Source organism: Dipodomys spectabilis, unplaced genomic scaffold (genome assembly GCF_019054845.1).
Source record: "Dipodomys spectabilis isolate Male_0828 unplaced genomic scaffold, ASM1905484v1 ptg000108l, whole genome shotgun sequence".
Lineage (NCBI taxonomy): Eukaryota > Metazoa > Chordata > Mammalia > Rodentia > Heteromyidae > Dipodomys > Dipodomys spectabilis.
In genome coordinates, this window is record NW_024870785.1 from 15348371 (window position 1) to 15409318 (window position 60948).

The following is a 60948-nucleotide window of genomic DNA, read 5'->3' on the forward strand; positions in this document are numbered from 1 at the left end:
ACTCAGTATTTACTTTTCATTTATATAAGTCATTAATCCAATACTTGTTGAAAGATGACACCAAATGAGTAGCAAGCACTTAGAATAACCTGGTGCACGTGCATGCATGTGCATGTGCATACACATGCACACACACACGCACACACACACACGTTGTGGTACTGTTTGGGGGATGAAGGGGAAGTCAGAGGAATAAAGAAAGAAGAAAGGTGAATAATTTTGAAATGCATTGCAACTATGTATAAAGATGGCATAAGGAATCCCAGTGAAAAAGCTGTTGATCAATAGAGGATTGGTAGTGATAGGGAAAGAAAGCAATGGAGAGAGTTACTTGACCAAAAGGTAGTATGTGCACATGTGAAATACCATGATGAAATCACTTAGTGCAACTAATATACACTAAAAAAATTAAATGACAGGCAAGTCAAACAGGCTCTTGGGAGGGGGACCGGGCAGGTAGCAGCAGGAAGGGTTGGTAAGGCTAACTCTGGGGGTGAATGAGGATGAATATGGTTGAAGTTGTTCTTTGTACATATGGGAATAGAACAATGAAACGTATGGAAATTGCTTTAAGAAATAGGGAGGGGATAAGGAAGAAAAATGGAGAGGGTGAGTCTGATCAGGATACATTGAAATTATGTATGAAAATGTCACAGTGAAGCTTCCTTTGTAGAACTAGTATATGCTAATACAAATAAATAGATAATAGTCATTTAATCAATACTTATGGAAAGGTAACATTAAATAAGTTAGTAAACATTTTAAGTGCTTAGAATAATACCTAGCACATTTCAAAGGCTCCAAATGTACTAGTTCTCATTCTTTTTTTTTTTGGTATGTGTGTGCCAATCCTGGGGCTTGAACTCAGAGTCTGGGAGCTGTCCTTGAATGGTTTTTTTGTTTTTTGGGTTTTTTTGGTCCAAATCTAGCACTCAACCACTTGAGCCACAACTCCACTTCTGGCTTTTCTGGTAGTTTACTGGAGATAAGAGTCTCATGGACTTTGCTCCCTGGGCTGGCTTTGAACCATCATCCTCAGATCTCAGCATCCTGAGGCAGGGAAGATTACAGGGTTGAGTCTAGTTCTGGCACCTGTCTATTTCTCATTCTCATTTATTATTATTGTGGTGGTGGCTGCTATTATTTCATCTATGTTGCTCAATACTATTATCTGTTAAGTACTAGGAATACAATGACAAGTAAAATGTATGTGGCTCTCCTGGCTATCATGGAGCATATAGTCTACCCGAGGGGACAGCTGTCAATCAAATAATCAGGCCACTGACTAGAAACATCTTAATTGTCTTATCACAGGCCCCTCTCAATCTCTAAGCAGCTTCCTTCCCAGAAGTCACCTGCAGTAGGGAAATGACCGCACTAAGCTGCACTGGCCCTCTCTTTTCCAGGCGTAACTGAGGATGCTGAGTAGCTAGTCTCTAGCTACTCTTCCCTTTCCATTGTCATCAGTAAGGGAAATGTTCCTGTATCCAGTAGATCATGTGTACCCTAAATTTTCTTGTCACTAGAACAGTTTTGAGTCGTTTCTCCCCTTCACCCTACAGTATAACACTCATATGCACAGCAAGAGAACTGATTGTAGGGTTAACCAAGGAGCTGACATTGTGGTTTTGGGTGAAAGTCACATACCTCCTCTAGGAAGAAGCGTCGGCTCCAGTGGACCTGTCAGAGTCGCTGGTGGTCACAAACATCATTTTTTCTTCCCCCAAAGGAATTGCTTCAAAAGAAAAGTAGGGCTAATTTTAAAAGGAACAAGAAGTGGACTAAGGAAGAAGACTAACAAATGATACATCTGTAAATCTCTGGCCAAAGAGCTTCTAGAAGTTAGCTCTGGGAAGGGGAGGATTTCATGTTCTTGGTCCTATTTTACTTGTTCCAGTCATGACTTCACTCTTGCTCTTCTCCAGTGCTCCACAGTGGGCAGAAGCAACTCTAGTCTGTAAAGACATTAAATATATATTATTTACCCTAATAAGAGCTCATAATACTCTCTACTTCAATGATGTTATTATATAAAAACTTGAATGGTTATTCAGTTTTAATTATCTATTTTTGAAAGTCTGGTTCATAGTGACAGATTATTAAACTCCCCCCACCCCCAGTCCATCCTACACTAAACAACAGATATGGGTATTTATTTAGAAAGTTCTGCCTTCTATTTTCAGTTACATTAGCTTCTTTTAAACAAGTTGCATTCATTTCTTTTGTGGTGGGAGTTGGATTACTGGGGCTTGAACTCATAGCCTCCCACTCTTGTTTGGTTTTTTCTGCTCATCTGCTGCTCTACTCCTTGAGCCACAACTCTACTTTTTGCTTTTTTGCTGGCTAATTGGACACAAGAGTCTCTTGGATTTGTCTGCCTCATCTGGCTTTGAACTTCAGTCTTCAGCTTGCTGAGATCTTCCTAGGGGGGATTACAGACATGAGCTACTGGCATCATCTGGCTCATGTGACCATTATATGGCTTAAGTGAACTCTTAAGTGTTTTTATTTATTTTCTTTTACCGGTGCCAACATAATCTTCCTCCAATTGTCCCCACAAAGTTAGAGGTCTTTTATTTTTCAAATTGGGTTGGAACTAGGCATGCTATTCCAAGGACACCCACCAACCTGACAGGATCTAATAAACCATTTTAAAAAGGAAGCATCTTCTACTTCGAGTGTTTGTTATGAATTTCAGGAGACCTTGTCCATTCTGTCAGCTGCTGAGCCCCCTCCCCAGCTCTTAGCAGTCCCTTGCATTCCAGTGCGGAGGCAGATCCCCAACCAAGCCTCCTGCTTTGGAGAGCTACTGTCTAGATACCTCTCCTCACAGTACTAGATCTTGTTCGTTCTTAAAACGGCATCATCCAAGACTTCAGCTACATCATGCTGATTAGCCAGGAAGAGACCAGTTCCCTGAAGAAAATAAATTAGGTAAGCACACAGAAGAAAAAGAAAATGATAAGCAATTCCTAAAACGTCCCTAATATCATGGCTGGCCAGCTAAGAAAAAGCCAGTATTTTTTCCCCTTGTCATCTTTAGACTTTTATTCTCTGCTTTTCATTCTCCCTGCATCAAAATACATACTTTTTTCTTCTAACAAATATTTGTAAAATGTGATCCACAGCTTTTATTTCCTTTGGATTGCTGGAGTTTGTGGTTTTCTGGGAATGAGAACATAGAGTAAGCAGAGCAAAGGAAGTATTCGGAGTAGCTTGCTGCTATCCATCAGCTATGATAATATCAAGATGAATATATTGTCAGAAATCTGTACGGAGCATCTCATTTATCCCCCCCTCCCGTGCTAAAAGAGGCTCCACTGGGGATTACATTATTATTCAGGCTTCCTGGCCTCCCTCCAAATGCAGATTACAAGTACAATTCAAAGGGAAACTTATAAAAGGTGATAGGAAATAGACCTTCCACAGAACAGGTTTTTTTTTTTTTAAAAAAAATTAACCTTTTCAGACTTTAATTCCATCTTAGGAACCCATAAATAGACCTGCTTTCAGGATCGCAAAACTAATCCTATAGTAATAACACAAAGCTCTGTGCTTCATTCCATACAACCACTCATATTGCTTTAAAAAAAAAAAACACAAGAAATCTCTTCGACTCCTTAAGCTTTGTAATTCATTACTGTACAGCAATTCAAGAAACCTCATTAATTTAGGTGGCTTTTTTTTTTTGCTTTGCACCCACATATTTGGGATTTTTACCTTAGGTCAGAGTTTAAGGGGAAAAAATAATTTCTCCTTTTCAGAAAGGATTCATGAACTGAACATGACTTTTCATAGTAGCCTGTGCAAGTTACAGGATTTATAAAATGGACGGATCAAAAACCAGAAAGGATTTTATACAAATGGTGGTATGGTTAGTTGTTCTTGTTTCTGTTTGTGTTTTTTTAAGAAAAAAAATTTCATCCTTAATTTTTTTCTATAACCTAGTTTCAATATTTTAACCAAGTGCAAGATGGAAGAGCTTTGATTGGAGAGGGAAAAAAATCCTTTGAACATTGATCGACATGCGATTTGTGCAATTATTTTACCTGGATTTAACTCTCTGTACTCTACCCTCCACTGTTTCCATTCAGCTGGGTTTACAATTACCACTAAACAAGCGTAACTTCAAAGGCTGCTCAATGGGTATTTTCCGTTCTTCATTAGAACTCGTAAATGTATAACCTGCACATAAACAAGTCACTCTACCTAATTAAATGGAATCTCTTCCTCTCTATTAAAAATTTAGAAGGACTGCCTGGGTATAAACCTGTCATGTGAGAAGGTGGGAGGGGAGACCTCTTAATATCCGTGAACAACCAGCTGAGTCTTCTTCAAGCAAAGCCATGATAATAATAGCACAGATGCACATAAATTATTCTAATTATTTTATTATCAGTAAAAAATTGTTTAAATGTAAAGGGTGTTTGTTGTTGGCAATTATGCCCGCAAGTATGATCTGACTACTAAAGAAATGCAATCAGAATGCTTTAATTTCCTTCGTAGACATGTCATGAAGCTCATGGCACGCATTCTTTTTTCAATTATCTGTATTCTAGAAGAGATTAACATAGATTTTCTCCAATGGTTGTGTCTCTGATGAGGAATCATTAAATCTTATTTCTAGACTTCGAGAATTCTGAGGAAGAGAACCTATAAATGACTAGTTTGAAAACTGAATTATTCTTTATGAGCTTTAAGTTTGTGTTGTGTTGTTATGTTGTTATATTATACAAAAGGTTTTTACAGTGCTCATTTCTTTAACCTTCCTTAAGAAGGAAGAATTATAAGGTACTTGTATTTTCTTCCCATCAAAACTAGTTTAACTTGTGTTTGGGATTCATCTACTACGCTTCTAATCTTCTAAAAGAAAATTCATGTAGTTTGAAACAATATTTGTGACATTAAGCTTGATATCATAAAACCAGCCAAGAGCTGAGGCATGTAAATGTTTGAGGAGCAAGATGTAGATTTTTGAGCTGAGAGGTGTTTTGTTGGAGCGCCCTCTTGTGATCCAATGTCATCCACACAACTTCTGTTTCATTTTTAAAGGGCACAGATTTGACAAAGCCACATCTGTAGTAGGGTTTTGACAAGACAAGTTGCAATTCAAGTTTGAAGTATCTGGTATCTTGTTTGATTTGGTATCTCCATTCTTCTCCAAAACATGTTAAAATGCATTTAGTCAAGGAAACAGAAATGTATGAAAGTTCTTAAAAGGTATTCAATCTCCTAAAATTCACATGCAAAAATTACACAAAGTCTCCCCCATGAAATGACATTTACCCCAAATGTCTTTGATCTAGTCACAGGAGGGATGGTTTCTAGCATCAGTGTGGACAGTGATATCCATGTAGCAGCTTCAGGAAGGCTAGGCAATGTCACCTGTAACTGCCTAAGACTTATTAACACTGTATGACAATCCATTCGCCTATCTGCAAAGAAAACACACACCCCTACTGCAGAACTTCTCCATTGCCCAACTCCTTGAGGAAAATGGTGCTTCTTCTCTGAAACCTTTCCAAAGAGATGTGGGAATTCGCAGTGAGGAGGACTTTGAAGGAGTTAATTATGTTGTAGTGTTTCCACAATTAGTTAGCTACAACAAAAAAGAAAAACCCTAAGCAGAGTCTTTCAGAGCTATGTTTATGCTAAAGAGAGTTCTACCTGGAATAGCTACTATAAAAAAGTCGGGTGGGGGGAGATTGTGGTAAAGAACGATTGATAAAGAAGGACATTGAAGTCCCTATTCAGGTCTTGCTAGGTGATTCAGGAAGTTGAGATTCAGAGGGTCACAGCTCAAAGCCAGCGTCAGGAGAAAAGTTCACAAGTCTCCAGTTCAAGTGGTAGAGTACCTGCTGAGCAAGCAAGCCAAACAACTTCAAGACCCTGAGTTCATTCCCAGGTAAAAACAGTTGCATGTCAATCAAAGGATTTTTTTCCCCTCCAAAATCAAAGTTCCTCCATTATATTAAAACTGGATTGTAGAAAAAATGCTAAAGATGTAATAAGTTGTTTTTTCTTTCTTAAAAAATTGTTACAAAGCTGGGTGCCAGTGGCTCACATCTGTCATCCTAGCTACTCAGGAGGCTAAGATCTGAGGATCACAGTTCAAAGCTAGCCTGGGAAGGAAAGTCCATGAGACTCTTATCTCCAATTAACCACCAGAAAACCAGAAGTGGCATTGTGGCTTAAGAGGTACTGTGCTTGCCTTGAGCTGAAGAGCTCCGAGACAGTGCCCAGACCCGGAGTTCAAGCCCCACAACCGAAAGGAAAATTGTTACAAACTTTTTAAGTCTGTAGAGTAGTGTTTGTAGCATACTACTCTAATCCAAACTATTCAGGAGATGATGATAGGAGTATTATGTGTGGTCCAAGGTTGTTTGGGACAAAAGCATGAGACCCTGCTGTGAAAGGTTAAAATTTTATTAAAAACCAAAGGACTAAAGAGCTAAAAAGCCCCACCAGCTTACAGTCGGTTCAGTGGTCCATTGCTAACAAAACTTCTGTCCTGCTGTGATTGGTCTCTCTTGGATCTTTCTTTCTAAAGATAAATGGCAGAGTTAAAGCTAAGACTAGCAGCCAGAAGTAGCCTCAATATAAAATTGAATATAAAGCATCCTCCCTGGAAATTCCTCTGAGTTTCATCCCTATATTTTCAGGCAGCATAGTCCCATCAGCCTGAATTTTATACAAATGGAATTATAGCATATAAAGGAATAAATTATGTGCAATTTTCTATAATGACTGCTGATTTTAGTACCCTCAGTGGCTTTCTGGTTATTAGGAATAAGTTGTAGTCATGTATGAAAATAAAACCCCATAGATTTATTCATCATAGTTTAAAAGAAAAGCTTAAAGAAAGGCCTTGATCAGTTACCTGAAAGTCTTCAGCTGATACATTACATAAAATTATGTACCATTGGAAGTGGCATTGTAGCTCAAGTGGTAGAGCGCTCGCCTTGAGCTGAAGAGCTGAGGGACAGCACTCAGGCCCAGAGTTCAAGCCCCACGACCGACAAAAAAAAAAAAAAAATTATGTACCATTGTGAGGGGTTGGTAGACTTTCCAGAGATGATGAGACTGTAGACATTGTCAAGATCCCCACAAGATGGCACTCTGCTTTATTTTTAACACATCTTTAAAAAAAAGATTTTCACAGCCTCAAGATAAATAGGATTGTGAAATATGTGGGTGATTTCATATACCATCATATTTAATGTTCTAAAGGTTCACAGTTGACACTTAAGAAAATGTGCTGCATCTTCCTGAGCATGAGGCGTGTGACAAAGGAAGGCTTCCGGCCTGGTTCCTCCAAACTTCTGTTGAAGGGAGTTGGCTCTTAGGAAATACCAGTTCTTGAGAGAAAACTGAGCATGTGGGTGATGGTGTGTGTGTGTGTGTGTGTGTGTGTGTGTGTGTGTGTGTGTGTGTGTGTGTGTGTGTGTGTGTGTGTGTGTGTGTGTGTGTCCTATAAGAACATGAGTTTTTTTTTAAGAAGGCAAACCCAGTCTCAAAGGTATTCTAATCAGATTCTTCTGAGTTTTTTGTTTTGTTTTATATCTCCATGGTTGAGGTAGGAGCTCTCTGACCACAACAAACTGCCTCCACCCTCTACAGCCACAGCAGTGCTTTCCCTGTGTCATTGAAACACACCATTGCCTTTTAATTGTCAGCAGACAACCTCTGACTTGGCAGGAGAATAGGTAAGAAAAAAACAGAACACAGTGGTTGTTGGAAAGCCTCACCAGTTGGGACTGAAATTCTCAAACTTGTTTCCACAGCACTGAAGTTCCACTTACTGGGCATGAATGTTTTTCTAACAATAAAAAACAAAACTTTATATTGACTTTTCAAAAAATGGTGATGGAGCCAGGTACCAGGGCTCACACCTGTAACCTTAGTTACTTGGGAGGCTGAGATCCAGAAGATCACAGTTTGAGGCCAGCCTAGGCAGAAAAGTCCAAAAGATACCATCTCCAGCCAACCAGCAAAAAGCAGGGCTGGAGGCATGGTTCAAGTGATACAAGTGGTAGCACATTAGCCAAGCAAATTCCAGGCACTCAAATTCAGACCTCGCTATTGACACACAGGAAAAAAAAGAAAAAGAAAGAAAATAGTGTTGGAACAATTGGGTGTACATCTGCAAAAAAAAAAAAAAAGAGCCTAAGAAAAAATCTTACATTTCATTTCTCTAAAAAAACAATCAAGCAGGTGCCAGTGGCTTACACCTGTAATCCTACCTATTCAGGAGGCTGAGATCTGGGGAAGGAAAGTCCATGAGACTCTTATCTCCAATTAACCACCAGAAGTGCTGCTGTGGCTCAAAGGAGTAGAGCACTAGCTTTCAGCAGAAAAGCTCAGGAACAGCGCCCAAGCCCTGAGTTCAAGCCCCACGACTGGAAAAAAAAAATATCAACTTGGAATGGATGATGGATAATAGTCCTAGATATAAAATGCAAGACATGGAAGTTTCTTGAAAAAAATCGTAGGAGATCTATATGACCTTAGATTTTGTAGGGTTTTTAAGTATAAAACCAGTAGCACTATCTATAAGATATTGCTAATTTGGATAAATCTGCTCTGTGAAATACAGTAATGAAAAGACAAAGCCACAGACTTATGTGGATTTTTTTAATTGGTGGAACTGCTTCTAATTTATATAATAAACGTAAAATGAGTCATTATTCCATGATGGTCTCAGAAGTGGCATGTTCCAGGAACAAGTTGTGAGAGCAGCCCGGAAGCAGCAGAAGAACACCGATTGTGCGGATCAGTGTGTTTATACAGTACAGAATCCGTGCAGCCAGGACTTCCCAGTGTGTTCTGATCTTGTAGGATCAAAACTCTTTTGTATCTAGTTAACTCAATATTTCCTACAATTTTTACAACTATCATTTAATAGCAAGTCAGAGCCACCTTGTTCCAGGAACTGAACACTTAATCCTCTTCCTGGGTAGCTCTAGTCTATACGCAGTAATGAAATCAAATGATTTTTTTTTGGGACAAGAGAAATTTGCCACCATGAAACATTATTTTGCATGTACTTATTAAGTTGATAAGGTCCAAAGTTGGTGGAAACTTGAAGGAAAAGGAAAACAAAAAAAAAACAAAAAAAACCTGTTCCACTGCCAGCAAGAAAAATGACACTGGAATATGGACACTCCACATACCACCAAAGAGCTCAACACTTATGTACAGCCGGCCATTGTGATTCACTGACAGACAAGAGGAAGAAGCCCATCTGAGGCTATTTGAGGAGAGAGAGCCAGCGATCGAAGGGAGCTGGAGGTTGGATCCCCCAAGGAAACAAGTCATGGAAGGATGAGCCGTATGAACCCCAGACAGGGTTTCCAGTACTCTGGATATTTCCAAGGGCAAATGCCACCTGGCAGAAAGAAACTCTCCTAGCTCAGGAGAGCCAACTCTCTAATGATATTGTACCATATTGCTTATTTATATTAGTATCTCTCTGATTATAAAGGAGCCTGTTGAATTTATTAAGTGCTTCTTCTATATAAAAACATACGCCAACAACATTCCATACATTTAATTCTCACAGCTAAATGGGAGACACAAAATGAGGATACTCCAGGAAGGAGAAGAGTCAGCTTATAAGAGCTCCTAGACTCGCAGTGGGGTTCAAGGAAAATAGGCCTGTTAATGGGGGGGGGGGGGGCAAATCCAACCCAGAGACAAACATCCTGAATGTCCTGTGGCCTCTCACCATTGACACAGCAGAGGTGGGCCCAGATATGTGTAACTCAATAGATGAACCACTAGATGCCATCAACCTTGCATTCTTTACTCTGTGGTGACCGAAATTGATTGATCTAACTCAGCACGGAGTGGAGCGGAGCCATCAGAAACTTCTAGTGTCTCAGCTAGAAGTACATAATACCTTGCAAGTTCAGTTCCAAGAAGGAACTGAGGACGGTTATGTAGTGTTCAATGTCCAGCACACAGTAGGTTCCTCTGCTGAATAAAGGAGTAGTCCATGAACCAATGAAGTGAATGAGTAAGGCTTGTTATTAAGGCTTATTATTACCTGCCTTAATACCAGTCTCCCTCGTCATGTATGAATTCATATCGGTTAGGACAAAGTGACATATTTCAAATGACTCCCTAATATAGTAACTTAAAACTTGTTTTGCATGTTTGCCTATTTTCTGAATTACTTGCAACTTCTTAAATTTCATAATTGATTTGGTTTTATTTTGTTTCTTGTTTAAAACAGGATGTAGCTGTGTTACCCAGGCTGGTCTCAAACTCCTGCACTTAAGCAATCCTTCCTCCAGCTCCTAAGTAGAATAGTTAGGATGACAGGCATATGTCACCACCCTTGGCTTATAATTAATTTTTTAAAATTTTACTTATTGTCATAGTCTCAGGTTACAATGGGTTAGAACTAGGAAAATTACAATTTTCCTTTACCTACTTAAAAATAATAGCCAATTCCCTCCTCTATTAATATACTATGTTCCACTAATACAATATGTTCTTTTGGGTTTGTTTCTTATTATAAAGCTGGTGGCTCAACTCTAGGTCAGCAATGGGAGGAGAAATATTTTGGAGGATTATAGGGATTAAATCACACTACACACACACACACACACACACACACACACACACACACACACACACACACACACTCTGTAATATATTTTGGCCTATCACATAATGCATGTATAGTGGTGGTCCCCTATGATTGCATTACCTTGTGACATCACAGTTGTCCTAGTTTATATCAGCATGCTCTGAGATGTTTGCAAGACAACAAAATCACCTAACAATGCATTTCTTTCTCAGGACATGTCCCTGTCATCTAGTGATGTGTTATTGTATTTGGTTCATTTCTTCACTTCGGTGAAGAAGATGGAGTAGAGTTGAACTCCATCTCCTCACTAACTCCTCTCCTTCCAGGAATTGGAGGTCAAAGCTTTCATTCCAGGACAGAAGATGAGGCTGATCTTGTAAACTCACCTTTAGGAAAAATACATGAGCATCAGCAGTCAGACCAAGAAGCAAGCAGTTCCTCAGAAGGAGGAAATGGACAAGAATGTTTGTCCATTCTTGACCACATCCTAGTTTTGCCCAGAGCTTGCTTAGCTTTCAGACTAGGAGTTGGCTATTTAAACTGGAAAAGTTGGGTTTGGATTTCTCCAAGGCCTCAATAAAATAGCTTCTGGTTCTTCTTCCCCCTCATACTCCACCAAAAAGATCCAGGCTGAGCAGCCTGACTAGAACTGCAACACTGGCAACAGCATAATGCAGAAGAGGATGAGTAAGAGTGGAGAACATGCTTCTTTGGTTCTGGAAACCTGCTGACATAGGGAATGCTTCTGTTTCTCTGCAGAAATGCTGCCTTCAGTGGACAAAATTCAGCTACAATCAAGCTAATCGAATGCACAAATGTAATATTTTTCCAGGGCACCTCCAATTTAACGCTTGATGAAATCGTGTCTTTCGCATATATTTACAAAAGCTTTTCTTCATCCAGAAATGTCTGTTAAAATTGCTTATAGATGCTGAGATAGCAAATCACTCTCCTAATGTAATGAGATAAGTCATCTCTATAAACTTTACTTGCTCCAATGTACTTGCATAAAAGAAATCGGGCTACAGCCTCTTTTCAATAAATAGAATGAACAACTAGAACTTGATGGCTGTAGCACGTTCTGCCTCATTGCTAAGGGATGTTGAAAATTGCTCCCTCTCTCTCTCTTCTCTCTTGCAGTGCAGTTTTCATTTGGTAGTTGATGGAAAAAGGAGGTCAAATAAATGGATGTGGATAAGAAGCCAAAGCCATTTGTCAAAACATAGGAAGATTGGAGCCATTTAAAGACTAAAAATTGATTTAAAAGATTTCTGTCTTCAAATCATTTTTCTTGCTCAGTGTAGTTAGTTGTAAGCCTGGGCATTTTCCCCCTGCTTTATCTATTTTTTCTAATAACTTACACCCTGGGAACTTTACGTTCTGGGAAGATTTACACATACAGTCATGTGCCCAACGGACCAGTAAAATGGACCGAAGAATCAAAAGGCCATAGAAAAGTAGGGACTAAAAGAAAAGAAGGGACTTTCAAGGCTCATTTATCAGTTCCAAGTAAGATTCCCCTTCTTGCCTTTAAATTTGGAAGCTAGTTATTTGTCAGAAAACCTGGTAGATCATTTCATGTGTACTTAATCATCACAATATAGGACCATCATGTTTGACTGCTCAGGTTGTACAGTATATATCAGAGGAGATAACATACACATAGACGACAATTAGCAAAGAGTATGTTGTGTTAGGCAATATAAGAGCTTTGCCCAGTCCTACTACCAGAGAGGAAATTCTTCTCCTTCTCTTTCTCCTCCTCCACCTCCTTCTTATTCCTCCTTCTTCCTTCTTTTTCTTTTTCTTCCTCCTCCTCCTCTCTTTCTCTCTTCCTTTTTTCTTCTCCCTTCTTCTTTACAGGTACTAAGGCTCAGACTCAGGACATTCTACCACTTGAGCCATAGCTCCACTTCCAGCTTTCTGTTGTGTAATGGGACAAAAGAGTTCTTTTGGATTTATCTGACCAGGGTGGCTTCAAGCCTTGATCCTCACATCTCAGCTTCCAGAATAGCTTGGGTGAACCGACAGTGCCTGGCTGGAATAACATTGTGGTGTGATAATTTCAGTAAGTTTCCATGACTACACTGCCCATTCATGACCTTTTATCCCTCGAAGAACAAAGTCGATCCACAAACTGAAAGCCTGCCCAATGTCCTTTTTCTTCTCTTTGCAAAGTAAAATGGTATAGGAAAATATCCCAATCTCCAGATGGTAGTCTTTGCTTCAAGAAATGGTTTGCACAGCTTGACAGAGGACAGGCTGGAATCCAGAAGAAAAATGACACCAAACTCCAAGTGCCCTTGCTGTTGATTTTGGAAAACACTAGACAACCATGGCACCACAGAGCACAGTGATCTCCTGTGACAGCCTGCCTTTTGGATTTTCCTTCATACTTGCTGTGGGTTTGGGACAGTCAGACTAGATGAGAAGCCAGGCCTACCCAGCTGGAGTCACCCCATACTCCCCTGCAGTTTTGCCTTCTCTTCCCCCTACTGTTCCCTTTGCAGGCTGAAACCAGTCTTATAGGAGAGAGGAAAAAATGCCTAAATGCTTCCTGATTTGAAACATTGCTCTTAGCATTGGTTGCCCAGCTCTGTCAATTCTCAGTTCAGCATGATAATTTGGGGTTAAACAGAAAGGTCCAGCTTCTTATGTGGCTCTTTGAACTCTGCTGCAAGCACATGGAAGAGTATATTTTGGGATTTAGGTCATCAGTTCTAATATGCACAGGAGGTCATATTTGACAAAAATAAAAAAACATCCTGTTTGCATAACTTGCTTTTGAACAACTATCTCAGAGGCATTTCACGGGTCACAAGTGACCCAAGAGCTATGCTCCTTCCCAACTTCTCTCTGAAGTTGGCCAAGGGGTCACAGCAGCAAACCAGTCAGCTCACAGATATGGTTGGTAGGGTCAACACTGTTGCTCCTGTTGTTTTAATTGAATTAGAATGACTAAATCAGTGCAAGTGGCCTCCACCTTCTCCAGGCTCCCCACTTCTGTCCAGCTAGATACTTCCATCCACTATGTGCAGATACTGAGGTTACTCTGTCAAGATTTAGTAAGATTAACAAGATTTAGCGAGATTTCTCCTATGTGGAGAAAATGTAGCAAAGGTCTTCAGTCAGGTCCCTTACTTCCTCTGTCTAGCGGTACTTAAGGTAACTAGGACCTTCACAGGTATGAGCTGAAGTAGTGATGTAAATGCACATGCGTATTTACTATGCGTAGTCTGTTTAAACAGAGAAGCACCAGAAACCACATGGCTCTAGAGAGGGACACTGTTTGACTGGGCAGAGGAGCAGGAAGCTCAAATAATTCTTACCATATATAGTCATTGTGTTATGAATGAAAACCCTTAAACCCTCTAACCTTATTTGCTTTCACTTAATTAGCAGTCACTAATTTTGAAGGCCACATAGCTGGACAGTGCATCATTTGCCCTTCACTGACTTTGGTGTTGCGAATACCTCTGCTGGCTGGGTGATAGTAGCAATTGCCTAGGTTACTTTTCAGGGACTGGATGGCAACTTTCACTGAAAATAGTGACTCTTCACACTTAGACCTGCAGATGTCCAATAAGGTTACTGGAATAAGATAGAAAGGCTTGACATCTATCTGTGTCTTTTGTCTCTGTCCCTTTGGACATGATACCTGCCAGCTGCCATGACAGGAAATACCAGACCATAAAAGGAGCAAAAAAGAGGTAGCATCTCAGTTCCTGGGAAAGACATAAATAGTCCTCTTTATCAGCTTCTTTTTCCTTCATTACTCCTGCCCTATAGCTGTAACTCCTTAACTTCCAGGAGTCAAGGAGTTGATATGAAAGTAAAGTGTACCACTTCTCCCTTCTTTGGACACTGAATAAAACTCTTTCTTCTTTATCTCTTAAATCATTTGCTTTATCAAGCAACCAAATTAAACTCTTTTCTGTAAGGGTACAGTTGTACCTTTTGGCAGGTGTGTCAGTTGTATGAATGACCCATTCTTCACTATCTGACACATAAGAGTCTGCACAAGGAACCAACTGTCCCCGCCTCCCCGCCCCAGACACACCTGCTGTAAATCTTCATCTTGGGTTTTAGGACATAGCTCAAATGCTTCCTTTTGTCAGATTTGTCAGGACCTGTCACCTTCCTCTCTGTGCTCTCATCCACTCTGCCTGCTTAGCCTTCCTTGCAAGGAGGCTATAGCCTGACTCATTGCCAGTTGAGTTCTTGAACTTGGGGAGGTTGTTATGTATTTCTGTAAGTCTGAAGACTTCCAGACATTCAGCAAGCTACCTTACTTGCAGATTTAACTACATGTGATTTTTTTGCCAATCATGGTTAAAATATCATTTTAAAAAATCAGAAGAAAGCCTGGTGCCAGTGGCTCACACCTGTAATCTTAGCTACTCAGGAGGCTGAAATCTGAGGATCATGATTTGATGCCAGCCCAGGCAGGAAAGTTCACGAGACTCTTATCTCCAATTGACCAGCAAAAAGCTGGAAAAGGAGCTGTGGCACAAGTGGTAGAGTGCTAGCCTTGAGGGGAAATAAAAAGCTCATGGACAGTGCCCAGGACTTGAGTTCAAGCCCCAGGACCAGAACAAGGAAAAAAATTGCAAAACAAAAATTTTCATTTCCTGTTCACTCATTACCTGGCTCACTTGATATGGAGAAACTCTCAATTAATCCCACATTATCCTCAGTTATGTTCAAATTGTGTGATCTGAGTGTTTCCCTGCCTTTAATTTCATGAGAATCTGTCTTTGCAAAAGCAATATGCAAGGTAAAAGTGATTAGGTTTAATTGAAATTTTAGGTTTCAGAGAAAATTTGAGAAAAATGAACCAAATATCCCCAGTTACAGCACTGAACTCTATACATATTGAGCATTTGCAGATTTCCTTCAGTGGCAGTCTCTTCAACCATAATCCTGTAGATACCCTTGGTCTATCGTATATACAATTTGTGTGTGTGTGTGTGTGTGTGTGCCAGTTCTAGTGCTTGAACTCAGGGCACGGGCACTGTTCTTAAGTTTCTTTTTGATTAAAGCTAGCTCTCTACCACTTGAGCCATAGCTCCACTTCTGGCTTTTTGGTAGTTTAATTGGAGATGAGTATCACAGACTTTCTGGCCTGGGTTACCTTCAAACTGCAGCCTTCAGATCTAAGCCTCCTGAGTAGATAGGATTATAGGTGTGAGCCCCTGGTACTTGGCTGTATATGCAATATGTGATACACAGAATTGCCATATGACAGCATCCCTGCCCCCAGTTTTTGGCCACCACAAATGCTTGTTTTCACCTAATTTGTCAGCAGAAAGATGAGCACAAGAGGAGGAGTTGCTCTGAGATTTCCCTCCTGAGGTACTCACATCCCTTGGCCATGTAATGCTGCTCAAAAGAACATTCTATTACTGTGGAAATGTTCTGCCCCTGCGCTGCCCAAGGCACTAACTAGCTCCTCACCACATGTGGAAATATGGACAGTATGACTGGAGAACTGAATGCCTCTGTGTGTGTGTGTGTGTGTGTGTGTGTGTTGCTGGAGATAGAACTAAATGCCTCTGTGTATGTGTGTGTGTGTGTGTGTGTGTGTGTGTGTGTGTTGCTGGAGATAGAACTGAATGCCTCTGTGTGTGTGTGTGTGTGTGTGTGTGTGTGTGTGTGTGTGTTGCTGGAGATAGAACTGAATGCCTCTGTGTGTGTGTGTGTGTGTGTGTGTGTGTGTGTGTGTGTGTGTTTTGCTGGAGATAGAACCCAGGGCCTTGTGCATGCCAGGCAAGTGCTCTACCACCAAGCTATACATCCAGGACAAGAACTGAGTTTGCATAATTTAAATCCATTTACATTTAATAACATCTGAAAGTGGCTACTATGTAGGATGCCTCAGTTCTAGTTTAAACAACACAATCCACACCATGGTTTTTGTTTAGTTTTGTTTTGGGTTTGGGCTTTTTGGTTTTGGTTTTGTTTTTTTGCCAGCCCTGGGGCTTGAACTCTGTGTCTGAGTGCAGTCCTTGAGCTTCTTTTTGCTCAAGGCTAGCACTCTACCACTTGAGCCACAACATCACTTCCAGATTTTTCTGAGTAGTTTATTGGAGATAAGAGTCTCACAGCCTTTCCTGCCCAGACTGGTTTCAAACCATGATCCTCAGATCTCAGCCTCCTGAGTAGCTGGGATACAGGAATGAACCACTGGAGCCTGGCTAGCATGTATAATTTTTAAACCACAGAATGCTAAGCAAGCAAGATTACCAGAGTACTTGTTTCTAAAGTAAAAACTCAGTTTATTTATGACACAATACGTGGGAGGCAAAGTGTTTCACATCATAGACTTCACTTCCAACTCTTTGGAATGTTCATTTCTTTGGCTTAAAGGAGAGATTGAAGGGAAAGCCAGGCATTGCTTTTAAGGCAGCTAAAATAGTAGGGAGAGGCAATGCTAACAAGGACTTCACAGGGAGGGGCTCTGGGGTCTGTTAGTTGCAAGCTGATTCTCTAAAATATTAGGTGAGTGCACAGGCAGCTTGGGGTCAGGATGCTCCAGCCACGTGGTAACTCAGTCATCTCCACCACACAGGTACAACAGAGCCTTCTGGTAGTCACCCTTAGTGTCTTGCTGTAAATAGCCATGGAGAAAAGAGAAATACAGAATTAGGAAACAGACCAAACTCCACGCGGAGGAGTCTCAGCTTACTACTAAGCACACACACACACACACACACACACACCAGCTTACTACTAAGCGCACACACACACACACACACACACACACACACACACACACACACACCAGTAGAAGCCCACACTCACGGTGCGGCCCTGTAGGCCCTCTGGAAATGTGGTAGGAGAAGGTGCTTGGGAGACTTTCAAGATACCTTTTCCCTTTCTGCAGAGCAGTATTGCACTCCTCACCCTTCCACAGAGGACAGAGTATATCTCTACTCATTTTACTCTTTCATGGATTCTTAAACTGGTGAGGGGAGGAATTGGTGACTCAGAGTCAAACTGGTTTCTCAACCTGGCTACACCAGAACTGCCTCTAAATTTATCCTAAATTTATACAACCATGCTATGTTATGTGGTGACCAAAATCTCTTCCCAGAGGAACTTTGAGAAAGAGGAATTTCAGCCAGGCATGGTGATACATGTACTCCCAATTACTCAGGAAGCTAAGGTTAGGAGGATGGAGAGCTTCAAGGCCAGCCTGGGCAAATGAATGAGACCCTGTCTCAAAGTAAAAAAGAGCTGAAGATAGAACTCAGTGGTAAAGTACTTGCATAAAGAAGAAAAAGAAGGAAGAGGGGGAGGAGAAGGGGAAAGGGACGAAGAAACAGGAGGTGAAAAGGAAGGAGAGAGAGAAGCAAAAGAAGGAAGAAAGGGAGGGAGGGAGGGAGGGAGAGTGAAGGAAGGAAAGGAAAAAGGAAAGAAGGAAAGGAAGCAAGGAAGGAGAGAGAAAGAAGGAAAAAGCCTGTCTGAATTATATACAGTGGTATTACTGCCAATACAATCGGCTTTTATATGCCAATGTTCCATCACTCCAAAGTGGCCAGAGACTGTTGACTAGACGGGATTTCTGGGGAACTACCCAGTATCAGGCCTTTCTAAAGATTTTTTCAAGAAACAAGTAGACTATAAAATTTAATTGGTCTTCAGAGTCTAGGATATCACTTCATCTTGCAGGACCATCATCCTGAATACCAAACACCATCACAGAAATATAAGAAATTGTAAGAAATATAAAATACTGGCCCCATCCCAAAATCCAGGACAGTTAGTTAGTAGTGATTTCCATAGTGCTTAGAGGGGGCTGGGAAGGTGGCTCAGTGGTAGAGTGCTTGCCTTGCATGCATGAGGCCCTGGGTTAGATTCCTCAGCACCACATAAGCAAAAAGAAAAAAGCCGGAAGTGGCGCTGTGGCTCAAGTGGTAGAGCGCTAGCCTTGAGCTGAAGAGCTGAGGGACAGTGCCCAGGCCCAGAGTTCAGGCCCCACGACCAGATCCCTCCCCCCCGCAAAAAAATAGTGCTTAGAACTCTGCTATATTATATGGTAACTATCATCTCTTCCCAGAGGAGTACAAAAGGTCGTGGTTTTCTTCATTCTCTTGTTCTGAGTAGCCACCTGCCAAGGAATCTAGGTCCTCTGCCCAGCCAGGCAGAGCCAACCTAGCACCCCAGGCCTTACCTGGATGTAGTAGTACAGAGATTTGCCGTACTTCCTCTTGAATTCAGACCTAATTTTCAACATGTCCACTTCACTGCGGGAGACCATGATTCTAATCAGAACCTTATCTCGAGTCCCCTTGCCCTGAAAGTTAACATTAAGTTAAATTACTCAACTATATCATCAATTTTTTTAAAAAGCATATACTACATTTTCTGGAGCATAACTGGTTCTTGGTGCTGCCTTCTTAAGAGATTAAAAACCAAGTTGGGAGGCTGGGAATGTGGCTTAGTGGTAGAGTGCTTGCCTAGCATGTATGAAGCCCTGGGTTCGATTCCTGAGTACCACATAAACAGAAAAAGCCAGAAGTGGCGCTGTGGTAGAGTGCTAGACTTGAGTAAAAGAAGCTCAGGGACAAAAAACAACAAATTGGGGATGGCAGTGTATGCCTATAATCTCAGCAGTGAGACCCTGTCTCCAAATACTTTTTTTAAATAAAGATTGAATATATAGCAATAAAATTATTCATTGGGGAAAATGATTATCTTGAAGTTTCACACACAGCAGAAGTTAATCAGCACATGTGCCTGCTCTGTACATTCAATAAATGTATACTGAACATCTGTTACTATAAGACTTGCCTCAAGAAGTATATAAGTTTACCTATAAAAGGTGGCTGCCTCCCAAGTGCTTAGAGAAGACATGTTTCATTTCATGGCTTTGTGCCAATGTGAATGGTACAGAAAGCAAAGACTCAAGTCTACTTTGAGAGCCAACCCAATGTGAGGTGGTGGCAAAGTCACTGTGGACAAGGGAAGAACTCAGGTAGAGGTGCCAAGGGTCTGGAAGCCAAAGTGTAGGCAGGCACATTGGAGGTGTGGTAGATAGGAATGGGTTTATGGGAAGGGATGGTTCACACCAGGCTGGCTGTAGAGCAGGTTTGAAGGGAAGACAGGGAACATGAGGGCCACTACATAGAGAATGCTCCCTGATCTGTCCTTCTCCGCTTATCTCCACTCTGGGAGAAACAGGAAGAAATCACTGAAAATCCCCAGCAGGTACCAGACACTACTGTCACCTAGCACTTCTTCCTCTGGTGGCACTAAATTTTCTACCTATTCCAGAACATGCAGTTGAGAAGATGAATTTGTGTATTAACGCAGCCACAGCTGACTAGTGAGTTCCTGCATCCACTCCCTGGGATCCACTCCTTCATTTCTCTACTAGTCAAACACACTTGAGTTTAGGGCACAAACTCAGTTTGGAGCCTAGTGTGGAAATCCAGGTCTCTTGGCTGGGTGTTCATACCTTCATGGAGTCGTACAGGCGGTCAGCAAAATACAGGGGCTTGTTCTGAATGCACTGGACTGTGGAGAAAGAGACTCGTCAGAGATGCAGGTTCCTATCACTCCTGAACCAGGGGTAGATGATGCTCTGGCCCCAGGGGAATGAACCATAAGAACCTGATTCAACAGAATGCGAAGGACTAAGGAAATCAGAAGTCTTCTGAACTAATCTCCACTGTGGCTTTCAACCAGGGGATTCTGGGGACTGTAGACATCTATATGTATCTACAAGTATCCCCAACACAGCCCCCTTATTGTCTTATTCCTTCCTAGAAACTGTTCTACCAACTTAAGCCTTTCTTCGGTTGCATGCCCTTAAAGCTACATAATTAAAGTTACAAAACTATCTAAATCAAGAGTAGAAGCCATCCCTATCCTAAACCCCAGTGGAGTAAGAGGCTACCCTTCGGCTTCTTGTCCCATCCCTTGACAGTGGTACCCACTAGGAATGAGGGGGACACACTTGCTTACCAAGGTTCAGGAAAGCATTTTCCAGGTCTCCTTTGACTTCTTTCTTGATGCTCTCCAACATGTCATATGGGCTGTAGCTCTTGTACCTTTCAAATACTAAGATAATGCAACAAATATGTTTTAAATCAGTGCCACTAGTCAAAGCTGCAGTGATTACCCACATAATTATGTACCATTATTTATTTTTAAAAGTATGAAGGTGATCTTAAATAGCTCCCTAGGGAGCTAGATGTTGCCACGATGGACCAGAACCACCATTATACCAAACATCCTGGGTATCAGGTTATCTGCTCATCCCAAATGGTACTACCCAGGCCAAAGATCTTCTCTAAATGAGACATATATTTCATCTGGAAGCCACAAGAAACACTACAAAGCACCCAGCCAAGTCCTTACCTTAACATACATGGCAAGATCAAATGAAACTGGAAAAGAAAGTAAACTAACAAACCAGACATGAAGAGTGTGTGTGTGTGTGTGTGTGTGTGTGTGTGTGTGTGTGTGTGTGTGTGTGTGTGTGTGTGTGTGTGTGTGTGTGTGTGTGTGTGTGTGTGTGGTCCTAGGGCTTGAACTCTGGGCCTGGGTGCTGTCCCTGAGCTTCTTTAGTTCAAGGCCAGCGCTCCACCACTTTGAGCCACAGCACCATTTCCAGTACCACTTCCAGCTTTTTCTGAGTAGTTTATTGGATAAGAGTCTCATTCTGCCCAGGCTGACTCTGAACTGCGATCCTCAGATCTCACCTAGTTAGGAGCCACCAGCACCAGGCTCATGGAAAATAGTTAAGAGAAGGCTCCAGAATTAGAAAGGAGGGTAAGCAGATATGGTGAAGGAACCTAGAGGAGCATCAAATGGAGAGTGAGCATCACAACAGACATCCATCCAGCCTGCCCAAGAGCCCCTAGGCAGTAAGCCCTCCTCAGCCAAGCACCCACCTTTCTGCAGGTGGCACACACTCCTCTCAGTCATGATGCTGATCCACTTGGGAACATCAGTTCCTTTCCTCTTCACTCCAGCATCATAAAGATCCTGAAAGTGTAGGAAACGTTAGGCACACAGTCCGGAGCAAGGGCAGAAGAAATGTCCAGCTATTCCCTATTTCCTAAAGCTATATAGTCAAAAATCCAAATAGGAAAAGATGATTAACATCACAGACATGGCCAAAAATGTACCATTTAGGTGAAGGTTTTCATCACAAACCATCTTCCCTAGGCATAGACAGTTACTATCTACGACTGTTGTTGATCATGAGGTTGGAGCCACACAACTGCCCTTCCTTGAACATGGAAGCAAAGACTAAGAGCTTTTTCTAGGAAGAAGGACCAAAAGCTTTTATTCCTACAAAGAAGGATAATCAAATGTTCTGGAGTACATTTAGCCTCCTCTCTTCTGGCATATTTAATAGCAGATATGTTATTAAAGACAGTCTTAGGTCAGGCACTCTTACTCAAGCTTCTTAGAAACTCAGAAAAAGCAATCTCGTTTTCATTTTCTGGAAAACTTAGGGATTGCAAGTAATGCAAAGAATGGCAGAAAGATGCACAGAAAGAGCAGATATTTATCCAGTGATCTTCATCAGCTGAGAGTTGTTAAACCCAATGCTTATTACTACCTCTTACTAAAAGGATCATACAGAATGATTTGAATTACATTTTATCTTATTTTCTTGTGTGTGTGCCAGAACTTAGGGTCTCATGTTGTTACTTGGTTCTCACAAGGTTAATGCCCTTCCACTTGGGCCACACTTCCACTTCCAGATTTTTTTTTGCTGGTTAATCAGAAAAAAGAGTCTGTTGGATTTGTCTGTCTAGGCAGGCTTTGAACCTTGATCTGCAGATCTCAACTTTCTGAGTAACTAGGATTACAGGCGTGAGCCACTAGCACTAGGCTGAATTTTAAATTTTATAAATTTGAATTCTCTCTTTTCTATAGTTTCATGATGTGCTTTGAGGTAACTATTGAGCCTCTGGATAAGATGTATGGTTCTCAGCTGTCTCAATCAGCTTTACAAATAGTTCTCACTGATTATGGGAAACTTCTATTCAACATCAGCAGTGAGCAAGAAAGCCTTCCTTCCTGACTATACCTGTACCACCTTCTCCGGTTTCCTCACTGCTCTTTCTATTGGAATGCACCTCCCAACAGGAATGCCAGTTCTTTTCATTTTATTTTATTATCTTTTTGTTGTTGTTGTTGGTTGTGGGGCTTGAACTCTGGGCTTGGGCACTGTCCCTGAGCTCTTCAGCTCAGGGCGAGAGCTCTATGTCTTGAGCCACAGCGTCACTTCCGGTTTTCTAGTGGTTTGTTGGAGATAAGAGTCTCACGGACTTTCCTGCCCAGGCTGGCTTTGAACCATGATCCTCAGATCTCAGCCTCTTGAGTAGCTAGGATTACATGCGTGAGCCACTGGCACCCAGCTTTATTATCTTTAGTAGTTGGGAACTGGTACTTTCATAAAAGCAAAGTCTGAATGAGTGTACATGAGCCAGGAACTAATCTGTTCATTAGCACCAACACTAGAAGGGAATAAATTCTAAATAATAAATTCTAAATAAATTCCCAGAAAGGGAAAAAGGAAGCTTTTATTCAAAAACTGTTGTGTGTTTAAAACCTGGCTACAAGTTCTTTGATCATCTTCTCTTCCAAAGACAAAGCCTAATTTTATCTTTTTCCACTGACCCTAGGCTAGACAATAAATATTTGTTGGTTTGTGCCACTAAGTTTGGGGGCAATTTGTCACACAGAAATAGATGATTATACAAACTGTTCAGAGATTTACCAGAAAGCAGAAACTCAAGCTCAAAACCTTGCCACTTACCCGGGCATCCTGGTCAATCAGTTCATAATCAATGACAGAACCATCCTCGGCTCTTCTGCCCTATAGCAAGAAAAATAAAGATTTAAGAACATCAATCTATTCTTTCGTGTATTTTAAAACTGAAAATCTTTCCTCCCCAATACAAGGAAGCTACTTTTTTTTTGCCAGTCTGGGGCTTGAACTCAGGGCCTGAGCACTGTTCCAGAGCTGCTTTTGCTCAAGGCTAGTACTCTACCACTTGGACCACAGGCACCACTTCTGGTCTTTCTGTTTTTGTGGCACTGAGGAATTGAATCCAGGGCTTTATGCATTCTAGGCAAGCACTCTACCACTAAATCACATTCCCAGCCCAAGAAGCTACTTTTTAATTTCCTGAATCAAACATTCACTTATCATTTTCTTCATTTTGAGGCAAGAGCAGGAAGTCCTGAAGTAGTCATAGTACTGAAGTGGGGAAGGGCTGTACCTCACCATCATCAGCCCCATCTTTGGTGTCCTAGCCTACCTAAGCACCTTACAGAATTCCCTCCTCATCCTTTCCAGTTCAGTGCTTAAGGTCCAAGTGGAGAATGTGATAAATGGTCAAACAACAGGATCATCAAGGAGACAAGGATGTCATATGCAGAAGAAGGAAGAACTCTTACAGAGAACCCAGGGCTGGGGAACCAGCTAACCCCCTGAATGAGGGGGTTAGTGTAGAAGGTGTGGGGGTGGGGGCGGGGAGACTCTGCACAATACAGACCACTCTAGGTGAGTGAGGCCATGTGCAGTCAGAGTATGGTGGAGAAGGAGGGCATCCCAGTGAAGAGCTGGAGGCAGGGAGGCCCAGGGGTGAAGGCAGCTGGGAGCCTGGAGGTGGTGCAGCCAAGATGGCTGTTGGTCAGAGAGTAAAATAGCAGACATGGATTAGAAAAGGATCGCTAGAGAGGAGAGCTGGGAGTAGCTGAGGGAGGGAGATACGGAGCCAGGACATATCACATTCATCAGTCATTTGCTATCAGGTGGGTTCTAGAGAAAAATTCTCTTCCCTCCCCTGACAAGCAGGCATTCAGTGGCACACAGGCCAGAACACCAGATTCACCAGGAAATGCTTGTCATCTAAGTTCTTATGCTGACATTAGCAATCAGCTCCACAAAGACTTCCACTCCAAAGAACTCCCTGTCCCTGTCTAAATGCTGTCATTTTAAGAAGAGAAGTGAAAGAAACAGGAGCATCCTGTGCAGCCGCAGATAGCGGCAAAGTGACCTTCCCTAAGTCACGCGGTGATGGTGGGCACCAAAATCCAGGCCAGAACTTGAGAACTGCCTGTCCCCTCTCCCGTCCCCACAGTCCAGTTGTCCATGCGGTTTTGCAGGATAAGAAATCCTATTATACAAAAAATGACAACTCTGCAGCTGACAGTTGCAAATGCACTGTCGGAAATGCAACCGAATTTCTGGTCGGGTGCAGAGAATTTTGTTAATTCGTTCCCAGGTATAAAATGAAGCATGTGACTTGCCTTGAGAAGAAGCAAGGGCAAAGAAATAAATGGGGAGACCAACCTTGGCGAGGGCAACCATCAGCTTGCGGAAGTCTCCAGAAGTGTCGGAAATAATGTCTTTCTCCAGGTCCGTCTTGTACACTTGGAAAACAGTACATCCACTGTGATGTTTCTTGGGAACCACCACCCCAAATAGCCCTCATCCACCAAGGCTCAAAGGACAGGAAGTATGTTAGACACTCTCCTTAGCCCCAAACCGAAGGCTGAAGGCTGCCCAACTCATAAAATCAGGACTGGATTTATTATCAGTAACAGTAGACAGACAGATCCAAATCAAATCATAGGTCCTCAAGGTCACTTTGATCCAAAGTATTGTCCTGCAACCCTTTTTCACTAGGAATGCTCATTTAAAACAATCGCCAAACAATTGGAGGTCAAGCTAGGAGTGCGTGCAGCCTATAATCCTTGCGCTGGGGAGGCTGAGTGAAGTAGGAGGATCAGGAGTTTAGGCTACATAGTAAGACATCTGTTTCAAAAGCTCAGAGCTGGCTGGAGGCATTGTGTGTGAATTTATTAACTGGATATTTATTTAGCAGTGAATTTGTTTAGTAAGTGTAAAGTTTGTATTTGGAAATGTGCTTTAACTTTTTAAACATTTTATTGTGTTTTTATTTCTCTAACTTCCTTTTCAACTGCCCCCCCCAAAAAAAAGAAGGTATCACTTTCCTCTTTTCTTGACAGTACTAGCAAGTTTCCAGAGATATAACTCTCTATGTTTAAAGAGATTTTGTTTTGTTTTGTTTTTGGTTGTTGTTGTTGTTTTTATGGTGTGGATAGTAGACCTTAAACTGAAGGCCCCTCGCTGTCTGTTGACTGTATCACTTGAGGCACAGCTCCACTTCTAGGTCTTTGGGGTGATTAACTGGGGATAAAGAGTCTCATGGACTTTTCCGTCTGGGCTGGCTTTGAACTGTGGTCATCAGATCTCAGCCTCGTGAGTAGCTAAGATTATGGACATGAGCCACCAGCACCCAACTTGTTAAGTGTACAAATAAAAAAAGTGCAGTTTTTCAAGTTAAAAAAATATTTTGCACACACACACACACATACACACACACACACACACACACACACACACAAATGCACTTTGTTATCCACAGATAAGGAAGATACGGCCATGGCAAAATCTAATTAGAGCCCAACAATATTTTTTGAATGGGTTTCTGGTTCATTGTTCAAAACAGTATCTGCATTACACTAGCCATTCCTTCTGACTGCAGATAGGCCCCTGGGTCTCTTGCAAGTATTCTTCAATTATCTGCAAGCCCCAGGTTGGGAACCTCAGTACAGCACCCAGTATACAGAATCTACGTACTGTACTTTCTCCTTCTCCTTCGGGGATTTTTGTTGAAATCAACATTTCATCTCTCTTTCCTTCCTGCCTACCCTTTTGCAGAAGTTCTAGTAGAATGTAATGATTCATCCAAACACACAGGCAGTAAAGGGATGAAGGTAAGGGATCTGGACCAGACCAGCTCACCAGAAAGGCATATCCCCAACCAGGCATCCTGTCCATAGCACTGACCCGGGCAGGAGCCATGTGGGGTCATAGGTTCTGGGTGAGGAGGATGAATGGACAATAGGGCTACTCACTTTCCTTGTAGACTCTGTTAATTTCCTGAAGCTCCTGGTTGGTTCTGGAGCAGATGATTTCAATGAGAGAGTCCTCATCCGTTCCCAGCCCCTGAGAGAAGAAGCACAGACATAAGCCACCTTTCTCAACGTGGCCCTTCTGTTCTGATGTCTGCTAGGTAAACTGCAACTGTGGATGGGAGGCTATTGACCTTCTCCCTTCCCATTCCTACCGAGCAATCTATCCCGTTTCTCAGCATCAAATAAGTGTTTTTTCTATTGCTGTGTGTGTGTGTGTGTGTGTGTGTGTGTGTGTGCACGTGCATGCATGTACTTGTGTGCGCTCCAGTACTGGTGCTTGAACTCAGGGCCTTTCACTCAGGGCTGGTGCTTTACCACTTGAGCCAAAGCTCCACTTCTGGCTCTTTGCCAGTTAATTGGAGATAAGAATTTCATGGTTTTGTTTTGTTTTTTTTTTTTTTTGAGCGGGGTCTGGGTTGTCTTTAAATAACAATCCTCAGAACTCAGCCTTCTTGATTAGCTAGTATTGCAGGCCAGGAGCCACTAGCATGCAGCTTCTAATGCTTTAATAGAGCACAAAATAATGTGTAAGTGGTATGGTTGAGTTGAACTATGTTTAATCTTTTTAAGTGTATGAGAAAACAGCAATCGAATGTGGTCACCTTTTTTTTAAAATTTTCTTTCTTTTTTTTTAATTGTGAAAATACTGTACAGAGGGGTTACAATTACATGGGCAAGGTAATGAGTACATTTCTTATCAAGCATTGTTGCCTCCTCCTTTGTTTCCCCTTCCCATTCTTGTGGTTACCTTTAAGTGATGGGTTTATAAAGAAACTTTCCCCGTGATTTTATTTCTTCATTAAGCAATTTTTCTATGAATCTGATAAAGGAATATAGAAAATTTATGGTGCCACAGCTAGCATCAGTAGACTAGAAAGTCTTCTGACCATAGCCAAATACAGTTAAGATAAAAATTTTAGCTTCTTTTCTTTGAAATGTAAAATTGGGTTAATGTTTAAAATTTCATTCTTGTACCTCTATTTTTGCTTCATTATTATGCAGTCTTCGGGCACTTTAGGAAAGCAAAAGGAAACAGTGAGGTACTCAATAAACCTAGACACCAACACCTTATTAAGGAATAAGAATTTGATGCGTGATGTATTCAAATTTAATATGTACACTTTGGAGCATGCTGGATAGCTTGAAAGGACTCAATGAAACATGTATTTCAAAGCTAGCTTCATGATCAAAGTCAAGATTTAATAATCAGGACTCTCTAATACATGGGAAAGCCCAATATGGAAATATCACTTTGAACTAAGCAGAATTACAACTGTTTAAAATGTAAATCAATTATAAGGTGTTAATACAATAAGAAACTTACTTATCCACATGAAAAGTGTGTCAGACATTAATTAAACTTATTAGAGTTTATATGTCCCTGAAAAAGTAGCTTGTAGAATCCAAGCTAAGCCTCTGCTTAATGGTTAATTTTGCATTTTATCCTTAATCTAATCTGAGCCAATGGCTCTTCTTCCAGAGTTTTATCATGATGTGTAGAGGTCCCAGTAAAGCCCTGAGTTCTTCTCATGTTAGCAAAAGATCCACGTGGCACATAGATGTTACAAAACGACTGCCGAGCATCTTTGAATACATTAGGGAGGAGCAAGTTTTCAATCTCAAGGGTGATAGAAATGCAGTCTAAAAGTAACTCATGCATTGGAAGAAATGCTACATCCTGACATCTTAGAAATACAAGGAGGACATTAATAATAGAAAGCCTGCTGCCTCCTATCACCCATATAGCAATGTTGATAGCTGAGAATCCTAACAGTGGTTTGATCTCTGCATTTGAAGGTGACCTTGGCAATAGTCCATGTTTTCCATGGATCACCCAATATCCCAAGGACAACTTCTCCTGTGCCATATGACAGATACTGCCACTAGATTGCCAGAAGTCAAAACACATGTTTTTTTAAACACAATTCTGTTACTGTTATGTCAAGCTTCATGGATTTCAGAAGGGCTAATGGAAGAGCTGGCACAAGGTGAAAGTTGTGATAGTTAAAGCACCTTTCACTGGGTCCAGTTACATAGATTACAGCCATGACTGAGCTCAAACTGATTTATCTCGTCAGTAATGCCTAGTAATAGATACTGGAAAAATCACATGGATCCTGACTAAATGGACTCTTGATGAAAGTACAATCAGCTGATTAGAAGAGTTGATGGTCTGAAAAAACCCGAGAAGAGACTGGCTCATGCAAGGCTCCAGAGGGCCAAAAATATGGCGTCCAGGAATGCTACCTCCATTAAGCAGTATCATGAACAGTTGTTGACATGCATGTCCAGAGCCCCAGCATTGCCCTTGTGTATGTGATGTAGTGCTCTCTGGAGAAGGATAACCAGTAAAATTGTGACATCAGCTCTGGAGAAAGGCATACAATTAAATCTGCTCAGAATTTAAAAAAACAACAACAGGGCTGGGAAGGTGCCTCAGTGGTAGTGCGCTTGCCTTGCATGCATGAGGCCCTGGGTTCAATTACTCAGCACCACATAAGCAAAAAGAAAAAAGCCGGAAGTGGTGCTGTGGCTCAAGTGATAGAGCACTAGCCTTGAGCTGAAGAGCTGAGGGACAGCGCCCAGGCCAGAGCAGGCCCCACGACCCGATCCAAAAAAAAAAAATCAACAGTAGTAGCATGACAGAAAACCACACAGACCTAGCTTTTTTTTTTTTAAGGGAAAATTCAGCTTCCCCAGCTACTTCAGACATTTTACTCAGTTCTGCCAGCAGAGGGCAGCATCAGATTATTTAAAATGTGGCAAATCCACTTTAGGAAGAGGGACCATGCTTTGCTTTAACAAGCATTTATATATCTACTACACTTAAATAACATTTGGTATTTTCAAGAGGGGGTTCCCAAAACAAGAGGGTGTTCCAACCTAGATTTCTTATTAATTTAACCTGAACTTGATTATTCAAGTTGACTTTGCACAAGAAAAGCATAGACGATATGTATGCGCAGTCAAGACTTTGAACAAAATACAGGCACTATTCACAATCTGATGTCCCTTTTTAATGCCTGTGCTGTTATGATTTGGACTCAGACATGGAACAATGGGAGAGGACATGAAGCTGGTCAAAGGAAGAAACACTCATGAACATGAGCAGAATCTGCAGGCTTCTCTTAACAAAAGCTATGAGTGTTTCCTTCTTCATAGTACAACATATCTATCTTACAGAGGAAATGCAATCAGGGAAGTAGTTTTCCCAAATGGCATTGCAATCGCCCAGGTGCCAAGTAATCGCAGCTGGTGAGTGACTTCTCAGTATCACGAAATTTCTTTTCAATCTTAAAAAAAAAAAAAGCAATTGAAATATTTTTGGTGCAAATCCTGAAACTTACAGCTTCAGTTTATTTGAAAAGGAAAAAAAATCCCAAATGAGAATTCAACAAAAACTGTAAATCACCTAAATTACACTAAAATAAGCTGCAATTCAGAAATATTAACGGCATGTTAATGACATATCACACATGCTTACCTTCATGGAAGCTTTTAGCTCAGAAGCATCATACTGAGCAGGTGTCTTCAACAAGCCCAGAATCACTGTCTCCAGGTGACCAGATAAAGCAGACTTCAGCGCGGACGGAAGTTCCTTTAGGAAGACAGGCAATCAGACACATGGAAAATGGGGTTGGTAACCAATATTCGCTTTAAAACCAGTGAGCAAAATTCAAGGTGAAACAGGTTGTAAACCTCTTGCCCCTCTGGGGTCATGGGTCACATGCACTTTCCACAGCACCCCTTTCAAAAGCCCCAGATGTCAGAAAGAAACTTCACCAACATCACACCGAGTTTTCCTTCACCCCCAAGTCATTAAAAAGAAATTGAAGCTTGATGGAATCCTTCAGGAAATCCTGACTGTGAAGACCCGATGATGATACCCACTGGGCAGTATAAGACCTTGTGGAAGATAGAGTGCTTTCTAGAGTCGTGTTAGCATGGAGAGCTTCAATGCCTGCAGAGATCACTCAAGAGATATTTGTGCAGCTGCTTCAGGACTATGGCCTTGGACTTTCCAAGGAATCAGGGAACCAGAGGCCTCAATATGACTGGAAGTGGGTTTTATAAGGCTTCCCTATACAAACCACTTCATCTAATATGGAAGAGATATTTACTCAGACTTACTAAACTGTCATGGGGTTAATGGAGAAGATGGGGAACTAAAGCTCTCCTCTTGACTTTTACTGTAAATTACTTCTCTCTCTCTCTCTCTCTCTCTCTCTCTCTCTCTCTCTCTCTCTCTCTCTCTCTCTCTCTGTCAGTCATGGGTTTGAACTCAGGGCCTGGGATGCTGTTCCTGAGCTCTTCTGCTCAAGGCTAGCACTCTACCACTTGGAGCCACAGCGCCACTTCTGTTTTCCTGGTGGTTAATTGGAGATAGGAGTCTCCCAGACTTTCTTGCCTAAGGTGGCTTTGAACCAAGATGCTCAGATCTCAGCTTCCTGAATAGCTAGGGTTACAGGTGTGAGCCACCGGTGTCCAGCTTATAAATTACTACTTAAGAGGGTTTCAGGTCACCATGAACATAAGCTTTTTTGAAGTAGTATTCATGCACATAAATAACCCTAATTCAATGTGGCTTCCAACTTGGGATCCAACTTCCTACCATTCATGGGCCTTGAATTCACATGGCTGAACTCTTCCTCCTGTAATGATTTTCTTCTTTTTGCTGTTTTCCTGTTCGCTCCCTACTTTCTTTCCCTCCTGTTTTCTAAATGTTAAGCCCTCAAGGAAACTGCAAACTCTTAAGAGAAGTGGTTTGCAGCCTACTTCAGGGATAAAGTCAGATCCTGCCCAGATGTCATGAAGGTTAGAACTGACAGGGCTCTGAGAAATCACCATGACAAACCCTCTCCCCACCCACTTTTCCTGCTTCCCTTAGTTCTAAGAACACATGGCCCTGGGGAGAACATTTTTTCAAAGCAAGATTTTCCAACATGGTTTTCCAATTTGGAACTCTGAGGTTAGATGATCCCAGACTTAGCCTACCCCTTGACATTCCCAGTTCTCTGCTCAAACCTCAAACGGCATCTAAACACCTACTGACTTCTACTTTTACTCTCAACTCTGTCTGCATTACACTTCCTGTTTCTCGGAATATCTAGCACAGGACTTTAGTGTTTAACAAAACTCCCAGATATGGCTGGCAGACCCAACACAACCATTCCCTACAAAGGGCAGTCTCCTACCTGGTAACTGCCAGAACATGGAAGGAACATAAAATCAGAGCTCACAGCCTGCTCTGCTTCCCTTGTGTTGTTGTATGTTCCCAGGTCAAGTTCACCCCGGGGGCACAGCCTGGGTCCACATCCCTACAGTACTAGGCAGGTAACTCATCTCAAATGATAAGGCTCTATGTTCAGGATTTTCTTCAAAAACTACCTCCAGAAGTTTACCAAACCTTTCTATAAATGACAGTTCTCCCTGATCAAGGTCACAAACTAGCAGCAGCTGGGCGCTGGTGGCTCACACCTATAATCCTAGCTACTCAGGAGGCTGAGATCTGAGGATCACAGTTCAAAGCCATCCCAGGAAGGAAAGTCCATGAGACTCATCTCCAGTAAACCACCAGGAAGCTGCAAGTGGTGCTGTGGCTCAAGTGGTAGAGTGCTAGCCTTGAACTGTTGAGCACAGGGACAGTGCCCAGGCCCAGAGTTCAAGCCCCACGACCCCCCCAAAACATGTTTTTAAAGTATCAGCAGAAGAACAAGTTGTCTCTAACACACAGCAAAAACTGCTCTTGCTGGCCCCTACCATGATTCTGGGCCTGTCATCCTTCCCACGGGATCTATGAGAGCTTTGTTCTCCATATATCTCATTTGAAATCACGATCTAGGCCTTTGTGTTTGTGTGTACACACAGTTCTAAGACCACACTCGGTGACAACTGAATGAGCAATTATTTCCTTACCAAACTAGTTGGACTGTCTGCTCTTACTTGGCTGTGCTAGCTCGGGGGAAGCTGGAGAAATAAAACATTCCCCTCTGTGCCTCACCGTGGCAGATTAATGGAAATCTAGTGGAAGAAGAATTTTAATACACACGGGATGAAAGTAGTCAGCTGCTTTCCTACTTCCGTCCTTGCCAGCTGATTGGGAGGGGGGAGGAGGGACCCATAATAAGGCTTGAGCTGCAGCTCCCAAGACCCCCAGTGGCTATGTGAACCCCAAGAACAGAAAGTCTTGTCAGCTCATCTCTGCTGGTAGTTCTAAGTGAAAGCTTAAGTCAAACAGGAGCTGCAGGAAGCCGCCCCTACGCTCTCACCGCGCCATCCAAGAAGACATCAAAACCTTTTAATAGCAAGAAGTTAAAAATAAAAGCAGCCCATCCTTCAAAATAAAATTTCCTAATACTGTGACAAAATAAAAATGAGCATAGGTGGGCTGTTCTTTAGCCACTAGTGGACAGGCAAAGGGGAAAAAAAAAAAAGAACGCCAAGGCTTTAAATAGTAGAAGCATGGTGGGTTAAAGATAGCCTGAGAGACCAAAAGCACTATACTACCAACTAAGCCCACTCACTGCACAACCGTCAGAAATTCAGGTTCGTTGTTTTTCTTTTCTTTTTTGAGAATAAGAGGGATACGGTAGGTTTGATTTTCAGAGGAGGTTACAGTGCTAAGATTAAATTAGAAACTGCTTTCCGCCCCTCATTCCAAGGCTTCAACTCAGAGCCTCACCCTCTCACTTGTTTGCTCACAGCTAGTACTGCACCATCCGAGCGATCCTGCTTTTTGCTGGTTAATTGCAGGCAGAGTCTCCTAAACTTTTCTGCCTGGACTGGCTTTGAACCATGATCCTCCAGATCTCAGTCTCCTGAGTAGCTAGAGTTACAAGTGTGAGCCACTGATGCCGGTATAAATTTATCAAGAGCTGCCAAAAGTCATAAAAATGAAATTAATTGCTGCACGTAGAAAATTAAGCACAGTGCCTAACATAAAGTAAGAATTCAATGAATGGTGCCAATGATTATTATTGTTACTCTTCTTCTCTATTCCTTCCTATTTTTCTATTTCTAGAACCCCTCTCTCTCCTTATATGCTAGGTAGGGATAACAGGGTATTGGAATAATGGTTGCTGTCTTTGTATATGAACTTCCACGTATGAATAGCAACTGTTAATGGGAGTTAGAGGGAAATCTTGTATACCCAAGGCTTCCAGAAGGCTCTTGCTGCTGAGGGCAAAAGACACAGTTCACCCAAAGGAAAAAAAAACAGAGTGTTAGGAAAGTTAAGTGTCACAAGGCAAGCACTTTGTGCCTGAAATTACCCATACCTTTTTGGTCCTTCTGTGGTAGGCAAAGGCAATGTCCTGCCTCTGCTCATTGCTGCGGTTTGTCAAAATGTTCACGATGGTGACCTCATCCACGCCTGTGGGGATACAAGTTGCAAGTAGTTAACTGTATATTCTAGATACTTGTTTGTTCGTTTGTTTTACAGAAGCTTTTAAACAAGAGTTTTGCAAACTGAAATTTATAGATATTCTTTTCCAAAGTGAATTGCCAGAGCATCAAGATTAGTTCTTGTTGTGTTTTGTCGGCTGTACTTGGGTTTGAACTCAAGACTTCACATTTGCTGGCCATTCTGCCAGCCCCTTTGTGTGTGTGTGAGTGTGTATGTATATTTGTGTGTGAGAGCGAGACAGAGAAAGAGAGGAAGAAAAGTTGGTTATTCCTAAGAGGTCTTGCTTTATGCTTTGGCGATCTTGGACTGTAATTCTCCTATTTGACTTTCTCCATTAGCTGAATGATACTTAGCCATTGGTCCAGATGGAATCTTGGCCTCTATTTCTTTTTATCAAAACATTCTATTCAACATGTTCGCACATCCTCTTTTCTTATTTCCCCTCCTCTGAGGGCCTTAAACTTTAAACCTAGGTGGACTTTTTCCAGTGTTTGTGTTTAAAAGACTATTCTGTTCATAAATTGGCTTCTGGAATCAACAGCAGGAGGTGTGTTTGCAGAGTTTTGGCAGTCAGATGGAACAACAAAGGCTTAGGGGATTTTAAATGGAAGTCTCCAAATTGCCCCTTAACTGGGGATTTAATAGAAAGTAACTGCAAGCTGAATTAATAGGGACAATTATTTATATTTATTGCAAGATTACAGCTATATAAGCAGCTAGGTATAATTTCTATAATTATACAAACTGTCATGACAAATGAGTCAGTTTTAATATGGCAGTTGTATTTTAATAGCATAATTGATTAACACAATCATGCTTATTGAAGACTAAATCGTTTTGGAAGGAAAATAAACGTTCCACTGCTTTTAATCTTCAATAGGCAATTTTAATAATCAATTTTATAACTTTATTAAAAAAGAGTAAGTGTTTTAATCTAAATTAAATCTAAATTGGGAGGTTTGAAGTGCCACCAAAATATGTTAGTACCTATTTTAATTGGAACATGTGTATTTACAAAGATAAGCAATACTTTCTGGTATGGGGAAGTTTCCAATTTTATATCAGAAATCCTCCTAACCTGCCATTTTAACTTAAGAAAGAATGATTTTAAGGGTTCTGAATATGAAAGGCTCTCTTCACCTCCCACTGATTAAGAACTCTGGTTAATAAAAGGAAAAAAATCTTTGTCATAACTGGATAGGTAATTCTGAGGTAAGAGAGTAGAGTCTTTATGTTCACAAGGTCACTCACAAACTGCAGACAGCTTGGTTTAAAGAACATCAGGAGTATGAAGGAAAAAAAACAACTGCCACCACCACCAAACAACAAAAACCCAGAAAGGCCAGAACTATTGTGATTGAGGCCAAACAAGAAACCGACGGAAAGGGCAGGGATCTTGATCTCTCAAATGTGTTAGAAAGATCAAAAGGCACAAAGTTAAAGTTTCTGGGCATAAAAATAAGTAACATCTTTAAAACTTGTTTCAAAGTGGATTTATACCAACACATTGGTTATTGTAACTAAAGCTTCTACAACTTCAACTTTGATTTTTAGAGTCCTTAGTATAAGCACAGAGCCCCCAGCTGCTGTAATAGGAATTCATACCAAAGATGTTTATTTCAGTCTTCTATATACTATCAACAAATAAAGAGGGAGCAGGGTACTTGTGGCTCATGCCTCTAATCCTAGCTATTAAGGAGGCTGAGACCTAGGAGGTCACAATTTGAAGCCAGGCCGGGCAGAAAAGTCCTCAAGACTTCATCACTAATTAACCAAAAGAATCAGGGCTGGAAGTGTGGCTCCAGTGATAGAGGGCCCATCCAGCAAGTGAACCAAGTACCAGCAAACAAACAAACAAAACGAACAAAAATCTATTAGGAAAAAGAAAACTACTGATTTTATGAATGGAAACTTGCCGCGTATTTAACTTTCTTACCTGTATCTCCTGATGTTGAATTCTTACAACCATAGTACAATTCTCTCTTCTCACTTTAATTCTATTTCCTAAGTAAACTTAGGGACTGCTAACCTCTACACATACCAAGAATCTAGGAAAAAATCATTCTCAGAAACAAATATGTAACATGTGTACATGTCAGAATGTGGTCCTTGGTTTGAAATGGCAGGGAGCAGTTAATAAAACAAAAAAACAAAAAACACAGTCTCATTGCTGGTTACACTGGCTCATGCCTGTTGTCCTAACTACTCAGGAGGCTGAGATCTGAGGATGGAGGTTTGAAGCCAGCCTGGGCAGGAAAGTCCCTGAGAATCTCATCTCCAATTAGCCACTCTTCCTTCCTTCCCTACCCCCCTCCAAAATAAGCTGGAAGTAGAGCTGTGGCTCAAGTGGTAAAATACTAGCCTTGAATACATAAAAGCTCAGGGATAGCATCCAGGTACTGAGTTCAAGTCCTAGAACTGGCACCAGAAAAAAAAAGTTCCCGAGCTCTAGGTGAGCTCTGCCTAGATGATTCTCTTGGATTTAGGACCCTGAAAGCAGCATTTCAACAGTCCCCTGGCAATTCCTAACCTGAGAATATGACACAGATGGAGAGCCACAGGTAGGGACGGGAAAGAGCCTTCGAAATCTGTCTGTGATACGACTTTTATGCCATTACTACCAATGGTTTCTGGTAGGTACAGGGGTTATAATCTTAGGGAAAGAAATGCTTTCCTTTGTCTAAACTCTAGTAAGAAATAACCGTTCATAAGAAGTCATTCTACAATTTTTGCCACAGTCCTATGTTCTCTCAATCAACAAAAAAGTCTTCACCTGCTGTAATCCTGCAGCAGCTGAGTGTCCAGCCAGCAGAGCTGAAATTCAATGCAGTTATTGAAAAATCCCAGTCAAAGAACCTGAGTGGGTTAACCAGAACCTTTCCCTAGGAGGCAGCACCTGGAGCTACAGTCAGGAACAACCTAAATATATTTCACCTACATTATTTACCCAGCCAACAGCCTGCTGAGATGCATGATGGGACGCAAGTGAGTTCTCTGACGCCTGACACGTACGAGAATGCCAGTAGCCACCAAGAAACTACACAGGGGCGATTTTTCTGCAAGCTTCCACTTGCTGCCCTACCTCCCCAATCTTTCCTGATCAGCACTTTCCCGTTGTCTGCCTGCATGTTTCAAATTGAACTGGAAAGAGGGAAAAGGCTATGGAGCCCTGGGATGGACTCTCCAGCCAAAGCTTCTTAAGGCAGGACCTCTACTGAAATGTCAGAATACATTGATCTGCCAGTGAGATGGAGCAATCCTTTTAGGACATGTCTACCATTTCCTTCCACTTGCTATCCTAGTGTGGGAAGTAATTTTACTCTTGTGGAAAATGCATAAGTTGCTGAGTGCAAGTGGCTCACGCCTATAGTCCTAGCTACTCAGGAGGCTGAGATCTGAAGGTCATGATTTGAAGCCAGCCCTGGCAGGAAATTCCGTGAGCTTCTTATCTTCATTTAACCACCCAAAGGCCAGAAATGGAGCTCAGGTGGTAGAGCATTAGCCTTGAACACAAAAGCTCAGGGACAGTACCCAGGCCCAGATTACAAGCACCAGGACCAACATGGAAAAAAAAAAAAAAAAGTTCAGCACACTTAGAAGCGGAACTCTCAGCCACCTGGGCCAGCACAGTCATCAAAAACCAGACCCAGCCAGCACCAGGACACCGGGAAAGCTTTATATTCAACACCAGTCACCAGGGTTATGAGAATCTGTCTCTCTGGACCTGTACTTTCTGAATTCTCATTTGCTAGGGCTTTGGGAAAGATTTTGCAAGACAGAAAATTGTGAGGGAGGTAAAAAGCTTGCAGAAGAAGCAACTTTAGATAACTTTCTGTTCCTTCCCATGCCTCTGGTAGGCTCACCCGGGGAAGCAGTAATGTGTATAGGTATCCAAGGAAGATGAAGAGGAATGCAGTAAACCAGACACACCTTTTTTTTTTTTGTCGGTCGTGGGGCCTGAACTCTGGGCCTGGGCGCTGTCCTTCAGCTCTTCAGCTCAAGGCGAGCACTCTACCACTTGAGCTACAGCGCCACTTTCAGTTTTCTGGTGGTTTATTGGAGATAGGAGTCTCACAGTCTTTCCTGCCCGGGCTGGCTTTGAACCGTGATCCTCAGATCTCATGAGTAGCTAGGATTACAGACGTGAGCCACCAGCGCCCGGCACCAGGCACACCTTTTTTTTTTTGGGGGGGGGGGGGGTCCGGTCGTGGGGCCTGAACTCTGGGCCTGGGCGCTGTCCCTCAGCTCTTCAGCTCAAGGCTAGCACTCTACCACTTGAGCCACAGTGCCACTTCCGGCTTTTTTTTTTCTTTTTTGCTTACGTGGTGCTGAGGAATCGAACCCAGGGCCTCAGGCATGCAAGGCAAGCTCTCTACCACTGAGCCACCTTCCCAGCCCCAACCAGGCACACCTTTGAAATCTTACTTCCAAAATGACTACAAACAGCAGGTACCAGTGGCTCACACCTGTAATCCTAGCTATTCAGGAGGCTGAGATCTGAGGATTCTGGTGGTTCCAAGCCAGCCCAGGCAGAAAAGTCTGTGAGACTCTTATCTCCAGATAACCAGCAAAAAGCCAGAAGTGGAGCTGTGACTCAAGGGGCAGAGCACCAGCCTTGGGTGAAAAAGCTAAGGGGAAGCACCTCGACTCTTGAGTTCAAGCCCTAATACTGGCTGGAGGAGAAGTCTAATACAAATCAGAGTTTTCCAAGATTGGCAAGGAGCCAAGGCACACACACATGCATTTGCCTTCTGAGGGGTAATAGCACACGCAGGTTTGTAAGCGTTAACTCTTTGAATGAGGTCAGTCTGCTAATCTAAGTGCTCACAGCAAATTCAGCAATTCTGATGGAAAGATGGGTGAGTGTCCTAGAGGCCCGTCAGCCTGAAGCAACACCTTTGCTAAGTGAATGCCCCCCCCCCCGGAAAGTGACACTGACAGCAGGTGACAGGCAGCAGACTTCGGGGTCCTGGGGCGCTCCAATCATCTTTCATATTTTTCAAGCATGGAGACTTGAGTGTAAAGTGATGGCCCAATGCAAATCCATGAAGTCCTCCTTTCTGTGAGAGGAACCCCAAGTCAGCTTCACAGCCTGGCATTCCATGGAAAATGTGTCTTTATTGTTGATGGCAAGGAACCAGCAGCCATTCGCAACAGGATGCTGACTCACACTGCGCAGACACCCTGACTACACAAAGAAAATGGGTTTGGTTTGTGTTTGAAGAAGGCTTAGGAGGCCTCAGGGCCAAGGGGTTAACTGGTCAGAAAGAAAGGGAAACTTGCCAGCTCCTTGACTTACCTAAATTATGGGGGGATGGGGGAGACAAGCCTGGGCTCAGATAACTGGGGTATACTGATATCAGAGCTTAGAAGAAATCATCTTCTGAAAATTAAGAGACATGCCACAGGGAGAGACGTATGGGCATATACGTATTTTATTTATTATGATAGCAGCCTTTTTAATGAGCACCTACTATGGGCCAGGAGGTTCATTCTGTCATGTGACTTAAACCCCATCCCCATGAAGTGTGTTGTACTATGGTCCCCTTGTTCCTGTTGTACTGAAGAGGAAACCAATACAAACCAGGGTACCTGTAGCTGCTACCTGTAAGCCTAGCTACTCAGGAGGCTGAGATCCAAGGATCAAGGTTTAAAGCCAGCCTGGAGAAACAAATTGATGAGACTCTTATCTCCAATTAATCTCCACCAAAAAAGCTGGAAGTAGGGTTGTGGCTTAAGTGGTAGCTTAAGAGTGCCAGCTTTGAGCAGCAAAGTCGAATGAGAGTGAAAGTCCGGGCCCCAAATTCAAGCCTCTATAACCTGTGTTGGGGGGGCAGGGAAGAGAGAGAATATAAATTACCCCCCCATTTGCTGTGCTCTCTCAGCTGAATGAATGTCTCTCCAGGTGTGCAGATGAAACCAGAAATAAACATCCTGGCTTGCTTTCCAGTGGCCTAGGATATTAATCTTTTGGCCGTGTTGGAAATCTTCAGTGGTTCTATTTTAAAAGTATAAAAGAAAGGAAGAAATGCACAAACTTGCTGCACTGAAGCTTCTATACTTGTGCTTCTGAGAAGGGGGGGGAACTCACCCACTTTTGCACCCCTTCCGGAGAGCACAAATAACTGCTAAGAATCAAAACTGGCGGTAATAATAGAGCCACGCATCACCCGCCTCTTCCATAGAGAGAGACCAAAGCTGTTCCAACTTATTGGCACTCACACTAACTCTAGGGTTGTGCTGTTGCTAATTACAATCTATTTTATATAGTCTAGATTCATCCTTTTCTAATTTAGCTGACTTTCCTTTCTAGTTATTTGGACCCATATGGTACACCAGTCACAGCTGTGTTGTGCACTTCCCACTATATATTTAACCCAAGGCCAATCTAGACCAAGAGACTCCTACAGATCTTCAGAAAACTCTGGTTAATTAAGCAATATCACTACTTAACATAAGTAATCGCATAGTCATCCTCAAGCCAGCCACAGCGTGCGCGCATGCGTGCACACACACACACACACACACACACACTGTCATGCATTTGGTTTAGGTAACAAAAGACAGACTGAGATCTCTAAGCAGATATAAAGCTGAGTCTTAGCAGTGATTAAATTCACTGGGAGATCAAGTCAAAGCTTGCTGCAGACTCTTCTTTCTGGATAACATCTAGATTTTGGAATGATCCTTTGGGGGTCTCAGGTCACTCATCTGTGAGCTCTAGTATCTGTATCCCTTTTTTTTTTTTCAGTTGTGGGGCTTGGGCCTGGGTGCCCCAGGTAGGAAAAAGCTAGGAGTTTTTTTGCTCAAGGCTAGCATTCTGTCACTTTCAGCCATAGCTCCACTTCTGGTATTCTGGTGGTTAACTGGAGATAAGTGTCTTGTAGACTTTCCTACCCAGGCTAGCTTTGAACCCTGATCCTCAGATCTCAGCCTCCTGAGTAGCTAGGCTTATAGGCATGAGCCACCAGTGCCCAGCTTCTGTGTACTTTTGCCTGTTACTTGAATTAGAGATTTACCTCCTAGTTCCATGGGCCAGGGCATTATACACAGTTCATGAAATAAAGCCTTTGCCTCTGGAACTAGATAATGGGGAACAGAGGTAATGGGGACAGGAGTTATAAACACAGCAAACCAAGGACTGGCTCTGCCACCTTCTCAGAGCAAGCCTGAGAAGAGCTACTGAGACTGAGACTGAGTGACAAGGGGTACGGAGAGTCCTGGAGAATGAAGGGCATCCTAAACTTATGTAGCAAAGATAGAGGCACCATCTATGGGCGCGGCAGAGGGGTGTGTGTGTGTGTCTGTGTGTGTGTGTCTGTGTGTGTGTGTCTGTGTGTGTCTGTGTCTGTGTGCCTGTGTGTGTAGGGAGTGGATAGAGCCAGAGATGAAGCTAGAAAGAGAATCTGCAGTTTGTTCTGCAGGTGACACCCACACCCACACATACACTACCCTCATCTAGGAGAGGGCAGAGTCATCTTTGGGTCTTTGGCTTGAGTTCCTATCAGCCTTCATTGTTTATATTTTGTGTCTTTTGATGTCAAGGAAACACCAGCTCCTGAAAAACAGTTTGAGGTAGGAGCTCAGCAAGGTGTGGCAGGAGCTTCTTAACTACAATCAAGCTTACCATTAGCTCACTCTCTAATTAGTCTTCGTTATCTTTAAAAGAAAAATCAAGAGAAAGGAGAAAGGAACAAAAGGGTTGTTACTGTACATAAATAATACCTCATTTTTTTTGTTTTTAATTAACTTCACTGCCTTCCACTGTGCACGTAAAACATATCATCATTCGATGTTTGGGAAACAAAGAAATGCAGGGTATACTGAAAGCAGAAGAAAAGGCTGGATTTTCCATAACTGCATAAATCACTTACTAATACCTTTTATTTTTGCCTTTTTGATTAAAAAATTGTGGCTGTCAGCAGACAGTAGAGTATACACTATTTTATATCCATTTTTCTGCAGAACTGACAAGTTTAAGGATGTTAAAATGAGTGCATAGCATTGACTCTGATAATGGTTACACAGCTCGGTAAATACACCAAAAATATTCAATAGTGCTTCTAAATGGATGAATTGTATGACTTATGAGTTCCATCTCAATAAAGTTGTCAAAAACGCTTCATAAACTTAATTTTCCACATCTATATGACATTCTTCAGACAGCCTAGTTTTTCACTTGATCATTTGCATAATCATTTCTTAACCAAAAGATCTATCTGGGTTTTTTCACTATTGTAGCCAAACTAATGATATTCACATTTAACAATACACTGAGCAGTTATGGATACTAAATTCTTTCCTCTCAAGTTTCCGAAGATTTAAGGGTTATGTAATTTCTGCTGGGCAGCAAGCAGTGGGGCTCATGCCTATAACAGCCTAATTCCTTGAGAGGCTGAGATCAGAATTATAGTCCGAGGCTATCCCAGGAATACACATGAGACCCCTTCTCAACCCCTGGGCATGGTGGTCCACATCTCTCATTCTAAACTTCCTGGAAGGCTGATTAGATGAATTTCTGCCCTGTCAGAAAAGTTCATAAGACTCTGTCAAGCGCCTGTCGTCCCAGCTACTATGGGAAACTTAAATAGTTGTTCACACTTCAAGCACCTACCTTACCTCAAAATAATCAGTCCCAAAAAGGGCTGGAGGCATGGCTCATAGTGTCATCAAAAAACAAAACCACCACCACCACAACAACAAACTCAACAACATAGAAATCCTAAAGGACCAACAGACTTAACTCAAGAAAACAGTTTCTGGGGGCTGGGAAGGTGGCTCAATGGTAGAGCGCTTGCCTTGCATGCATGAGGCCCTGGGTTCGATTCCTCAGCACCACATAAGCAGGAAAAAAAACCAGTTTCTCTCTAGAACTGCTAACCAACAAAAATAAAAAGTAGTTGTACGTGAGAATCACTGAACATTAAGTCTTGGGAGGAGGGGAAGGGACACAGATCCTAAACACAAATGTGAGGCCTATCAGATGACAACAGTGTAACAGTTGGACAATCGTTGGCATTCCTGAACGTACTATAAGACAAAGGAAACAATCCAGTCCTAACAGTTGGGTGCTGTTATGTACAGCATCTAAGAAAGCATGCCTAGGCTGAGTTTAGAGCTGTGTTCGAATCCCAGTATGAAGCAAGGCCAAGAGACATGAAGTCTGTTAATCCAGAATCTGTTATGAATTGGGAATGAGAGAACTTTGTAGCAGAGATTAATTTGAAGCTCACCTGAGCTGGAGGTTCCTAAAGTATACAATCTGCCTATCATAGTGAGCATTCATTCCATAAATACAGTTGGGAAGGGCAGCTGCTTCTGACCAAACTGGAATGCAGTCTTAATCCAACAGATGGTCCTACTTGGAAACTGGAGCCTTTTCCTAATTCAGAAAGGGCCTGGAGTATTTCTGTTAGTCTGGTTTCAGTTGTGGCCAGAGTTCATTTGCGCAATCTTTGCATTCCAGTGCGCTAAAAGCTTTCTCACACAGTAATAAAAGCACCCTTTGTCCCAGGCTTGTAAAAGGCCCCATCTTTGTCAAATGAGTTAACTGCTAGACTTCAGAGGATGTGTCTACAATGCGTGTTGGAAAGCCACAAGAATCCAGGCACACCCAGTTGACAAAGGATGAGTTAGGAGAACAGACCACGTAAGCCTGTGAGTGTGAGTGAGTGTGTGTGTGAGTGTGTGAGTGTGTGTGTGTGTGTGTGTGTGTGTGTGTGCAGGCGCATGTATGCGTCTATTTTGAGGTAACGTATTTGGAACCCTGTTTTCATGCCAGGACCATGCTAAGTGCTTTAATAACAACACCTGTGAGGTGGGGACTTCGTTAGCCAGCTGCCTAGAGTGGAACAGGAGATTTGGCAAAGCCCAGGGTCTGTTCCCAGTCAGCTGGCAAGTGAGGAGCAGGGGGGGAGGATTTGAACCTGGGTTCCACTATGTCCCGCTGACTAGAACTGACCATGCTGAGATAATTAACCCTGCAGATTTTTTTTTTTTTTTTTTTGCCAGTCCTAGGGCTTGACCTTAGGGCCTGGGCACTGTCCCTGAGCTTCTTTTGCTCAAGGCTAGCACTCTACCACTTGAGCCACTGCTCCACTTCTGGGCTCTTTCTGTGTATGTGGTACTGAGGAATCGAACCCAGGGCTTCATGCATGCTAGGCAAGAGCTCTACTGCTAAGCCACATTCCCAGGCCCACCCTGCAGATTGTGATTGAATGTTCTGATCAGTGACTTTTTGACAAGAATGGGCTTAAAAAAAAAAAAAAAAAAGGAAGACTTCATGGGCACCTGGGGCTCACGCCTGTAATCCTAGCTACTCAGAAGTCTGAAGACTATGTTTTGAAGCCAACCTGAGCAAAAAAAAAAATAGTCCATGAGACTCTTATCCCTAACTGATCTGCAAAAAGCCAGAAGTGGATGTTGGCTCAAGCAGAAAAGTGCCAGCCTTAAGTGAAAAAGCCAATGGACAGTGAGAGCCCAGTGCACACGCGCGCGCGCGCGCACACACACACACACACACACACACACACACACACACACCTTTTTAAAGACCTAATTAGGATACTGTACTACTCTCTTTCAGTTGTGCTGTTGGTCCTTCCAGGATGGTACACAAGGTCCTCATGGGGTAATATATATAAGGCTGCTTGCAGGCAGATAGTGCTAGCCCATGACTTGTTAGCAATATTGGCCATGAATGGATGTCTCTGCTCTCCTTCCTGCCTCTTGAAACAAGTTTCTCCAAGGCTTTTAGAAATGGTTGCCATGACATCCATTCACTGGTCAGGAATATGCATGCAGAAAGTGGCATGTGTGTCACCTGGGTTCTAGGTTCACAGGTTTTTCTCCTGAACACTAGTGGCTCATGCTTATTATCCTAGGTATTCAGGAGAGTAGGACCGGGAGGATGGAAGGTCAAAGCCAACCTGAGCAGAAAAGTCTGAGAGACTTCATCTCTATGTAACCAACAAAAAAACTAGGCTGGAGGCATGGCTTAAGGGGCAGAACATCACCTGAGCAAGCAAGCAAGCTGAGCAAAAAGCATGTGGCTTGACTTCAAACCCCAGAACCAGAAAAAAAGATTTTCAATGATAATCATAATACTTCCAAGGACTCAAGGGATGGGGCAACCCCCAAAAGCTATTTCTTGAACATAAGCCAAAATGTCTGAACACCCACAACTTGATGACCCCTGGCAAGTTCTTGCTCCACCCCAGCCAATTAAAATCTTTATTTGCTTTGTTTCGAAAGGGAGGCTGTCATGTGTCCTGTCCCCTCCCACTCACCCTCTTGGTCATGCAGCCCTTACTTGAGCCACAGGCTCAGGGATAAGCACCCCTTCTTGGGTGAAAAGGAAGTCTAGGTCGTCTACATCACACCAAACAAAGAGCAAAGCTAGGGGAATCTTTCCAGCCTGTTCTAACATGTCCATCTCATTCCACGTACACAGCAAAGGGTTCAGAACGAGAAAGGCCCTTAGGGTCCAGGACTGACGCCATTGGTTATGAAAGAGGGGCAGGAACATCAGAGCCAAGAGCTGAGCCAGGGGCTGGTGGCTCACGCCTGCAATCCCAGCTGCTCAGGAAGCTGAGATCTCAGGATCACAGTTCAAATCCAGCCTAGGCAGGAAAGTCCAGGAGACTTTTTATTTCCAATAACTACAACCTCCCCACCCCACCCCACCCCCCCAAAAAAGCTGGAAGTGGTGCTGTAGCTAAGTGGTAAAGTGCTAACCTTGAGCAAAAAAGCTTAGGGACAGTGCATAGGTCCTGAGTTTAAGTCACACACACACACACACATGCTAAAGTTACAGCACACAGCTTGGGTTCAGCTTTGGCTCTCAGTCTGCTTCCCTTTATTATATGCCTAAGTTTAAACACAATCTTGTACTGTAGACTTGCTTCTTTCTAAAGAGAGAGTGAGGAAGGAGGGAGTGATGGAGGCTGAGCTAGGTCTAAATCCATCCCCTTTAGAGCTGCTTTTTTTTTGGTGGTCATAGGGCTTGAACTCTGGGCCTAGGCGCTGTCCCTGCGCTCTTCAACTCAAGGCCAAGTGCTCTACCGCTTGAGCCACAGCACCACTTCCAGTTTTCTGGTGGTTTATTGAAGATCAGAGTCTCACGGACTTTTCCTGCCCGGGCTGGCTTTGAATCACGATCCTCAGATCTTAGCCTCCTGAGTAGCTAGGATTACAGCGTGAGCCACCAGCCCCCGGCTACAGCTGCCCTTAAATGATCACTGCACAGAGGTTTTCAGGGAATGAAGGAATGACTCAGAATGTCTCAGTGAGATCACAGTTTGAAGCCAGTCTGAGCAAGAAAAATCCACAAGGCTCTTAAAAACTCGCTAACAAGCCCTATGTGGTAGAGTGCTAGCCTTGAGTGGAAAAGCTAGAAGACAGCACCCAGGCCCTGAGTTCAAGTGGCAGTACTGGCACAGAGTGGAAAAAGAAAAATGCCTCCCATTGCCTACCTTTGGTCTTGATGGCTGTTTCGATGTTCAAGGCATCTCTCTCAGCATCGAAGTTGGTATAGGCTTTGACTGACCCATAGGCACTTGGGGGCGTGGAGTGCTGAGATTAAAACACAAACACATTCAGATAAGACATTTTACATCCCCTTCCTAAATGAATAATTCCTCAGAGTTTTAATTACTATTCCTTTAAATTGTTTGAGTCATTCTTATTACATGTCATCATATGCAAGCCTTTTTAATAAGAAAGTCCACTTTTTAAGCTAGGTTGGGTAGTTCACACCTTGGAATCCCAGCCACTCAAAGTCAGCCCAGGTAAAAATTAATGACACTCATCTCAATGAACAAGGTGGTTCATAGCTCTCATCCCAGTTCTGTGGGAGGCAGAAATAGGAGGATCAAGCCTAAGGCTGTCCAAAATAAAAATGCAAGACTCTGTCTGAAAAGGAGATACAATTCAAAAGGGCTGAAGGAATGATTCAAGTGGTAAAGTGCTTGCCTAGCAAGCAGGATTCCCTAGGTCCAAATCTAAGTAAGGTTCCCCCCTCAAAAAATATGGGAATGTAGCATAGTGGTAGAGTGCGTGCCTAGCATGCATGAGGCCCTGAGTTCAATTCCTGGTACCACATAAAACAAAAGAAGTAAAATTAAAAACAAAAAAAATAAAAATACAGGTTCATTTTTCCTAGAATATGCGGTCTGTATTTGTACTCTTTGTCTTACTTTGAGTAAAGGCTCAAAAGCAAGTAAGGCCACTAAAGTGAGGACTGGAAATCTTCCTTTCATTCAGGATATTATTGAAGAATGGGAGAGAGAGAGAGAGAGAGAGAGAGAGAGAGAGAGAGAGAGAGAGAGAGAGAGAGAGAGAAAGGGAGAAAGGGAGAAAGAGAGAAAGAAAAGGAAGAAAGGAAGGAAGGAAGGAGGGGAGGGAAGGAAGGGAAGGAAGGGAAGGAAGGAGAAAAGGAAGGAGAGAAAGAGAGAAAGAGAAAGAATGGAGGGAGGGAAGAAGGAAAGGAAGAAATAAAGGAAGAAAGGAAGAAAAGAAAGAAAGAAAGAGAGAAAGAAAGAGAAAGAAAGACAGAGAGAAAGAGAGAGAGAAAAAGGTCTAGTAACAACCTGAAATCAACTGAAATGTGGGAATGCCTGCAGGACAAGTGTGCTTTGCCAAAGTTTGGATATGAGCACAGGAATACCCGCCAGGCTTGTCACTGAGATCTCAGTTCTTTATAAAGAGTGAATTTATAGTGCTCAGCTCTTGTCTCAATCAACTGTGTGAGGAGAATCTTGGCGGCCGCTGCCACACCAGCTCTGGCACGGAGCTTTTCGGGCAGGCTGGCCCACATCCTCTTTCCTCTGCTAGGTTCTTGCTGTTCTACTTTTTTCTTCTGCCTCATTCCTCACTGTCCCCTTTGCCCACCATCCTGCCTGGCATGTTGTCTTTGTGAACCTCTTCCTATTCTGGTGCTTTACTTCTTTTGAAGTTTATATAATTTTAAAAAATATCCTCAAGTAGTTGTACAAAGGGGCTTCCATTCACGATGTCAGTTTGTGAGCACAGTGCATCTTGATGAAGGTCAACCCTTCCATCCTTCCTCCCACCTCGTCTCTCCCGACCCCCACCCATCCCAAATTACCTGGTTCCATTTTTCACATGTATACATGAATATTCTAACTCTTCTCCCACCGTCCTCTCCCCATTCACCTGCTCTCCCTCCCCTCTTTGAGACTCCCCTCTTAACAGCATGTTTCACCTCTCTGCCATTCATTTTGTTAAACTTGTAAGTCAGTTGTTAGAAGGAGTTACGCCATTGCAATCTCCCCGCGTGTATACCATTCTTCAGTATGTGTGAGTGTGCATATGACCCTGGATATGTTCTTATAAGCTTATAATTTAGATCTAACTTCCACATGTGAGGGAAAACATACGCTCTTGGAGCTTGACTTAATTCACTTAAGCACCGGAGCCAATGGTCTAGTATCTCTATCCCCTTCCCCCACCCCAGACTGAGGTAAGACAATGGCTTCCTTCTCCATCACTTCTCTTTTCCAAGTATGAAACTTCCCCCCTCCTTACCCACTCCCAAAGCCAAGTGCAGACAAGAGATTAACATTTTGGTTTTGGTTGGCTGGTGGCTATAAAGCCATCTGCCATCATCCCACCCCTCCAAAGCTCTCCACCTGCAGGGCCCCATCCCTTTCCCAGCACACATACCCATTTAGTCTGGGCTCTGGCATGACTTCTGCCAAGAGTCAACAGATTGAGATGTCCTCTATGAACCAACCCAGCACCCACACATCCCACTTTCCTAACAGGGGTGTTGCACAGTGAGCAAGTAAAATACACCCCCTCAAGTGCCCCCCCAGAATGAGCTAGAGCTCTGAGATCAAGACTAGGCGTGTGTCTCAAACAGTAGTGGAGAGGACCATCTTGGCCAACTGATAAATCGGGTTAATATTTACAAGTCTGAAACACAAATGAGTTACTAAAGTATGTTTCTTCTAATTTTCCTGCTTAAACTTCTCCGTAAGGGGTATTATATGTGTGTGCTTATGTATGTGCATGCGTGGATGCCAATACTAGGGCTTGAACTCACTTGGCTTTTTCTGCTCCAGGCTGGTGCTCTACCACTTGAGCCATACCTCCACTTCCAGTTTTTAGTGACTAATTGGAGATAAGAGTTTTATAAAATGTTCTGCCCAGGCTAGCTTTGAACTGTAATCCTCAGATGTCAAGCCTCTTGAGTAGGTAGGATAACAGGCATGCGCTGTCAGTACCCAGCTTCTTTGTAGTAACTCGGTGAAGACAGCAGACACTCGGGGTAATGTAAAGGCAAAGTGTGGTTTTGAGTTGCTGAATCTGCTGTGACAATATGTGTTGGAAGTTATTCCCAGAGAAGAGCAGAACTGCCATCAGTGACTCTTTTGCAAAGGCAGGCAGGCTGAGCAGCCACTCCACACGTGACTTCATTTCCGGGTAATGTGTGGTCTTACTCTACATCAGCAGTGATGGGGGGAAAATTTGATGTAATTTATAAGATCTCCAGAAACAAAATTAAATGGATAAATGAGCCTATTACCTATAATACATACTTGCATGAAAATTAACTCACTGTGGCAGAAGTGATCTTCCCTTCTCATACGATATCAGAGAATACATAGCATTTTCTACTTCGTCCCCATCTCTCCACTCAGGGAAATGTAGCAGGTTGGAGTAGGGTAACTCAAGGTACTTTAGGGGCGAAACTTGATTCCATTAGAGAAACACATTGTGCAACAACTGGGCTTGTCAGGGCCTTAACTTGGAGTTTATATTCTTGTCAACAACAGAAGGCCCAAGTGCCAAGAAATGGAAAGATTTGAATAACCAACAAACCACAGGCATACTCCCATCTACCTGGGCTGGCACAAACTCGGGTGGCGCTGGGTACTGGTGGCTCACAGCTGTAATCCTAGATACTCAGGAAGCTGGGATCCGAGAATTCTGGTTCAAAGCCAGCCTGACCAGGAAAGTCTACGTGAAAATCTTATCGCCAATTAGCCACCAGAAAACTGGAAGTGGTGCTGTGGCTCAAAGTGGCAGAGCGCTATCCTTGAACAGAAGAGCTAAGGGACAGTGCCAAGGCCCTGAGTTCAAGCCCTATGACCGATAAAAAATAATAATAATAATAGAGGTGGCAAGTGCCATAAATAATAATGAGGATTTTGGTACATGTGATGCACATTGTTGTCATCCTTCTCTAGAGTACTTCTTTGAAAGACAAATTCAATTTTGAGCTCCCTGAAAGCCAAAGCAAAAAATGAAATATGATGAATTATATAATGTTATATGAATTATTATATGATTTCATTCTTTTCTCCAGTAATTTAGGGTTTGAACTCAGAGCCCTGCATTTGCTAGGTAGGCAATTGATGTATCAGTTTTTGCTTTAGTTATTTTTCAGACAGGGTCTTACGTGTTGTTTTGTGTGTGTATGTGTATGTGTGTTTTTTTTGGTTGGTTGTGGGGCTTGAACTCTGGGCCTAGGCACTGTCCCTCAGCTCTTCAGCTCAAGGCTAGTGTTGTACCACTTGAGCCACCACACGGCTTCCGCTTTTTTTTTTTTTTTAATGTTTATGTGGTGCTGAGGAATTGAACCCAGGGCCTCATGCATGCAAGGCAAGCACTCTACCGCTGAGCCAAATTCCCAGCCCCGGGTCTTGCATTTTTAGCAGTTCTTCTACCTATGCTCACAGATCACAGACATTCTCTGCCACATCCAGCTTTACTTTTTTAAAATGGGGTTTTGATATCTTTTTGTCCAGGTTGGTTTTGAACCTAGATCCTCCTTCTCTGTATCTTCCAAACAGCTGCAATTTCACGTGTGTGCCACCACACCTAACTTTTATTGAATTTTTTCTTTAAAGAAACATCCTGGTCTTTTTGGAGAGAAGCTTTCCCAAGAGCTACATTAAAAATAATAATAAAAAGTATAGGTCCTTGTGCAGAATAACTTCCTAGATACTGTCAGAATTCTAAAGAGATGCAGAATTATTTTCTGACATGACTTAAACTTATGCTAAATACGAATACAATTTGGGGACTGACACTAAATATTCACATATCACCGTAACAGTGATTACCACGGACACTGTAAATATGGCAGAATAAAACCCCAGCCCTTCTAGTCTTGCTAACTCTGTCCATTTTTAACACAGTGCCGACAACATTTTTAGAGGCAGGGTATTCCTTTCAAATTGAGCTTCTAGGAATTGCTAACCTCATGAAAACCTAGGGAAAACCAAGTAACAATGGAATCGTGTCTCTAGTTTCCTTCTGTATACAGGAGAAGAGGGCAGGATGCCTCTGCCGAGATCCAATTTACAACAATCACACAGAGTGAGAAATTATATACTTACATCACCCTCCAAGCTGAGCTTGCAGAGAATTTCATGAACAGTAGACATTTTAAAAGAAGCTGGAAAAAAAAAAAAAGACAAGAAGTGTTTATAGAGAAGCTTTCCTTTCCCCTAAAGCACAGTAATTCATTATACTAACTAATGTCTATTTCTTGGGCCATTTCATCCAAGGATATTAGAGACCATTTTTTTTTTCAAATAGATATATATTCCCATCTTAAGAAAAAGAATTAAAGCTTAGGGTGTGCCTTAGGCTTAAGATGGATTGCTACACTATCCAGGCTTTCTCTTGCTCTTGTTAATCAGAATTGGGGAAGACAGATCCTTCCCCCTCCCAGCCCTAGCTAATAGAGCTGAGCCTTCTGTTCCCCATAAAACTGGAAAAAAGCTCAAACTCTGATTGCATGCTGCAATTCAGAGCATTTCCATGTTCGTTGGATCCTAAATACACCCCTTTCTTATTAGGTCTATAATTATTTCCTTACTCCAATAATGCTTGTAAGATATTAAAGTGCTTATGAGGAAGGCCATAGGTGATTTTCAGACATTAACCCACTCCATAGAGGATTGAATTCTTTGTATTTGACCATCAAGATGGCTGAACTGAAGTCATCTTCTAGCTAATGTGCGTACTTAGTCAGCTTCACTCACAGTCTGATGAATGGTCTGTCCCGCTGTTTGAGGTCACACAGTTCTTGGGATTGATCCACCCAACCCCCACCATAAGGATTGCTCAGCAGGCAGTGAACATATCTTAACAAGACAGGGCAGGGCATTCTGTAGTGCCACCCCCGAAAGAAAGGTAACTGAGGTGCTGCCTAAAACGTCTCCAGGGACTTCCAAGTCGCCACCATCCCTCCTTGGTCTCTTGTCTCTTCATTTTTGATTGAAAACTGGGACACACATACATTCATCTCCTGTTCCTTCAAGGGCTGGCTTGGTCTACATATTTTCATAGAACTGGCTTGGAGACAGCATTTGATGTGGACATTTGCCAATTTAACCACAAGGTCAACCTGTGACCCCATTGTTATTGGGATTACAGATACGTGATCCATGGGAATGGAGTCTAGGGGATTTTTTTTTTTTTGCCCATGTGGCTTTCCTCTCCCAAGCCTCCTATACTCAGCTTCCCAAGTAGCTAAGGTTATAGGCATGAGCCACCATGCCTGGCTCAAAAGCAATGTTTGATAGCTCCTTGTCTATTCATTCAGCAGGGTGTATTGAGTGCCCGTTGTGTGGCAAGTATTCAACTGGCAAATATTTCAGTATGGTTCCCATCAGGAGGAATGTGTTTTGTCTCTTCTCCCTCACAGAGTGCAAGTATCTTTGCTCTCCCTAAGTGCTGAACAATTTTCTGAAAACAAGGAGTTGCTTTTTGTAATGAGTAACGTTTCTAATTATTTACAGTCATTCGGCCTAAGAAACAAAAGTATCACAATAACCACAAAGTCACAGTGACCACAGAGCAGTGTCCAGGAAGCCCATTAACGCTCCACCCTCGTGCCTGGTGTGTATAAATATCTCTTCTTTCAGGTTAAACAGCACACATTTTATGTTTAGAAATAAATTCTAGAGGGCTGGAGGCATTGGTTACACAGTGGAGAGCCGGCTTAGAGGGCACAAAGCCCTGAGTTCAATCTGTAATACCGCTCTAAAATAAAATACTACTTCATTTTATCAAATCCCCTGGCAAGATGAAGACACCTTGGGTAGTAGGACTGATTGGCCAGTCACTCGTCTGTTTAAACATTACTTTTTAGTACCTTGGATGAATGAGAATGTCAGGAGTGTTGCTACTCTTGAAACAGATACCAACCATCTTTGGCAGTGCTACTGTAACTTCCAAACCCTGGTTAATAGTCAAGTCATCAGCCCACAACCCCATAATATACAAAACTCAGAGATCCCAAAGACACACCAGCGATGTGTGTATCTGGCTGCACAGATACTAGCTCAGGGTCACAGGAAGTGAGCGGCAGGGAAAAGGCCCTGACTCCCCAGACCTTTGACCTCCAGACCTCACCCCAATGGCTTATCATTTTGGAGATTGAGACACGTAGTTCAGAGTGATGGACTGAGATAAGATCCAGGCCTAACCATGCGGCACTGACTACACAGATGGGGGTGAATCAGACCAGAAGTTCCAGCCAGAGAAACTTGAGAGGCCTGGAGCGATAGGAAGGGGTAGAAATACCACCAGGAGGCAGGAGAACAAGAGTACAGGTTTGAAAGGGAGCCATGCCCCTGGTGGGGTCTGGTGGGGAACCTGAAGCTTAAATATCTGAATTGTACAAAGTAAAGATTTGAGCCGAAGGCCAGAGTGACTGGGACACTATATACACATGGACCTGTTTACCGGACAGCTGCTAGTTGCCTAAATTTCCCTACTGAAAACAATTCCCTGCATTTATTTACGTATTTGTTTGTGTGTTTATTTGTGTCAGTACTGGGACTTGAACTCGGGTCCTCATGCTATCATGTGGCTTTTTGACTCAAGGCTCTCAATTTTAACCAGTTGAGCCATAGTTCCACTTATGACTTTTTGCTGGTTAATTGGAGATAAGACTACCACACCGGCTTCAGAGCTTGAGCCTCAGATCTCAGCCTCCTGACTAGCTAGAATAACAGGTGTGAGCCACTAGTGCCCGGCAGGCATTTCCCTGCCGTTAGTGGGTTCCTGTTCTGAATGAGATTAAAGTAGAATGAGATAATTCTGCCTGTGTTCGTTCCTCATCATGGAGGAAGATACATAAAGGCCCGAAAGCAGAGCTACCCTCCCTTTCCTGGCAGCTTTCTCCCCACAACATGAAAACATAGGACACTTTCTTCCCAGTACCTCAGCCTCACCCAACTGGTTTCAACTTGCACACCAGAAAGAAATCAGGCAATTCAATCTGTGTCTGAGTACATCTACATACTGGGGCTTTCCATTCCCAGGGAGGGCTGGGTATGGGTACCTGGCTCTGGATCAGGGAAACTGTTCATGTTTAGAAAAATAAATAGTCCCAGGGAAACACTGAAAGCAACCCACACCCACTTCAAGCTGGTCTGAAATAATTCTCCACACTGGTGGGAAAAAAGTGTCCCTCAGCTCCACCCTAAGGAAGGGAACATACAGTTTGCTCTGGCCTGGGAAGGACTGATAAATGAGATTTTAATTGCCTGACAAGAAAGCTCTCAGCGTTATAAAGCTAGACAGCAATGAAATCCATTCACTTGTTGAAAAACAAGTCATTTATATTTAATATAAGGACTGTTTTATAGATAACATGTAAGTATGTTTGACCTTTGAAACAAATAAAATTAGATTTGGGGGGATGGCACTTTGATTTGAACTCAGGGCCCTCAAGCTTACTAGATAGGAGTGCTGCTACTTGAGCCATGCCCCATTTCTTTTTGGTTTAGTTATTTTTCAAATAGGGTCTCACAGTTTATCCCCAGATTGGCCTGGAACACTATCCTCCTGTCTGTGCTCCCCATGTAGCTGGGATGGCAGGGGTGTACAACTACACTCCTTGAGAAGGGGGGTCTCATGAACTTCTTGTCAAGCCCCTCCCATTCTCACGCTCCCAAGACACTAGGATTAGAGGCATGAAGCACTACACTCAGAAAGATAATCTAGATATTATTACACTTCATTATTTTTATGGAAAACCATAGTTACAAAAAAGTGGTACATGCAGGGCACTGGTGGCTCACGCCTGTAATCCTAGTTACTCAGGAGGCTGAAATCTGAGGATTGTGGTTCAAAGCCAGCCTGGGCCGGAAAATCCATGAGACTCTTATCTCAAGTAAACCACCAGAAAACTGGAAGTGACTCTGTGGCTCAAGTGGTAGAGCGCTCGCCTTGAGCTGAGGAGCTGAGGGACGGCACCCAGGCCCAGAGGTCAAGCACTATGACCAAAAAAAAAAGTACAAATGAGGCTGTGTTAACATCTCCTCCCCTACTCCAAGAAAAGGAAAACAAAACAAAGTTTGCTGAAAACAAAAACAACAATAGTCTTAAAAAATCAACAGGGATTGGGGGTATAGCTCAGGTGGTAGAGTGACAGCCAATGAGCATAAGCTTCAGACACCAAGTTCAAGTCCTGGAAAAAAAAAAAATCAAGTCCTCAAAAAGAAAAAAATCAAGCTTGGGGCTGGTGGCTCACACCTGTAATCCTAGCTACTCAGGAGGCTGAGATCTGAGGGTCACAGTTCACAGAAAGCCTGGGCAGGAAAGCCCCTGTGACTCCTCTCTCCAATAAACTGCTCAGAAAAAGGTGTAAATGGCTAGCAGTGAGCAAAAGAAGCTTGGAGACAGTGCTTCGTCTCAGAGTTCAAGCCCCAAGACCAGAAAAAAAAAGAAAAAGAAAAAAAATCAGGTCCTGGTCTTGAGGGGGAACAAAACAACACTAAACTAAAAACGTCAACACTCAAATAGTTAAAAAACACATTTCACTTGACTGCAGAACCAGCTCCAGAAAGCCCCAGGAGTAATTTAGACAAATCAACAGAAAGCTGTTGCAATGGGACTAGTCTGCAGACCATCTGAATCTACCCCTAGAGTTTGAGACACACCCACTTGTAGTTGAGTGGAATGTTGTTGGGTTGCCACAAAAACAGATCCCTAGCAACCAGGATGAATCAGTCAGAAACTGGATTTAATGTAAAAAACCAGTGTGTGGGTGGGTGGTGGAATGTGAGGGGTTAGGTTTCCCCACCAAAGCCTGTACTGTACTATCCTACTGACTATAATCCACTAGCCCACACTGAAATTTTAACCACCACCACCCCCAAAATAAAAGCATGAATGAGGAAACGGGAGTTCCCACTGTACTCCACACGCTGCACCCTCCTCCTAAATCATCTTTATTTAACAGAACCCTCTTGAAAGCACATACTTTTCTCCTTGGTTTTATGGCTCTGATTAATAATGCCTGAGTCACATTCCCCAGAATTCCTGGAATTCTGCCCAGTGGCCTTGATCAGACCAGGCAGGAGGCCCCCTTGCAACACTTGCTCTAGCTTGTCCCTTTGCTGCCCGGGCTGCTCAATCAGTATTTGTGTGTTTCTAGCTCCCCGAGCCTCTCGCTGCGGGTCTCCCAATACAGGGTTGGAGTGGGTGGAAGAGAGTGAAGTCACTTGGCATGAAGCACTTTCAATGTTGGGAAATACAATTGCAGTGCCTTGTGACCCATATGTTGGGCTCCTCCACCTACTGAAAAAAAAGTTTCAATTCAGCAGTCAAGAGCTGGAGTTACCTACCTGTCCCTAAGCACCTTCTATGTGCACGTGTATGCTCATGTGTGTATACACACGCAGTCAGATTCGACACTTCACTCACTTCTACACACACACAGCGCTGAGCCCTGTCACCTCTCCAGCTCCTTTTCATGAGGCTCTGTCTTGATCAGTTAACGAACAAGTGAGAGATCTGGCTACAGAATGATACAGCCGTGTTTTCTCTGTCTCTCTCCCTCCTTACCCCGTGCTCCTGTGATCTCTCTGAGGCTGGGAAACCTCATGGGAGAATGAGTAAAGGATCTTGTCTCCTCCCACAGGTTTTATAGCTTACTCATTCCTGTCTCCTGACTCAGAGGTCTGAGCACAGTACTTGGCACACAGTAGGCATTCAGTTGCCACTTAAGGATGGCTTGTACACACTGGGTCTTCCCCACCCCACCCCTTTTCTTTGGTCTCTTTTGTTGTTGTTGTTGTTTTCCAGCATAGTTTCTATGTTCAATTTCCTCTCCCTCACATTGAGTATTTCAAATGTAGGTATAGATCCACCTATTTGGAGGTTTCCAGTCCTCACCCCTGTACGTCTTTACAAAGCCTGGCAGATTACTGTTCATCAGACTCAGCCTGTGCCCACCCCTCTCCCTCCTTACTGCCAGGGCTGCTAGGGTCTGAAAGTAGCCACCATGAATGAGTAGGGAGGCTGGCTATGAGAAAGTCGGACTTCAAGTAGCCCTGGATCTCTGATTTCCTCTTGAGTTCTGAGTGTGTAGTCTGGGTATGGTAAGCAGAGGATGAGGACAAAGGGATCTATATCACAGCCACTCCTTAGAGTCAGAGCATTGTACATTATGCTTGTGGTGAGAACTCAGACCACTTGGGTGCCCTGGGTGTGTGCCCTGACAAGGCTGAGCTCAGATGGCCTAACAGTTCCAGAGCGTTCCCCTAAAAGGACCACTTGGAGGTAACCTCAGTGGATCCACCCAGTCACAAGTATACAATCTCCTGACCCTGGCTTGATGACCTGTCATCTCAGCAAAGTGGAGGAAGACTATCTCGGGCAGCTGAAAAAGGAAAAATATGCCCAATAGTGAATGGGCGGAAAGAATGTGTTTTTTTTTTTTTTTTTAAAGAACTGGAATTTCCTCTAGTGTCCCACAACTAGAAAAGGGTGTGGCACCAGGGGAAATGAAGGAAGATGACGCTCATGTGCAAAAAAAAAAATATCCTTCTTTAAATTTTCACAATCAAATCTGGAAGGCAGATTGTCTCCATAACTATACACAAAACATTTTTAGGCTAGACCAGGGTGGGGTGAAAGGGAGGGAGTGGGGAGGGAGAGAGAGAGAGAGAGAGAGACACCAAGAGAGTTCCCTGATGTGTCCCCCAGTATCTTTAACTGTGACTGGAACATAGTGGGTGCTTAATTGGTATTTCATAGGACATATAAATGTTTAAATAGCCCAGAGAGCCTAGGACTCTTCTTTTGACACACCCACCCTACTTCTAATTAAAAAAATACAAGTCCCCAGTAGGCCCTCTATCTGCATCAGCAAATTGAGAGCAGTCTTCCCTACTTTGCCTAAGTGCCCAGATTCAGGGCCAAGACTGCCTGAAGAGTCCACAGCCCTCAAAATCAATAGCAATTTAGAAGAGTATCTACCTTGCCAGGAAAACTACTTAAATCAGAAATTAGCCAGGAAACCCATGGCTACAACTACCAGCCTAATGTCAGTCACTAAGACACTTTAATAGCTCCAAGGCACAGGATGTTAAATATTGAGACTTCCGTCCAAGATTGGGGGCTGGTGAAAGTCAGTGAGTCAGCAAGCACTCCCTGGAAGTCCCCAAGGAAGAAACGCACTTTGATGGCCACACCTTCCACTGCAGATGGACGGAGCGTTTGAAGCAGCCCTTGAACTTTGAGATAATAGGTGGACTGGAAGGAAGGGAGGAAAATGTTAAGCAAGGACGTGGTCGGACATGATTAGCCGAGGTGTCTCTCCAGCTCACCTTCCCTGAGTCCTACAGCTCTTGGATTCCTTAGCTTCAAATTCTATAAATAACAGGCTAGTACTACTTCTCTGGTCCTTCCTCTTTTGCCTTCTCCTCCATCCTCCCTCCTCCCCCCCCCTCACCCCCAGAATTGGGGCTTGAACACAAGGCCTCGTGCTCTTACTTGGCTTTTCCACTCAAGGCTGGCACTCTGCCACTTGAGACACACCTTACTTCCGGCTTTTTGCTGGTTAGAGACAAGAGTCTCTAGGCTTTGTCTGCTCAGGCCGTCTGTGAACCCTGGTCCTCGGATCTCAGCCACGGGTGCCAGGCTAAATGATACTCCCTCCCCCCTTAGATGGCTCTTTTCAGGGTTGCATATTCATTTTCGATTGGTTGTTTTTTCTGAAACCTTCTAGTAATAACCCTACTTGAGTGGAGGTAAGAATGGGTCTCCTGAAGCCACTTGTATTGGTCCAGAAAGTTAAGAGATCTCCATCCCTCGGTGCTTGCCATCTGGAGGTGCTTACCCAAGGGGGCCACGCCCTTTTCAGGCCCCTCAAGTCCCTGACTCAGTTTCCCACCAGCTGGAGTTACACTCAGGCCACCCTTCCCCCAGAGACTCACACCAATGTCCTGCCACCAAGAGTGGCCCGGGGCATGTTGTTGTTGTTGGGGGGGGGGGTTCCGTGACTATTCAAATATCCAACTACTCACCTTCCCCTTTGACTCTTCCCAGGCTGGTCGATGCAAACCACCGAGGCCAGTATACTTGGGGGTTCACAGGGGGGTTACTCTCCCCCACACACACACACACCGAGGCTGGGGAAGGCCGGGTTAAATCAGGGCGTGGGGATGAGAGTGCCCACAGGGGCTCCAGGGGCGGCCACACCCAGCTCCCCTCCCGCGGGCGCCCAGCACCTCCGGAATGCCGGGGTGGGGGGGGGGCTCCCCCTGCAGACCTCCCTCCTCAGTCCCCCCCTTCCGGGGTAGGCACACACCCCCAAGCCTAGCCACAGGCGGACCCCCCCACCTCCACCCCACCATTCCTGCCCAGGACACCTTGGTTGAGCACACCTACTTTTTGGGGTGTCCCTCTGGGACCCCCCCCTCCCCTCTTCAGGGCCCTGTCACCCGATCCCCTGTCGGCAGGGCCCGTTCGTTCCTTCCCGGCCTCCCGGAGGCCATAGCGGGCGGGCGGGCCGCACCCCGCTTACCTGGGCCGGGCGCGCGCCGAGAGCAGGAAGCGTCCCCAGTTGCCGAGCAGAGTTGGCCGGCCTGGGTGGGGCTTTTATCCCCGCCACATCCTCTTAGTGCCGGCCGCCCCGCCCCGCCCCAGCCCGCTCCGGCTCCCCCCGGAGTCGGGATGAGTCACCCTGGCGGGCTGGGCCAGCGGGGCGGCCGCGCCCTGCCCCCCGCGCCCCGCGCCCCGCGCCCCGCGCGCCGCGCCCCGCACCCGCGTCCTGCCCAGGCGTCGAGCCCCGCCGCCGAGCCGCCCCCGGGGCCTCCCAGCCACAGCTCCTGCTCTCTTCCTCCTTTTCCTGTTGGGAGTGCCACGTCGAGTTCTCAGACTCAAGCCGACTTTGGCACGTGTGGCGCCCGGCTGCTGCCTGTAGGCATCCGTGCCATGGTGGAGGGCATGGATCCAAACGTGTGTGGAGTCCCTGGAGCTGGGGCCGTGGCATCATCGGCAAACCTCCGCTCGCCAGACGGAGGAGCACAAGGGAGGGCAGGGCGACTGGCTCAGCCCTGCCCCGCAGACACAGGGCACTCAGGGAGGCCCTAACCAGGGTGGGAGGTGAAAGGGGGCAAGACCAGCAGCCAGGATCGCATCCCACCGTCCCACCGCAAAGTCATCTCTGGGTCCTCAAGACCCAGCATTCTGATGGCAGGGAGTCCCAGGCAGGGCGGGTGCTTCCTTGGCTTACAGCCCAGAGTTGCAACCAAGAAAGACTATTCTCCCTTCCTTCTTTCACGACTGCTAAAAGTTTTCTTTGCAGCCATGAAGGCAACTCTCTTGCTGGGATTTGTTGGTTCTCTTCTGTTGTTCTTTTTCTCCTAACCTGTTTTTACACAGTCAAATTGTTACCTTGGCCAAATGCATATTAGTCGTGTGACTGCGAATACTGCATTCAAGCCTCAAACTAGCAGAAATGCTTTGCTAAGAATACTAAAGATCTTACCATACATGTTGGAACTCCCTTACTTCATGGGTGATGTTTCTATGTTGCTGTCCCATTTCTTTTCTTTTCTTTCTTTCTTTCTTTTTTTTTTTTGCTTGTAGATGGTTTGAGCTCAGTGCCTCTTACTTACTCTGCCAACTGTCTATCCCTCGAGCTATGCCTCCAGCTATTTTCTGCTTGTTGTTTTTGGAGCTG

The 60948-nt window shown here is 43.4% G+C and overlaps 1 protein-coding gene across 1 annotated transcript; it reads right to left on the reverse strand.

Annotated features, from left to right (window-relative positions):
• Nucleotides 1-16851: 16851 nt before the first annotated feature.
• On the reverse strand, nucleotides 16852-59896 carry Anxa2 (annexin A2). The gene is made up of 13 exons (XM_042687774.1): nucleotides 59788-59896; nucleotides 51353-51411; nucleotides 46457-46556; nucleotides 33856-33950; nucleotides 30063-30176; nucleotides 26519-26609; nucleotides 24927-25006; nucleotides 23385-23444; nucleotides 21502-21595; nucleotides 20570-20665; nucleotides 20061-20119; nucleotides 18774-18896; nucleotides 16852-17207 (listed from the first exon to the last, which is right to left on the reverse strand). The coding sequence occupies exons 2-13, from the start codon at nucleotides 51398-51400 to the stop codon at nucleotides 17148-17150; spliced, it is 1020 nt and encodes a 339-aa protein (XP_042543708.1). The 5' UTR covers nucleotides 51401-51411; nucleotides 59788-59896; the 3' UTR covers nucleotides 16852-17147.
• Nucleotides 59897-60948: the final 1052 nt, after the last annotated feature.

Coding starts and splice junctions, on each gene's coding strand:
- Anxa2 (XM_042687774.1), bottom strand. CDS start 51,400: ATGTCTACTGTTCATGAAATTCTCTGCAAGCTCAGCTTGGAGGGTGAT. Junction 26,610..30,062: donor AGCTAAAAGCTTCCATGAAG/GTAAGCATGTGT, acceptor TTCTTCTCTCAG/GGGCTGGGAACGGATGAGGA. Junction 18,897..20,060: donor GCCTGTACGACTCCATGAAG/GTATGAACACCC, acceptor GTTAACTTTCAG/GGCAAGGGGACTCGAGATAA.